This window comes from Wyeomyia smithii, chromosome 2 (assembly GCF_029784165.1).
Source record: "Wyeomyia smithii strain HCP4-BCI-WySm-NY-G18 chromosome 2, ASM2978416v1, whole genome shotgun sequence".
In the NCBI taxonomy this organism is placed as follows: domain Eukaryota; kingdom Metazoa; phylum Arthropoda; class Insecta; order Diptera; family Culicidae; genus Wyeomyia; species Wyeomyia smithii.
The window spans coordinates 63042364-63114452 of record NC_073695.1 but is presented as its reverse complement, the minus strand read 5'-3'; the positions used below and the strand labels follow the sequence as shown (position 1 = coordinate 63114452).

At 38.2% G+C, this 72089-nt stretch overlaps 1 protein-coding gene and 3 non-coding genes across 4 annotated transcripts; 2 read left to right on the top strand and 2 right to left on the bottom strand.

Moving 5' to 3' along the window:
* Positions 1-6228: 6228 nt before the first annotated feature.
* On the top strand, positions 6229-6301 carry Trnav-uac (transfer RNA valine (anticodon UAC)). Its single transcript has one exon. It is a non-coding gene; the product is annotated as a tRNA-Val (tRNA).
* Positions 6302-19766: 13465 nt separating this feature from the next.
* On the bottom strand, positions 19767-19839 carry Trnav-uac (transfer RNA valine (anticodon UAC)). Its single transcript has one exon. It is a non-coding gene; the product is annotated as a tRNA-Val (tRNA).
* A 16625-nt stretch (positions 19840-36464) lies between these two features.
* Positions 36465-36583, top strand: LOC129726210 (5S ribosomal RNA). The gene has a single exon (XR_008728265.1). It is a non-coding gene; the product is annotated as a 5S ribosomal RNA (ribosomal RNA).
* A 1788-nt stretch (positions 36584-38371) lies between these two features.
* On the bottom strand, positions 38372-64194 carry LOC129721963 (zinc finger protein 79). Its single transcript, XM_055675101.1, has 4 exons — positions 63298-64194; positions 40772-41772; positions 40536-40708; positions 38372-40265 (listed from the first exon to the last, which is right to left on the bottom strand). Exons 2-4 carry the CDS (start codon positions 41749-41751, stop codon positions 39649-39651), a joined length of 1770 nt encoding a protein of 589 aa, XP_055531076.1. The 5' UTR covers positions 41752-41772; positions 63298-64194; the 3' UTR covers positions 38372-39648.
* Between the last annotated feature and the right edge of the window lie 7895 nt (positions 64195-72089).

The following is a 72089-nucleotide window of genomic DNA, read 5'->3' as shown; positions in this document are numbered from 1 at the left end:
TATTATAGGTAACCCAGTAGTTATTGGTTGCGTACTTTACAAACAGTTATTATTAGTAAACAAGTAGGTAGTGATGCACGACAAATATATTTTTTTATAAAACATTCGGCAAGGGGGAACGTGTAGATAGGCAAAGGTTTAGCGCTTGAGTTATTTATCCAATCGTTTTGTTGTTAAAGAATGAATTGTATATTTTTGATCAAGCATTCCAATGAACGTATGGTTTTTGCTGAAGAACCATGGACAAATTAAGAAAAATCTGTATTTTCCGAAATATTAATAATTTTTCGAGCTTAAATTCAAAGTAACTCGTAAACCGATACCTTTAGAATGTTTACTACCAAGAGCTTTTTGATTCAAAATGACTCTCTGCATCTTTTAAAATCATCAGAATACAAATATTTTGAAAAATTTTCAAATTAGAATTTTCATAGAAAAATTAATCTACCATAAAAAAAATTATTTTTCATTTCTCCATCCTGGACTTTTTTTTAAAAGTTGCGTATAACGTCAAGTTTCTTAAAAAAAAATAAAAAAAATCAACTCTTTATTTTTAAATTGAAATTTAATGTTTATTTTTAATTTTTTTTGGTCAAAAAAATTTTTTTTTGTACAGTGTATATTTTTTTTATAGTGCATTTCTAATTCCCTACAACTCATTCTCAGACAGTTTTTCTATGCAACCAACGGTTTCTGGGCTACAATGCTTCGAATTAAACCTATGCCAAAAGGCATACGCCCTTTTAGAATGTAATCCATGGGTGTAAAAAATCTCTTCATCTGTGAAAAATGCTCAGTTTGCTAAGCCAAATACGTGTGCAAAGTTTCATTCAAATCAAAAATGGTCGATGTTCGACCATCGGTCATTTGGCGCGATTTGTCTCCAATGAAAAATCTGCGGATTTTCCTATTTTGGAACAAGAGGGCTAAATCTGTAATCCTACGGAGAAACATTTCAGGTACATTCACTTTTTTTTTTTTTAAATCGCTATTAATCATAGGCAGCCCTGGACACGACACAATATAGGCCATCCACATTCCACGTGGACAGATTTTTAACGATTATGGGAAAGGAGGGGAGGGGCTTCCCCTTCGTGAACAACTGCCCATAAAGTTTCTAAAAATTTTGTATGGACCGTGGATATTACACAGAACCTCCCCCCCCTCTCCTCCTGTCTACGTAGAATGTGGATGACTCCATATATATTATATCTGTCATAGTAAAATCAAATGACCAGGATTTGTGTGTGGTTCTATACTTTCGGCTGAAAATAGGACGTGATTTTTCCGAATTAAACGCAAGAATCCTAAATATTCTAAAGCGAACTAGTTTTGAAGACATGTCAGAGTTTCAAGATATTTAAATATTCTAAAACGACCTAGTTTTGAAGACATGTCATAGTTCCAAGATATTCAAATATCAAAAAACGACCTAGTTTTTAAGACATCTTATAAATTCAAGAAACAATGGGCTCTAAAACGACCGTAGCCGTAACTTTCAAAGGATCTCCATTGTGACGTATAGAAATATAAACAGATGTTTGCGAACTCTATCACATATCCAAGTTCAAGCTCAAAGCTTACTCATTTGCTGTGTAAAGTTGTCAGCCAAAACTTGATATCGATAACATTATTCATAACATTCTTCGCAGTTCTCCTTATCAACTAGCGATGTGATGTCCCGCTAGAAAAAGCATCGAATAATTCCTACGTGAGTTGGTTGAAGTAACATTTGTTAAGTTGGCTGTATTTTACACGAAATGCGTGATTCAGAGTAAATATTTTTCCTTTTTTTTACTCATGTGTAATAAATTTTTGTTATTTGTGTTTTTGTTGTCACACACATTCTCGGCGAAGGAACAGCTAAAAACCAAATTTTCCGTTTACATTGTGTGCTTTGGACATTTTTCTTATTTTAAGGAAACTTCTTCCATTTGATCAAAGTAACGTTCCGTTTTCTTTCATACAACCACTAATCACCATTCATTTATGCATACACTTGTTGGCTCCGATAAATAACCTCTTATTTCATCGTGACTTCGAGAGTGAGCCGAGAGTAGTTATCTTACGTTTTGAGTAGTTTTTGAACACAAGATTTGGGAGGGCGTAATCTACGAACATCTGCGTGAATATTTGCTCGAAAATCTGTATAACTACACCTAAATAATATAATCGAGTCTAAAATTTGGTTTTTGAGGGTTCAAAAAAGTGATTTTTTTTTATTGTCATTCTTGACGAAAGTTCTATACTCTATGGTCCCGGCATTGATGATTCTATGTGAGTAAAATAAAAAATAAATAGTTTACTAAGTTTTATCGGGGTCTTTTCGTTACGAAAAACTTTAAACGCGTTTTTCTCAAATCGATGTTTTTTGAGTCGGTGCACTCTGTATCTCAAAATCTATTCAACCGATCGTTCTCAAATTTTTTACAGTATTTCCTTACATAATTTATGAGGTAACCCTGTTGAGATTTTTTCGTTTTTGATTTTTTTTTTTTATTAACAACAATAGTCATGAATTTAGGCCAAAAATCGGTATTTTCACTTTCAAGTCTTGTAAAAAGTTCAAAAATTAAAAAAAAATGGAAAACTCGACAGAGATACCTAGAGGGACATAAAAATTAAAGGAAAAACTTTGGTTATTTCATTTCACATGATCCAGTGCTGAGGTATGACGTGCACCGCAAAAAGTATTTTTTTCTGAGGCGCCTGCGAAGAATTGCTACCATTCGGTCAATTCTCAATATTTTTCAACCAATATTTTACCGAATATAGTTCAATTACTACTCTTTAATGTACAATGATCAGAAATGAATTTACTTTCACCGTACGCCCAAAAAAAAAAAATCTGTAAAAACCTGTTTTTTTCTGCCTTCAAAACCCTACCCCCCATAAGGTAGACGAAGTAAATAGAATTTTTTCAAGAATCTTAAAGATTCTTAGACGACCTAGTTTTGAAGACATGTTACAGTTTCAAGATATTTAAATATTCTAAAACGACCTAGTTTTGAAGACACGTCAAGGCTTCAAGATATTTAAACTTTTCAAAACGACCTAGTTTTGAAGACATGTAATAATTTCAAGATATTTAAATATTCTAAAACGACCTAGTTTTGAAGACATGTTAGAGTTTCAAAATATTCAAATATTCTAAAACGACCTAGTATTGAAGACATGGCGTAGTTTCAAGATATGACTATGAATTTTACCAAATATTCAATTCAAGGTCAAGCTTGCTGAGTGGAATAAAATCAGTTAAAACTTGATACCGAAATTATTCACAACATTCTTCTCAGTTCTCTTTGTTATCTAGTGGTCTGATGTCTCGCTAGAAAATGCATCGAATAATTCCAACGCGAGTTGATTGAATTCACAATGGTTGGATTGGTTATACCGTGTACATTGGGTAGAGGGGATTCGGGGGTTATAGCGAATGAATTAAAATGACAGTAAAAAAGAGATCAAAAAAGAGTTATAAGAAAGATCGATACAGATGAATAGCAAGACGAAACGACCGAATCTCGACTGAAGTAGTAACTGGGATACAAACACTAACAGTTGGTTATGAAACAGGTGTCACATTTTTTTTCGCGGTTTTCGATTTCACACGTTAAGGACCAAGAGAACGGGATTTCCTAATTTTGAATTGGTTATTTTTTTACCTTACTTTAAAATGTCAAGAAAGAAAGTGTGCTGCACATAATGACGTCGTGAAGAGAGTATAAAAATTGAACTATCAAACAATTGAGATAATAGGACACTTAGTAAATGCGCTATGAGCAATATACATCTTCTTTTTACAACTAATAAAAATTGCTTCACAGAATAACATAATGACAAATAATTTATTATTTCTTTATTTATTCGTTTGTTTGTTAACAAATCTACATACTGGATCGTGCTCACTCGACGGATCAAACGCAAAATTGATTATCCCCAGAGCTGAGAGAATATTTCAAAACGATTCTCCTTCAATGTTGTGAGTCTAATCGGTTGTCATTAAATCCCCGAACCTGAACCCGACGGATCCATTCGAAACCGTATCAAGTATAAATAAAATACCTAAGCCCTCCGTTTTCGTCATCAATGATTCGTTGAGAAGTACAGTTTGGAAGACCAATGAGCTTGTTTAATGCAAAGTTGTAGTAGGTACATGTGTATCTCTTTCAAAAATTTGACATGACAGTGAAGCACACATGCGGATCGTGTTATCAATTCGCGTCCCGCCAGCCATTCATAGCAATGTTCTTTTTTTCGAGAATGACAGATGACATTGACCTTCCAGGGGACTCAGCTCGTGGACAGATCACAAAAAAAATCGAATATGATTAGTTTGATTGGATTATGCTTCATTGTTTCGAACGCATGTTCGAGCTAACTGTCCGCTGCACGTGTGATATCGACTACTTATATTTTAACGTAAAATAAGTAACGAAACTCGAGTTTCGCCAGATTTCCTCAAACACACGCATTTTGCGTCCAATTAACATGCCGAAAAGGTTCTTTGAATTTTAACATATGGCTTAGAAGATTTCGTAACGACGCTTAACCAACAGCAGCCGCAGTTTTCGAACGGAGTTCGCTAGGCTCCCATCACCCCAGGGCCAGCCATTAATTTAATAATTGATATGAACTAATTAAAACCCATCAATAAAACAAACAGTATTAATTTTCTCACTCTCCACTGACGGGTTTGCCACGGAGCAGCCAACGGCAACGAAGTTCCCTTGCAGCATAAGCGGCACTGGGCGCACAATGGAAACCTATGTTCAACTGGTGTGAATGACGCTGTGGGTGGAACGGGGCGATCCATAAAACGATCGTTTTTCACTTCCATATTTAGAGCACTTTTTCCACCAATAATAATAATTCGACCGGAGTGTTGGCTGTGCCTCTATTTGGCGCGTATCAGATGGCGCGGCCGTGGTGGATTTTGAAACCGAGCTGGCCGCTGCTCACGATGGATGGATGACTGATGGATCTAATCCAATTAAGAGAACTATTACAGAGATCGGGACGTGATTATGTTCTTATGGTTTTTCAGTGCTTAGCTACGCAAAGCAACTGCGTCCGTCCAGGCTGAGCGATTGGCGAGAACCGAAAGCGAGAAACTACAAGATGATGCGAGTGGAGAATCCATATGCCAGAGGTTCTGTGAAAAGTTACACAGTTCAGGGAAACCGAAATTAGTAGATCATCAACACTCGCTGCGGCTTATCGGGTGTTTATTTTTTTCACACATGCAGAGAGCTCTTGAAATGATGCGAATATGAACCTTTTGAGTCTTGTGTGGAATGCTCGATAACCGTTTAAATCATAAATTCGCCTAAGTGACATTCGCATTTGATATTAACCTAAATATGCATATAGTGAAAAAAATTGTTTGAAAGGTTATACCGTGCTGGATCGAAATCCGTACACCTAAGCACATGATAATCTTCGACGGTCAATATAAAATCAAGAAATCACATATTGCTTTAAACTGACATGTTTAGTTATAGGTCTGTTTATATTTTATCACTATTTTCCAGCAAAATGATTGAAATCACTCCGAAACTCGAAAAAATCATGTTTAAATAGAACTTGTTTTGAATTGAAATCCGTACACAGTTTTTTGTCTGAATCAAAACCCGTACACTTTTGAATCGAAATCCGCACACACGCGATATAGACTGGATCAAAGTCCATACAACAATAAATTAAACTCCCTATAGATGAAGAAGTACAAAAATGAACATCTTTTATTATCGAATAAGTATATTTTGGGGATCAACTGGCTCCTAAAGTTTCACACGGTTTTCTAATTTTTGATATCAGCTGAAATAGTGCAATTTTCGTAGCGTTTCATAATAACCGGAACGCCGGAACCTCTCGAAGCTTCCCAGTACGACTTTCCCTTGCGCACCTCAGTTAATTTTAATATTTTTATTTCATGGCCTACTGGCGCATAGTTTAATTTAACAGAAGGCCAACAACTCAACGGATATGTACATGTAACTATCATATGAATTTTCACTTTTATAATGCTTAAAACTGAAGAAAAACATCAAGGTGTACGGATTTCGATACTGTACGGGTTTCGATCCAGCACGGTACACTCAGTTGAAGTTCTCCATCATAAATTTGGTTTGGATCTAATTAATACTGGTCCTTTCCATCCCTGGTGCTGGAACATGAGTGCCAACAGTAAATTCCCCCGTTGTTATTTAGGCTGACCTAAGCGCAACGGGTTCCATAGTGTAGCGGTTATCACGTCTGCTTTACACGCAGAAGGTCTCCAGTTCGATCCTGGATGGAACCACTTTTTTGAACATCCCCTATTGCATGTGTCCTTTAGTTCAGACTGTAACAAAGGCAGTATACCAGCAAACCAGAAGTCGTATAAGGATGTTAATTCTAAACCGTTCAAATGTGCATGTCAAGTTTGGAATTCCATAAGATGCAACATTAAATTTGTTTATTTCGTATAAAATTTAAATCCTATAAAACGCAATATTAGCTAATATATAAAGCAATTTGATCTGTAATATAATATTGTGAATTGTGTCATTCCTCTAAGTCGTATAGATCGCATTTAAAGTTTCAAATGAGGCCATTAAAGTTAACCTGCGAAGTTATACAAAATCGTTGCAATTTTTTTAATAATGTACGTATATGGCCTCCAGATTTTTATGTATCTTATATGGTCATGTTTTACCAAATAAGAGTTCACTTAACAGAGTTGAGCGCGAGTTATGTGAACCAATTTGTTTGCTGGGATATGTTGCGGACAATATCGTTCTTATCTAATTTCTGCCAATGTGTTTTAACATTCCACCTTTTCCAACAATCGAACTACACTCGTAGAGCTATGCTTAGATAGGCTAAGTTATAGGTAAAACGAGCAAAACATTCGGCACTTTCCGTATTCCCTTACGAATTCTGGCGTCGGGTGTGGCATTAAATGAATCTGTATTAATTTGGGGAACGAATGAATGTGGAGAAACATTGGGGAAAGAAGCAAAGAAACTAGTACAAGTAGTATGATATAAAAAGAATGGTTTTGTACTTTCCCAGTGTCAATCAAATCAAAAATTCAATCAAACTTATTAATTGGAATGCTCGCTCATTGAAAGCCAATGAGTATGAGCTTTTTCATTTTTTAACAGTAAATAATGTGCATATTGCAATTATTACTGAAACATTTTTGAAGCCTAATATTAAATCAAAATATGATCCCAATACGTGGTTCATAGATATGACAGAATTCAGGGTTCCGGCGGTGGAATTGCAATTGTCCATCGCCGAATCAAACATCGTGCTCTTTGGCTCTTTCCCATCTTGAGACAAAGGTTATTGAAACTTTGAAGTTGAAGTTCAAACTGAACTTGGGATTTTATTTATTATATTATTACTATATTTATAGGTGATTTACGAAAACTCACCGGAAATCGATCAAAATTTTTTATTATCGGTGATTTTAACGCTAAACATCGATCATGGAATAATTCTCAAAGTAATTCCAATGGGAAAATTTTATTCAATGATTGTTCTGCGGGATACTATTCAATTTTGTCTCCGAATAGTCCTACATGTTTTTTTCTGTAAGAAATCCATCATCGATTGATTTGGTACAGACAGATCAAATTTATATATGTAGTGAATGATGATGCTGATTTTGATTCCGACCATTTTCCAATAACTTTTTCTATATCACATGAATCAGTTTTAAACCCTATGAACTCTGTTTTCAATTATCACAAGGCTAATTGGGAAAGATATAAAACTCATATTGAGTGTACCATGGAACGGGGTGAAATTGATCAATTTTTATAATACTTTCCAATTAACTAGCTTCATGTACATTTTCCCCGGAATAGTATAATTTTAAAACAAGTACTAGTATGTGCTCCAGTAAACCTCTATGGCTATTGGTGAAATTTCTATCGTCTACTTCATGAAACAAATTCGATATTTCTATAAGGTACTATGAGGTAAATTGGGGTGAAATTGATCACCATTGAAGTCCATACATTCTTTTGCAATGTGCTTTTTTTTCGATATGCTGAAGATAAATGATGATTTCTGTGCTGAAAAATATCAATCACAGCTAGTATGGAAACGAAAAGAATGATATTTCAGGTTAAAATTGGTTTATTTTGGTTCACGAGCTGCTTGCTGCTAAATTTGCTCTTATTTGATCGTCGTTAGACCGATTTAATTCGGTTTGTTGCAAAAGCTCAAAAACTAGCTCTGAAATTAAAATCTTTGTAGTTTCTTGTGAATTCATCAGTATTTCTTTAATGGTGTGGAATGATCATTGTTGAAAATTACATTTTTTGAGCTTTTATCAAACTTTACTTACTTCTCCAAATTTAACGTAATTAACCCTCAACTAAGATTACTTTAAGTAAATTTAATACTTTTTTTTGTTATTTGGAAACTTGTTTAATCAAATTTGATTGAGTTTTGACTGAGTTAGAAGAATTTTTTGAAAATATGAAAAATTGCACCGGGCATGCAAGGGTTAACTTTGACAGATATGTGAATCATGCAAAAGTTGCGTTTAAGGACACGTTAATATTGCCTTGTGTTGTAAGAACAATAACTTTTGATTAGTATTTTTTATCACGAATTTTCTGGTGATCAATTTCACCCTACTGATCAATTTCACCCCATTCCACGGTAATTTCAATAATGAGCTGGATTTGCAAAACGAAGTGAATATTGATTCCGCTTTAGAAGCATTGAAATGTGCAATTATTGATGCCAGGAATTATTCTGTGCTGAAACCTCGAGTGAAATTTGATTCACTAATAATTGACGAAAATCCTCAACTTCTAATTCGTTTGAATGTTCGCAGACGTCAATATCAACGTTCTCGTGACCCTGTTTTTAAAACTATTTAAAAAGAATTTACAAAAAAAAAGATTAGTCATAGATTTACGCTTCTGAGAAAGCAAAATTTTGAAACAAAAGTTGGAATGTTGAAACCATATTCAAAATCCTTTCGGAAGCTGTCGAAGATTCTTAGGAAACCTTCAAAGCCTATTCCAGTTTTAAAAGATGGTGAACGTTTTCTTGTATTCAATGAACAAAAGGCTCAAGGACTTGCTCAGCAGTTTGAGAGTGTTCATAATTCGAATTTGAATTTTGTGGGTCCAATTGAAAAAGAAGTCACACGTCAATTTGATTCAGTTTCTTCCCAGAATTTTTTTCCTATAGACATAATTGAAACTAACTTGAATGAGATTAAATCAATTATTAAAAGTTTCAAAAATATGAAAGCGCTTGATGACGATGTGATCTTCAACATATTAATCAAACATCTTCCAGAGAACACAATGGAATTCTTAGTAAAAATTTTCAATTGCTGTTTGAGATTGCATATTTTTCCAAATTATGGAATAATGCAAAAATCACTCCAATATCAAAGCCGGATAAGAACCCAGTTGAAGTTTCAAGTTATCGACCAATCAGTTTGCTTTCTTCGATAAGTAAAATGTTTGAGAGAATCATTTTTGACAGAATGATGTCACGCATCAACGAAAATTCAATTTTTGCAAATGGACAGTTTGGATTTCACCATGGGCATTCCACTACTCATCAATTGCTTAGAGTTACTAATATGATACGAGCTAACAAATCTGAAGGTTATTTCACTGGAGCTGCTCTTTTAGACATAAATAGTATGAGGGTGGTATCCAAGACACGACCGCATGTTTGACGTAGGACTACGATAGTTTTATATTTCATTTAGAGAATTCAGACTTTGTTCAATTTGACCACGTTTCACTTTCGACACGGTTTGACTTTGGCACACATAAGCCAAAAACGAGCGGTTATGTTTAATCATAATTTATAGTTTTCTTGTTTTGCTTTTAAACAATTCAAACTCAACAACCACCAAGAGAAAGGCATTTTGTCCATTATGTTGCCGAAACCGAAACCAAAATAGAATTGATCAAAACAGTACTTAATACCGTGCTATACCTCTAATTACTCGGAAGGGTCATATCAAGTGTCTAGGTCGTTGAAGGCTTCATGCGGACGTTGCGTTCCGGATACTTTCAGATTATTGAGCCTAAATCCATCAAACGACACCTCTAACAACTTACAATCCTAAAACTAGTTCATTGGTGACCACATATTGTTAAGGTCATATGCCACCAGAAAGTCATAAAAAGAAAAGCGTTTATTTTTAAAAATAATTTAGATTATTTATTTGCAGACATATATTTAAGATGTAAAAAATACTGTTTTTAACATTGATGAATACCTTTCATCCTAATGCAGTCAAATTTCTTCAACACGCGAAAAGGCAATTTTTCATATAGGTCTTAATTAGGAACGATTTAGTAGAAAGCAAACTTCCTTTCATCTTCAATTGCGCGTGTGAAAGCTAGCTCAATCACCGATTTCAAAGCAGTATCATTGTCAGTTTCTTACAACTGCTTAGCAAAGAAGTCACATAAAAAAATCAATTTACAAGTTCGTTGGAAAAGTGACGATAAAAAGTTGCAGTTTTTAGTGGAAAACCTATATTCACAAAATTTTTGAAATTGACATTGGAATTTATGAGGATGAGGATATTTTTGTAATTGAAAAATAGAATTCGAATATGAATGTTTAAAACCTAACGTCAAGATGCATATAATTTGGGTTTTCTCTATGCCACAACCGCGTCATGCAGAGGGATTATCATATTGAATTAAATTTATTTAACTGGCAAATATAACCATCAGTACAGCTTAAACGAGCTATCTGAACTATCTGTTTAAAAATCTTTACGAAGCATATTGGTTTTCTATTGTCTTTTAAATAGCCTATAGTTGGTCATTTAAATAAATCTGAGAAAAATAGAGTGTAGAACTCAAAAAGACAGCAACCCAATGCAACTTCTTATTTTAGGAATTTGAAAGAAGTTTTTATCATTAAACATGGGTATGAAAATCACACGGTTGCAGTTCTAATGCCATCTACTCGTCACGACAACCAGCTTCTGATTAGTAGAATATTAACACAACTTTTGTTGAAGAGATATTTTAATTATTATATAACAATCTTTCGCAATATTCTACCTGTCGATTAAGACATCAGTGTTTGAAATCTGTTCAGGGGTAGTAATACAATAAGCACTTTAAAACGATGAGAAAACATCTGTTGCAGCTATATAAAGCGAGCTCGTGATTGGTTGAAAGCTGCGAAACTGAACTAGAAGAAGTGGATTTCAACTGAACTTTTTACTAATTTACTGTTCATCGTACAATGTACAATGTACAATGATATGCCAATTATTGTATCACATGCTTTGGCAACCGTCGTCGTTTGATCAAAGCATTGGTGGTCAAAATCCGTTCATCATGGATGCAACACCCAACATCGTGATATACTGTTGCGTACAGAATTATTTTATCCTCGGTCGCACAGCGTGCGAACACTCACCACTGTACGCCGACAACAGCTACATTGTTTCCACTTGGCTTGACTACACACAAATGGCAATCGAGTGCTACTGCACTGACGACGAGCGACCGTCTTCTCATGCATGGCTCGGTGCAGTACTGTTGCCTGTGTCAGCATGTTTTCCTTCAAGACATCAGTTTTAATAACATTCTCACAAGACAACAGATCGTTTAATTGTCTGAGAAAGGAGGTTGTTACGAACTTTCCGAAAAAGCTTTACTTTCAAGACATCAAAATAGTCTAGGTTCATAGAAACAAATATTAGTTGACCTGTTGGGACGGGGAGATTCTGTCAAATTTTTTTTTGCCACTGAATAGAGGTTGTTATAGCAGGCAGTTGGTGTCCACTCATGAAGTCTGTGCCAGGAGTGCTCGCATGTGATCGGTACATTGTTCGTAAAAATACGACCTTGAAACTTTTCATCAATTTTCACTGTTTAACAATTAAGTAACAATGATATATGAAGAATCACAAAATTGTCCATCATTTTATCAAACCAACGACATATTGATTATTGTGGTTACATCAGTATTACCGTTTGAAATCTTTCATTCCGACGTTACATCTTGGTTTTTAGTTTCCTCAGAATGTATCTCGATATAGTACGGTTAGACGTAGTCCTACGTCAAAAAAGCATTCAACAGTGTTTAGCATAAAGGTTTGATTGCGAAATTGCAAACTTTTAATTTTCCAATTTTCCCAATCAAAATTTTAAAAGATTATCTTACTGATCGAACTCTGCAGGTTGTCTATCAGAATTCAAAATCTGATAGATTTCCTGTCAGAGCAGGTGTGCCTCAAGGTTCTGTCTTGGGTCCAGTCCTGTACAACATATTCACTTCAGATCTTCCTGACTTGCCTCCAGGATGCACAAAGTCATTGTTCCGCGATGACACAAGCATTTCCGTAAAAGGAAAAAGTCTTCGTGTCATATGCAGTCGATTGCAGAAAAGTTTAGACATTTTTTCTTCCTACTTGCAAAAGTGGGAAATCTCTCCCAATGCGTCTAAAACAAATGATAATCAAATGATAATTTTTCCTTATAAGACTAGGGCTTCTTTCCTCAAGCCAAACAATAATCACGTTGTCAAGATGAATGAGGTTATTTTAAGTTGGTCTGACAAGGTTAGGTACTTGGGACCAGGGCCGGCGTCATATTATTTTCCCGAGTGGGTAGTAAGGAATAGGGAAGGCTCATGGGTGACAAAGGCGTAGCCGGGGGGTGACCTACTGATACCTGAACACATTTTTACGAAAAATCGATAGTGCATCAATAATGGGGTGTCAATTGAATGTTTTAGAGAAATTAGATTTTCGAATATTGTTCAGTGGTAATGTTTGCATTAAAAAAATGGACTTTTTTCGGATGGTGTTGGCAAAAATCAAGACAGATAATTGATGATAATTGAAGCTTACTTGCAGAAGCAATTCCATGACCTTGCGAGTAGCCTTCCGGGAGTTTACCGGAACATTCGCCATGGTGGACGAAAACATGCATGTAGGCATGTTTTTGAGTTCTTTCTTTGTTTTATTTATCAATTCCTCCTCAATTTTCACGAGAAAACTGTTGGTGTAGGTCTTACGCTTCTGGTTTGCCCAGAAACTCTCGATGGGACGCACCCTGGATAACGTATCGATTTTCAGCCGCTTTGTCTCCTCCAATGATTGCTTTGAGTAGTGGTCCAACACCAGAGCTGGCCAGAGCATAGCGTCTTCGTCCCTATGGTATTTCTTGTTGAACGACTCAACTGCCGGTAGGCACTTCGTACTATAAATTTCCCCGTTCACGGCCAGTTCGGAGCATCTCACTGATTGTCAGCTACAGCAGCACCTTCTTTGGGAACTTCAAATTTCACCACAGAGCTCACTTCCTTCGTACTTACCTTACCAAACAGTCCCAAGCCGTGGTGTGGCCTTTGCTGTACGTAAGAGTCGTCTCCATTCCACTCGGTCCATGGCTGCAGTTCGCCAGCTCTGCAGTCTGCGTAGGGTCCGCAGGTCGTCTTCCACCTGATCGATCCACCTTGCCCGCTGTGCACCTCTCCGTCTCGTCCCTGACGGATTGGTTTCAAGAACCATCTTTACCGGGCTGTCGTCTGACATCCTTACAACATGCCCAGCCCACCGCAGCCTGCCTATCTTAGCGGCGTGGACGATAGATGGCTCCCCAAGCAGCTCCTGCAGTTCGTGGTTCATTCGCCTTCTCCACACTCCGTTTTCCATCTGCAGTCCACCGAAAATGGTACGCAGTACCTTCCGCTCGAACACCGCAAGGGCGCGTTGGTTCTTCACAAGCATAGTCCATGTCTCATGCCCGTAGAGGACTACCGGTCTGATCAGCGTCTTGTAGATGGTTAACTTGGTGCGGCGGCGAATTCTACTCGATCGAAGCGTCCTCCGGAGACCAAAGTATGCACGATTTCCTGCCATAATGCGCAGTTGAATTTCTCTGCTGGTATCGTTGTCGGCAGTTACCAGTGAGCCCAGGTACACGAACTCATCGACCACCTCGATTTCATCACCACCAATTTGAACTCGAGGTGGGAGGTTACTGATACTCTTCACGTGAACCCCTTCCGTTCATGTACTTCGTCTTCGATGCATTGATGACCAGTCCAATCCGTTTGGCTTCAGCCTTGAGTCCGAGGTACGTATCCGCCATCTTCACAAAGGTCCGAGCAACAATGTCAATATCGTCGGCGAAACCAAACAGTTGAACCGACTTTTGGAAAATCGTGCCACTCGTGTTAATCCCCGCTCTTCTAATGACTTCTAATAGCTCGCTGGGAAGTTGGTCCACTCCAGCAGCTTTGTTGTTTTTCAGCCGACCAATCTCCTCCTCCACCTCCAGAAGATCGGGGGCTGGAATTCTGATGTCTTCTGCTCGTGCACCAAGATCAGTTGCCATACCGTCCTCGCGCTCTACTGCATCGCCGGTTAGATGCTCGTCGAAGTGCTGCTTCCACCTTTCGATCACCTCACACTCGTCAGTAAGGAGGTTGCCGTCCAAGCTCCTGCACATATCGGCTTGCGGCACGAAGCCTTTACGGGAGCTGTTCAGCTTCTCGTAGAACTTCCGAGCGTCGTTAGCTTGGTACAGCTCTTCCATCGCTACGCGATCTCGGTCCTCTTGCTGGCGCTTCTTCCTTCGGAGGACTGAGTTTTGGCTGTTCCGTGCCTGTCGGTATCGTTCCACGTTCGCTCTCGTGCGGTGTTGCAGCATTCTCGCCCGTGCTGCATTCTTCTCCTCGACTAACCGTTTGCATTCGCCGTCAAACCAGTCATTTCTTTGATTCGGGGCCCTTGTACCTAGTAGCGCTACAGCAGTGCTACCTATGGCGGATCGGATGCTCCTCCAGCCATCTTCAAGGGTAGCTGCGCCAAGCTGCTCTTCCGTGGGTAGCACTGCCTCCAGCTGCTGCGCGTATTCCTGTGCAGCCTCGGCGTCCCGCAGTTGCTCAATATTTGGTCGCGGCGTTCGACTTCGGCGGGTGTTATACACCGACGATAGTTTTGAGCGCATGCACACAGCTACTAGGTAGTGGTCCGAATCTATATTCGCACTGCGGTAGGTGCGAACGTTGATGATGTCGGAGAAGAACCTGCCGTCGATTAGAACGTGGTCGATTTGGTTCTCTGTCTGTTGGTCGGGTGATCTCCAGGTGGATTTGTGGATATCTTTGCGGGGGAAGAAGGTACTTCGGACTACCATACCACGGGAGGCCGCAAAGTTTACGCACCGATGGCCGTTATCATTAGACACGGCATGCAGGCTATCTGGTCCGATTACCGGTCTGTACATTGCCTCCCGGCCTACCTTAGCATTCATGTCCCCAATAACGATTTTCACGTCCCGTCGCGGGCAGCTATCGTAGACCAGCTCCAGCTGCGCGTAGAACGCTTCCTTCTCGTCGTCGGGTCTTCCTTAATGTGGGCAGTGCACGTTGATGATGCTGTAATTGAAGAACCGGCCCTTTATCCTCAACTTGCACATCCTTGCGTTGATCGGCTGCCACCCCATCACGCGTTGGCGCATCTTACCCAGTACCATGAAGCCGGTTCCCAGCTCGCTGGTTGTGCCACAGCTCTGGTAGAAAGTAGCCGCCCGGTGCCCGCTTCTCCATACCGTCTGTCCTGTCCAACAAAGTTCCTGCAGCGCTACGACTTCGAAGTTGCGTGGATGTAGCTCGTCATAGATTATCCTGTCGCATCCTGGAAAGCAGAGCGATTTGCAGTTCCATGTCCCAAGTTTCCAATCGTAGTCCTTATTTCGTTGCCTAGGTCTATGCCGATTGTTCCGATCCGTATTATCTCTTACGTTGTTTGTAACATGTTGTTTTCCGGGGCGGCTTGTTGGGCCTTCCCCAACCCCCTGTCTCGCCGGGGGACCATCGTGTCAGCTCTGTTTAGAGTCCCACGCTGCCACCAGGACGTTGATCAGCCGCACCTAACATGGAGATTAGACGCTGTTTTGAGCTGTACCATCTTGGTGAACACTTAAGTTGGCGAAGCATTTCCTCTACCGCCGGAATATGGTTTACGCGCCAATGATCGCGTCGCACCTTCTCACTTAGCTAGTGTCGGATGACAACATTGCCCAGGCAACACCAACCAGTTGTATCCATGTTCCAACCGGCAGTCTAGTGTAATCATATGACTCGCGGAGGTGTGAGATAGGAACTTGTGAGGGCCGAAGCTATGTTTGACGGTTGACGGTTGACGGTTGACGGTCCAGGTTGTCAACTCACCATTTGTTGCCTTCCTTCGTGGGGGAAGTAAAATACGGAGTGCCCTGCCAGTCATTGCCAGATAGTTCTCGACGTCGACCACCACCATCATGTCGCGATTCACCGGAAGAATCGGCTCGACCGCCCGTTCAGCCGCTGCCACTGCGTTATTGCCTGCAGCTCCGAGACCAATAGACGGGACTGCTGCTTTTTGATGTCCATGTTTGCCAGATACTTTTCCACTGTTTGGCCGTTTACACCGACCTTCCGATCAAACGTACGCAGCGATGTAGCCACCTTTCCCTCGGTCTTCCTTCTTTGAAGCTTCTTGTCGCTCAGGGTCGTCGGCCGTCCGAAACCGGTCTTTCTTTCGATGCTCTGATTGTAGTCCAACAGTGCCATGATGTTGTAGATACCGAAACAAGCGTAACCGGTGTCCCTTTTCCGTACGATGTCCGCATTTGGGATAACGTTCTTTGATCGCGCACACTTCTGAGCGGAGTTGCTTCACTAATTCCGCCATTACGGTTAGACTTCGAGTCATTTTTTTCTGCTGACTCATGGGTTACTATGATTGATGCTGCATAGGTAGTTTCGTCAGTGCGTGTAAAGGTAAACCCATGAAAAATCGGCATATTTTGAGCATTTATTTAACCCTTTCCCGCTCATGGTGACTCTAGAGCACCATGAACTGTATTGACCATATATTGGCAGAAAATAGTTAGTTTTGACTTCTTTTTTCTACAAAATGTTGCATTTTCAATACACTTTTAACTTGGCATATCGAATGACAGCTTAATTCAATGTTTGGATTGTTATCAAGAAAACTGTAGAAGAAAGTCTGGATTTTTCGATAAAAAAATAATGTGTGTTTTTGACAACCGTTTTTATATAACAATAATCAATCGATTTCATAATAAAAATAAATTTTACGTAGATCTATTATCTATTGAGTGTAACAATACACCAAATTAGCATTTTTCATTCTAATTCGCTTGTCCCATAAATTTGAATATGGTGCCTCAGAGCACCACTGGGCATACAGAAGACAAAAATTTACAACGTATGCTGGCTAAAAATATCCGTTACGATGGAATATCATATTGGCCAGCATTTAGAGATGCGCAGAGATGTTTCTAACGCAATCATCGTGAGCACTTTACACTCTTTTGGTGTTCGAAGTGTAATGTTCGTCTTTGCATAATGAAAGCGAGATTTTTTTTCCTTATTTTCCATCATAAAAAATCAATCAAATGGTCGTAAACGTAGTCTTTTTTTTCGAAAACTACATTACTTCTCTTTTATTTTTATTAATTTTTAAATAACTGCTTTCAATAGTTAAATTTTACCAAAAAAAAATTTCTCGTGTATTAAATATAAGTCCCTTCCATGCTCATAGGTGCTCTTGAGCACCATTTCAAATTTAACTTTTTACTTCAAAATATAACATTTCCCAGTAATTTAAATAGGTCTACGAAGTATTTTGTCCAAATTAACCCGTTAAGTATTTTTAAATCATGAAAAACCTCGTGAGCGGGAGAGGGTTAATGCAAACGTTAGAGCTAAACAATTTTGTCTTCTCGGAAAAAAGTCTCTATTCAAAGTTTGAGTTTAATCGGACTTCTGATAAGGTTTCACTTACAGTCGTGAAAGTCTTACATTTTTGACCAACCTAAAAATGCACAAAAGTAGTTCTTGAAGTTTCCGAAATCGATTTTAGCTATAGAAAATCTCTTAGAAATGCATGAAATGTCGAGATCTGATGTGATTTCTTACAAAAAATAACTTTCAGGGACATGAAAACTTTGCACTGGGAGACACGAGCTACACCAGAACACACAAGAGATACTCCTAGCTCGAACATTTCTTTCATCGATCAAAAAACTGTAACTTTGACCGCTTTGAGGCTCTACTTCCTAAAGTCCGATTGAGCTCACAAATGGCATGAGAAATTCTTCACGCGAAAACAAAACTCTATCGTAAATGAAAGTTAAAACTCTATCGTAAATGAAAGTTAAAACTCTATCGCAAATGAAATTCTCTGTCGTAAATGAAACAAATAAAAAAATGATACTTTTCCCTGAGAAACTCTACAACTGTACATTAGATTTATAACCTCTCGCTCAACGATATCCATAAAAAATCTGTCGCTCGCAACATCAATTTTTTTTTGGTTTTGTCCGATAGTTCCGTGTGGGTAAGTACCCACATGAATATTTTCCGAGTGGGTACTACTGCCCATGCTACTCACATGAACCGCCGTTCCTGCTTGGGACTAATTTACGATAAACAACTTATTTTCAAAGAGCACATTGAGAGTATACAAGCCAAGTGCATCGAATACACGAGATGTTTATATCCTCTCATTAACCGGAATTCTCAACATTGTTTAAAGAACAAACTTTTGATTTACAAACAAATTTTTTGACCAGCAATGCTTTATACTGTACTGATCTGGTCAAGTTGCTGTTCAACAAGGAAGAAAACGCTTCAAAGGATTCAGAATAAAATTCTAAAAATGTTTTTGAAGCGTCCTCCTTGGTTTGGTACACTCGAATTACATAGACTTACTGGTGTTGAACCATTAGAAGCTATGTCAAATAAAATTTTTAACAACTTTCGACAAAAATGGTTGCAATCCTCAATTGTTACGATAAGCTCTCTTTATAGCCAATAAGTTAGCAATTAAGTTAGCTGTAAGTTTACTTCACCTTTTTTGACAAGTAGGTTTAAATCCCCCTCTTTCTTAGAAATAGGGCTTCAACATTTTATTGCGCCCTAATTTTTAAAGCGTATTTGTAGTTTCGTTCCAAACCATATTAACGAAATTTTTAGAGAATATTCATTGCAATAGGGTAAACTTTTTGCACTTATTTAATATTTCATCATTTTTTGCAGACATATTTCTAAACTAGCTAAACATTGACTAAACGTAAGTTAATCAGATCGCATGAATAGAATTTATTATTTCGCTGATTCTTCTCAGTTTCTTCATTCTGCGATTGAAAAGCAATTATATAATTGTATAATTCTTTGGGACATACATCATGTTCTAGCTAAACAACGAAAATATATCGCATCAACTTACGCAATGTCAATCAACCAGCAATAAATCATTCGTCAATCAAGCGAGCTACCTTCGATGTGTCAAAAACGGCAAATGATCGTTTCACGTTAACTACAACACAATGTAACAGTCTAGTGGCGGACAATTGTTTCATGTCGTAGGAAAAACGATCAAATTAATTTCCATATAATAATGTTTTATGACAAATGAAGGCTGTTGCCGCATATCAGCAGACGAGAGCGCCAGAAAGGTCAGGAAAATCTTCTCACACGACAGCGGCGGTATGTAAATATCAACTCTCTCGATGTCATGACTGATATGGCTACTGTCACAAAAACAACTCAATTGTTCGTTTATGTCGCAGGCTGACAACAAACATTGGTTTAGTCTCAGTTTTGTCGCGGTAGTGCGCAAAACTGTTAATTAGTTATGTATGTACCTACATTATAAATTTGCACTAAATATTATAAGAAGGTAATCATGAATTTAAAACCCTTTAAAAAGGAATCAAGCATAAAAAAGATTTTGGTTCCATCCAGGATCGAACTGGAGACCTTCTGCGTGTAAAGCAGACGTGATAACCGCTACACTATGGAACCCGTTGAAGCAAGGGGATTCCAAGTTCGTACTGCTTGTGTATCATTCCGTCAGTACTGATCAGTAGAGTCTATAAATAGCAGAACAGAGCGCATGCGCACAGAATAAACTTGCCTTCAACCGATGTTCGTAAGTTAGCATTATGTCGGTGGTGTGCGTACCTGCTGAGTTCGCTTTACATACGCTTCCCCCTTCGCCCTGTTGAACTTGCGCTACTGGATACGCAGATATGTTGATTTTTACTGAGAAAATCAACCGCACGTTGTGTTACCAATTGAAACTTGAATCGTTTGATTTTTGAGCGTTTATAAGTGACATCAAACTGTGTTTCATTTCACATTAATGTAAGATTTTCGAAGTTACAATAAATTTGTCATGTTTGTTATAAATTCTTTAATACATAACATAGAAAATTATTAAATTTATTTCATCAATTTTTTCCAAAGATAGCATGTTTGTATGCAACCTAAATTTCACTGGACTTATTCAATTAATTCAATATTCATATGCCACTTTTATCCGTAACCTACTTATAAAAATTTCTCTGACAACACTGACAAACTATTGAAAGCTCTACTTTTAAAACGAATGCTGAATTAAAACGAGCTTTTCATTGCCAATAACCGTTTCTGTGAAACCAAAGCAAAAAAAAAGTTTTTTGTTTGATTGATTGATTGATTGATTAGTAGGTACCTTTTATTCATTCATTCATTCATTATTCATCTCATTATTAATTAAATCAAATAAATCTAAAACATGAGACAAATGAGAATTCAAAAATACGAAAATGAATGAGGTACTTAAATTCATGATTCTTCAGGATCATTAGTATTCGACTTCATCGAGGAATTCGGAACATGACTTTTGTAATCGATATTTCTGAAAACGGATAACTGATAAGGTAAAGTGATTTGATTTTCCATTCAAATTGATTTTGTTCATGAAACTTCTATGAAAATTGATATTGATTAATGATGATCAGTTTGACAATAGTGTTCGACATCGGACCGGAAAGTCTGATCCGAAGTCCGATCGAACCGGAACCTTCAATGTCCGATTATTTTTCGGAGCGGACAGGAAGGGTGCTATCCGGATCGGGTAACAGGCCGGATAATGCTTCCAGGGTCCGGTAAAAGAAAATCATAAAATTGACGTAATTTGAATCACTAGCAGATTAGACTGCAAGCTCTTGTTTTGCATCTATCTGAAAGTGCGTAATATACTTCTTATGACATATTTTTTAAGTAAAGGTCAAATATTTTCAAAAACTATTTGTTATACCGATAACAGGAACCTAAATTACTGTTACTGGCAAACGCGGTGAATGTTTTCTGAAATAATGTTGATAAAATTTACACATTTTTAGTGCAAGAAATTTTTTAAAACCCTCCTATGTCTACATTATTATTACTATTCATTTTTCAGCGATTTTTATTGCTTGCAAACAATCCGTTCAAACATATACAAAACAACATGTTCCGACACGCGAAGTTTTAAAGACTTGTTTTGCCTTTCTCCTAGAAAGGTATAGCAATCACTGAAAAAACTAAAGGTATAAAAGTGCTCCAAAGGGCCGAATATCGTATATCACTCGACTCAGTTCGACGAGCTGAGCATTTTCTGTATGTGTGTGTGTGTGTGTGTATGCGTGTGTGTAACGCTCTCCCAATCTCACTCGATTTTCTCAGAGATGGCTGAACCGATTTCAATGAAATTAATTGCAAATGAAAGGTCTATTTGCCCTAGAAGATCCTATTGAATTTTATTGTAATCAGATTTATAGTTTAGAGGTTATGTAGAACATCAATATCTCAGAAACTACGCAACCGATTTGAACAAAATTAATTTCGAATGAACCTTCAAAACCGTTGAATTTTGAATTTCACTAAGGTTGGACAGGTGGTTCAAAAGTTATGGAAAGAAACGTGTTCTGGAGACTATTTAATCTCACTCATGTTTCTCACAATTAATTGCAAATGAAAGGTCTCGTTGTCCCATAAGACCCTATTAAATTTCATTGTAATCAGATTTTTAGTTTAGAGGTTATGTATCAAAATGTAAAAATCATGAAACATCATTATCTCAAAAACTACTCAACCGATTTGAACAAAATTGGTTTCAAATGAACGGGCTACCTGAAGAACGCTTAACTTTTGAATCTTATGAAGATTGAATTTGTGGTTCAAACGTTATTCAAAAAAACGTGTTCTGAAGACTGTTTATTCTCACTCATGTTTCTCAGAGATGGCTAGACCGATTTTCATTAAATCGGTGTCAAATTGAAGGTCTAGTTGTCCCATAAGGCCCTATTGATTTGTTTTGCAATCGGACTATTACTTTTCCTGTTATGTTCAAAAATGTGAAATCCAGCTATGAAAAGAAACATATTCCAAAGACTACTTGGACTCACACACTTTCCTCAGAAACGGCTGACCCGATTTGCACAAAATTAGTGTCAAATGAAAGGTCAAGCTGCCTCATAACACTCTTTTGAATTTTACTTAAATCGAACTGTAACTCCGTCTGTAATGTACCGAAATATGAAAATCACGAAACTTTATTATATCAGAAACTACAAAACCGATTTGATCAATATTATTATCAGATGAGCGGACTAGTTAAGCGTTAACTGATGAATTATGATTGAACACGTGGTTTCAAATGTTGGCTGCCCTATACTTTCCCATTTTATTAGATTATAATCGAACTTAAGCAACCGTTATGTATTAAATTGTTAATAAAACAACGAAAGTCTATTAGCTCAAAGATTACATGACTTATTTAAACATAACTAGTGTCATATGAACGAGTTATCTCCCAAACCTTCAAATAACAAACTTCATAACAATTTGATATGTGGCTCAAAAGTTATGGAAAGAAAAGAAATTCAAAGACTATTTAAAACTATACCAGCTTTGATCGACACATGTGGCCTCAACATAATTTAAATGTGGTATCGTACTATTTGAACGTTCCAAATTCATTGATTGATTGATTGTTTAAAGTCTGCAAATGCACGACAAATCGGCCAAAGGATATAATCAAAGTCAAATAACAAATCCTCGACTTTTGCCTTCTGTACATCGCCTTAACTCTGAATATATTCATATTGGGTGGTATTCGGTCTTTTTCAGCTGTTTTTCTGGCATCCATCTGACACCGGAAATACCCATATTGGGAGGTATTTTGGTTGGTTATTTTGGTTGTTTTCCACAAACTAAAAGTAGTCGTCTTCAAATTCAAAATGGTGTCCAAGGTCAATGTTTGGTTTCTGTGCATCATCTCGATTTCGGAAATATCCATATTGAGCATTATTCGGTCATTTTCGACTGTTTCCTAGAAGTTGCAATTTAGCAATTTAAAATGGTGCCTAATGTCAATGTTAGCAACATGCATCATTCTGGCTCCAGAGATACTCATATTGGATAGTATTCGTTTATTTTAGGCTGTTTTTCCGGTAGTCGCCATCTTGGATTTCAAAATGGTATTTAAGATAATTTCTGGCATCTGAGCGTCATTCTGGTTGAAGAAAACCCCATTTTGGGTGTTATTCGATCATTTTCGGTTGTTTCCCAGAAACCGGAAGTCGCCAACCTAGAATCCAAAATGGGGTTTGTGGTCGATTTCAGCTGCTGTGTATCATTATATCCGGAGATACTCATGTTAGATGGAAATCGGCCATTTTTGGCTGTTTTCCAGAAACCAGAAGTTGCCATCCTACAATTCATAATGGTGTCTGAGGTCAATTTTTAGCTTCTTGCAATATTCTGGCTTCGGAGATACTCATACTGGTCATACTGGTTTGGTCACTTTGGGCTGTTTTTCAGAAACCGAAAGTCGTCATTTTGGACTTTAAAATTGCCTGTGAAATCGATTTCTGTTATCTGTGCGTAATTCTGGTTCCGAAATCATTCATATTGAACGGTATTTGGTCATTTCCGGCGGTTTGCCAGACACCGGAAGTCATCATCTTAAAATTCAAGATTGTGTCTGTGATCAAATTTTAGCTTCTGTTCATCTTTCTGATTTCGAAGATACTCATATTTAATGGGAATCGTCCATTTCAGACCGTTTTCTAGAAACCGGAAGTTGCCATCTTACAAGTCGAAATGTTGTCTATAGTCGATTTGTGGCTCCAGTGCATCATTACAATTCCGGCAATACCCATATTGGGTGGTATTTGCTCGTTTGCCGCTGTTTTTCCGAAACCGGAAGTCGCCATTTTGGATTTCATAATGACAATTGAAGACAATTCCGATCGATTTTAGCTCCTAAGTATCATTCTAGATCCGGGTATTATTATATTGGGTGGAAATCGGCCATTTTGGTTGTTTTCCAGTAACCGGAAGTTGCCATCTTACAATCCAAAATGTTGCCTGAGGTCGATTATGGAACAAATTGGTTACCACTAAAAACATTAACCTGCCAAATATGGTTCCATTTAGTTGGTTAGCTCTCGATATGTGCAGAAATTTGTGTTTCATTTGTATGGAACCCCTCCCTTCCAGAAAAGGGAGGGGTGTCGAACCGTTATGGACATATTTGTTACCCCTTAAAACATCCACATGCCAAATTCGGTTTCATTTGCTTGGTTTGTTCTTTAGTTGTGCAGAAATTTATGTTTCAATTGTATGGGACCCCTCCCTTCCAGAAGAGGGAGGGGTTTCAATCTTTCATAGGAACCTTTATCGTCACCAAAAACCCCTACATACAGATTTTCACGGTGATCGGTTCGGTAGTATTCGAGCCTATATGGATCAGACAGTTGGACAGACAGCCAGTCCGGACTGCATTTTTATATGTATAGATTACAACATCAATATTTTAGAACCTTATGTTCATGTGAAACAAATAAAAGTTTGAATGAGAAAGGCTGGGTCTGACCGCTAGGTGGATTAATTTAGGTTTTCATTTGTTTTTGCTAACATGAACTGTTCACGTAGAATTAATCACGTAAATCAAATTACTTCTTATAGTCAATAACTTACTCAAGGCTCGAATTCCAAAAGGCAAGGACTCAACATTCCTCAAAGAATAATATTAAGGATTGTTATTTAACCATATAGATAGAACTTTATTGGTTGTAAGTCAAATTGATATGTTTTTTCTAAATTGAATTTTTAAAGAGAAAAGATGTGAGGGTTTTCATACCTGTTTGAGGAGGAGCAGTCGGGATACAGGCTTTACTCAAGCTGGTTTTCCCTACTCCAAAAAGATATTCGGCCTCTCTATGTCTTGCGGTTGGGCCTAAATAAATACACTAAAGTCGCTTTTTACGCGGGGGATACGTGCCGCGAAAAAAAACCGCCTAAAACAAACCGCGTAAATTCCGGAATCTGCGTAAAAAAACCGCGTAAATTCCGGAATCCGCGTAAAAAAAACCGAGTGAAGGGGAACCGAAATCCGGGCAAAAAAAATACCGCGTAAATTCCGGAATCCGCGTAAATTCCGGAATCCGCGTAAAAAAAACCGCGTAAATTCCGGAATCCGCGTAAAAAAAAAACCGCTTAAATTCCGGAATCCGCGTAAAAAAAGCTGCGTAAAAAAACCCGCGTAAAAAAACCGCGTAAAAAGCGACCTTAGTGTATTAGAGTATGAAGAAAAACATACCTATGATGTCTTGGATTCCTTAATATGGTCAAAATAATAAAGTTCTATTCCTTATTCATCACAACGAAGTTACCTCTAAATAAAAAATTTAGTATGGGTAGGCCGGATTATTTTAAAATTTTGAGCCAGTAAATTACTTAATGAACACCAGCATACATTTTAAAAATATCAGAATTTTTTTATTCAGTAGATTCTTAAAATGTTCAAGAAATATTCGAAGAAGGGATCAAGGTTACTTCGGTTCACGCGAAAATATTTACTTTATCCTGGGTTCGTCATAAATTTTCAGACAAAATATAGTTTCGATATAATGTTTCAACCCACTTCCTGCATCACACGATAACAAGATTCCCTTTCAATAATTGTAGATACATAAAATATTATATCATCTAATTGATAAGAACGTTCAGAGAATAGATCAATCTTTTGTTTGAAATACAGTATGTAGAAATCGTGCACGTGTTTAGTTGATATGGTGGAGTTTGAGTTTTGTTTTTCAGGTAAAAAATGTTTCTTATTACGTGGACGTTATGATTTCGTTTTTATCTGCATACTGTTGTTTTTTCACACGGTTTTTACACGGAATACCCAGAGAATGCGCGGAAGATAAGGCAATACTTTACTTTGTCCCGCATGAAGGTTTCGGAAGATTTCCGGGAGAGAAAGACGGACCAATTCGCGAAAAAGTACCTGTTGTGGCAGACGATCTGCTAGTGCGGACAATACAGCAATCCGTTCGTTACCATCGAGAGGAATGCTGCCCTTCCACCGCTCTCACCGTGGTCACACACTGTTCTGGCCAGATCTCGCTTCGTGCCATTACGCCAAGCCTGTATGGATTGGCACGAAGCGAAGGGCGTTAATGTGGTTCCGAAGGAGGCGCACCCGTCGAACTCACCAAACTTGTTCGATCGAAAAGTATTGGGCCAAAACATGGATAATACCTACATAGTTATAGTTAAGTTTCGTCTTCTCGGAAAAAGGCCCCATGTGAAATTTCAGGTCAAACGGACTCCAAAAAGTGGTTTCTCAAAGCGATTAAAGTTTAACTTTTTTTGCACGGGTAGTGTCAATGAAGAATTTTTTTAGATGCCAAATGCCTCAGAAATGCATGAAACGGCGTAATCTGATGTAATATGAAAAAATTGAAATGAATTCACTTTCTGGAAAAATGTTTGAGTAGAGGATCTCCCAAGTCAAAAGGTAATTTATAAAATATCTAGATTTTTCTACAATTTTTTATTGAATAAAAGTGCTCTATTTTTGATAATTGTTCTATTTTTACTGTCTACTTCCCGGGAATGGATTTCCAGAAAAACGGGTATTAAAAATCTCATTTCCCGAGAAGTTCTGGAAACCGGGACTGGAAAAAAAATTCTTAGCAAAAATGAGATTTTCATTCTGTGCCGAACACGCATCAGTACTGGACGTGTTTGGTGATCGGTCCGATAGAGTATAAAACAAAAGACGTGTGAACAAGTGTTGGCATTGTTTGCCTGGTCGAGTGAAATAAATCCGGGTTCAAGGTCGTTCCTTTGTGCAACTGTTTCGCATCGTAACTGCCAGCTGGTGCGTAAGCCGATTTGGCTGCTGGCTGGATTGTGCTACAGCAGTGGACGAGACACAAACGAGGAAAAAGAAGAAGCCATCAGTGTCAGCTAGTCGTATCGCTGTGTGGAGTGATCTCACACCTGGCTCGCTGCTGGTGGCTGTTTAGTGCTGCTGTATTGGTGCTGCTGGCTGTAACGGCTGCTACTTCGAACGATCGGACAACCAACCTTACTGGAAGGGAGAAATAAAAAGGTACGTGTTCTTGTCAGCGCTAGTGCGCTAGACTTAAGATGGATGTAGATCCCTCGCCTCCCGCGCCACCATCCCCGAACCCCTCTGACCCTGACCCTTCTGTTACCCCCTCCCCTGTTCATTCTTCAGTCCCCCCTCGCCCCAGGCTTTACCCAGACGGAGCCCAGGGCAGCTATACTGTTTATTTTCGGCCAAAGGCAGGACCGAAATCGAAAAAGTTGAACCTCTTGCAGATTTCTAAAGACCTGACGAAGGAGTACAAGGGCGTGACCGAAATTTCCAAGGTCCGGCCTAACAAGCTCCGTGTCGTGGTCGGTAACCTGAAAGAGGCCAACGATATAGCTTGCTCTGAGCTCTTCACACGCGAGTATCGCGTTTACATACCCGCACGAGACGTGGAGATCGACGGTGTCATAACCGATTCGAGTCTGTCCGTCGAGTGTATACTACAAAGTGCCAAAGGGTGCTTTAAGAACAAAACGTGTCCCGAAGTAAAGGTGCTCGACTGCAAGCAATTGCGGTCAGCATCGATCATCGGTGGCAAAACAGTATACACTCCGTCAGACTCGTTTCGAGTTACGTTCGCCGGGTCTGCACTACCAAGCCACGTCTCGATCCACCGGGTTCGTCTCCCTGTGAGGCTCTACGTGCCCCGCGTCATGAACTGCCTGAATTGCAAGCAGTTAGGCCATACAGCCGCCTACTGCTGCAATAAGGCACGTTGTGGCAAGTGTGGGGAGTCTCATGCGGAAGATTCTTGCAGTGTTAACGCTGAAAAGTGTATTCACTGCGGAGAAAATCTGCATGAGCTCTCGACATGTGCGGTGTACATGCAGCGCAGGGATAAAATAAAACGGTCTCTCAAAGAGCGTTCAAAGCGTTCCTACGCTGACATGCTGAAGAAGACCGTTACCACTTCTCCCGTTACTTCGAACCCCTTCGATCTGTTGCCCTCTGAGGAAACCGATTCTGACGATTCACCAGCGGGAGCATCTTACGCCAATCCTGGGGAGTCTAGAAAGAGGAAAAGTGTTTCCTCTCCTAAACTTCCCAGAAAAGGTCCTAAGATTTCTCAAAGTGAAATGAAGGTTACAAACAAACCAAACAGTGCTGCGGAAAAACCGAAGCAAACTCCTCCTGGGCTGGCAAATTTAAAGTCCCAGAAGGAGTTCCCAGCACTGCCAGGAACATCTAAAACCCCAGTTGCTCCTTTTACACTCCCAGTTGATGAAACAAACTCTGGATTAGTGAAATTTTCTGACATTGTGGACTGGATTTTTGAAACTTTCAATGTACCCGATCCAATTAAAATTTTTCTTACAGCATTCCTCCCAACAGTTAGATCATTTTTGAAGCAGTTGACTGCCCAATGGCCCCTCCTTGCAGCGATTGTATCCTTCGATGCCTAATTCAACTGCGTATATGAAGGATTCTATCTCTGTCTTACAGTGGAATTGTAGAAGTATTTTACCAAAAATTGATTCGTTTAAAGTTTTGATAAATAAAAACAAATGCGATGCATTTTCCCTTTGTGAAACTTGGCTTACTTCAAATATTGATCTCAACTTCCATGATTTTAATATTATTCGCCTTGATCGAGACACCCCATATGGAGGAGTACTTTTAGGGATTAAAAAGTGCTATTCTTTCTATCGTATTAACCTCCCCTCGATTCCAGGCATCGAAGTTGTCGCATGTCAAATGACAATACAAGGTAAAGAGCTTTGTATTGCCTCAATATATATTCCCCCCAGAGCACAGGTTGGGCAACGGCTGCTCTTTGATTTAATAGAACTTCTTCCCTCGCCACGTTTGATTTTGGGAGACTTCAACTCTCATGGCGTGGCTTGGGGTTCCCCATACAATGATAACCGCTCCTCTTTAATCTATAACCTTTGCGATGACTTCGACATGACTATTTTAAACAACGGTGAAATGACACGTATCCCGAAACCTCCAGCGCGCCCAAGCGCTTTGGATCTATCCTTATGTTCGACGTCGCTACGGTTGGATTGCACATGGAAGGTAATCCTCGATCCTCACGGTAGCGACCATCTGCCTATTCTTATTTCAATTACTAACGGGTCAACTCGCATGCGACCAATTGACATTCCGTATGACCTCACACGAAATGTCGATTGGAAGTTATACGAGGAAATGATTTCAAAAGCGGTCGAGTCGATTCAACATCATTCACCACTTGAAGAATACAACCTCCTCGCGGGCTTGATTCTCGACGCCGCGTTGCAAGCCCAAACGAAGAAATATCCCGGCGTAACGATCAAAGAACGGCCTCCCACTCCGTGGTGGGACCAAGAGTGCTCCGATGTCTACACGCAAAGATCCGACGCGTTTAAGGCCTACCAGACGGGAGGTATACCTGGCGACTATTTACGGTATTCGGAGCTTGATACCAAGCTTAAAAGCTTGGCTAAAGCAAAGAAACGTGGATATTGGCGTCGGTTCGTGAACGAGACGTCGAGGGAGACATCGATGAGCACTCTTTGGAACACAGCCCGAAGAATGCGGAATCGCGTAACGGTCAACGAAAGCGAGGAGTCTTCAAGTAGGTGGATATTTGATTTTGCCAGGAAAGTATGTCCGGACTCTGTTCCTGAGCAAAATATTGTTCGCGATGCGTCTCCGGGCCACGACGCGATAGAATCACCTTTTACGATGGCAGAACTTTCAGTTGCCCTCCTGTCCTGTAACAATAACGCGCCTGGATTAGATAGAATCAAATTCAACTTGTTGAAGAATCTACCCGGCAATGCCAAGAGGCGCTTGTTGAACTTGTTCAATAAGTTCCTGGAGCACAACATTGTACCGCAGGATTGGAGGCAAGTGAAGGTGATCGCCATCCAAAAACCAGGGAAACCAGCTTCTAATCACAACTCTTATAGGCCGATTGCAATGCTATCCTGTATCCGGAAATTGATGGAAAAAATGATACTCCGTCGTTTAGACCACTGGGTCGAATCAAATGGTCTACTATCAGAAACTCAATTTGGCTTCCGCCGTGCCAAAGGGACGAATGATTGTCTTGCGTTGCTTTCAACAGATATTCAGCTGGCGTATGCTCGTAAAGAACAAATGGCGTCTGCGTTCTTGGACATTAAGGGGGCTTTTGATTCCGTTTCTATTGACATTCTTTCGGGTAAACTTCACCGACAAGGATTTTCTCCAATTTTGAACAATTTTTTGCACAACTTGTTGTCCGAAAAGCACATGCATTTTACGCATGGCGATTTGGCAACTTTTCGCATTAGCTACATGGGTCTTCCCCAGGGCTCATGTTTAAGCCCCCTTCTTTACAACTTTTATGTAAATGACATCGACGAATGTCTGGCAAATTCATGCACGATAAGACAACTTGCAGACGACAGTGTAATCTCTGTTACAGGAGCCAAAGCTGCCGATTTGCAAGGACCATTGCAAGATACCTTGGACAATTTGTCTGCTTGGGCTTTACAGCTAGGTATCGAATTCTCTCCGGAGAAGACTGAGATAGTAGTTTTTTCTAGGAAGCATGAACCTGCTCAGCTTCAAACACAATTAATGGGTAAAACGATTTCTCAGGTTTTGGTACACAAATATCTTGGTGTCTGGTTCGACTCTAAAGGCACCTGGGGTTGTCACGTGAGGTATCTGATGAAAAAATGTCAACAAAGAGTGAATTTTCTTCGTACAATAACCGGACAATGGTGGGGAGCCCATCCAGGAGACCTTATAAGGCTTTACCAAACAACGATATTGTCTGTTATTGAATACGGGTGTTTCTGCTTCCGCTCCGCAGCAAACACACATTTGATCAAACTGGAGCGAATACAATATCGTTGTTTGCGTATCGCCTTAGGTTGCATGCAGTCGACCCATACGATGAGTTTGGAGGTTTTAGCTGGAGTACTACCATTGAAAAACCGCTTCTGGAGCCTGTCTTCTCGTATTCTAATCAAATGTGAGGTCTTGAACCGTCCCGTGATTGAAAATTTTGAAAGGTTAATCGAACTTAATTCTCAAACCCGTTTTATGACATTGTATTTCAATCACATGTCCCAAAATATTAACCCTTCTTCGAATATTCCAAATCGTGTCGACTTATCAAATACTTCTGATTCTACTGTGTTTTTCGATACATCCATGATAGAAGAAACTCGTGGAATCCCGGATCATTTACGCGTGCAGCAGATCCCTAAAATTTTTTCCAATAAATATCGAAACATCAACTGCGACAATATGTACTACACTGACGGATCACTTCTTGATGGGTCCACTGGCTTCGGTATCTTCAATAACAATTTAACCGTCTCCCATAAGCTCGATAATCCTGCTTCTGTTTACGTCGCAGAATTAGCTGCAATTCAGTACACCCTAGGGATTATCGAAAAAATGCCCACGGACCATTATTTCATCTTTACGGACAGTCTCAGTTCCATTGAGGCTCTCCGATCGATGAAAGATGTTAAGCACTCTCCGTATTTCCTGGGGAAAATACGGGAACATCTGAGTGCTTTATCCGAAAAATCTACTCAGATTACCTTAGCGTGGGTCCCTTCTCACTGCTCGATACCGGGTAATGAGAAAGCGGACTCTTTGGCTAAGGTGGGCGCAACAAACGGTGATATTTATGAAAGACCAATTGCCTTTAATGAATTTTTCGCACTTGTACGTCAGAATACGATCATCAGTTGGCAAAATGCTTGGACCAGAGGGGAATTGGGAAGGTGGTTACATTCCATAATCCCCAAAGTATCGACGAACCCGTGGTTCAAGGGGTTGGATGTAGGTCGGGATTTCATTTGCGTGATGTCCCGGCTTATGTCCAATCACTATAGATTTGACGCGCTCCTCCGTCGTGTTGGGCTCGGGGAAAGTGGTATCTGTGCCTGTGGTGAAGGTTATCACGACATAGAGCATGTGGTTTGGTCATGCCCTGTACACCGTGACGCCAGGTCTAAATTAATAGCTTCCCTGCAGGCCGAGGGTAGACAGCCGGCTGTTCCTGTTCGTGATGTCTTGGCGAGCCGTGACCTATCCTACATGTCCCTTATATACGTTTTCCTGAAATCCATCCACGCCCCAGTCTAGTCCCGTTCCCCTCCGTCTACACCCAACAAAACGACAAGAACACGTTTGAACCTTAAGCACAAAACCAGCAACCAGACCCCGCACAACAGAACCAGGACCCAAGGACTACGAGCCTCTGTCCCAACTCACGACATCGTGGCTCAGCAGAACGAATCCATACATGCCATTCGACGATTATCAGACGACCATTGAACAACAAAACACTGATTGGAAATCCCATGCTAGTTTTAAGTTAGACTTAATTTCAGCTCGTAGTCGGCAGCGAGGATAAAAAATTTGCTTTAGTTTTTAAGTCATCAGATATAATTGGCGCCGTTAAACATTAAATTGTATTTGTGCCGTGTCAAATAAATGTTATGTGAAGAAAAAAAAAAAAAAAAATGAGATTTTAAATAAAGTTTATTAATAAAAGATATCAAACAATCGTTTACAATTTCATTATCAATTCGCATGAAAAATGGATTGAAAAACAAAACTTATTCAAGTTCACTCCAGAAATTCATGTTCGATTTTTGTAGCACATGTTAGCAGAAGAGTAGATTTCAGAATTTTTTAGCCGTCGAACAATCGCGTCAGATCCGCTGACAATTTTTCGTCAAGCCCAAATAATGTGATTCCCTTCTGTAAAACTTTGCTTAAGATCGCTGAATCACCGCTGGTGTCTGATTTTTAGAATACTTCTAAATCACCGATTCCAGCTTTTGCTACATTTCATTAGTAACAGAAGAGTCCAATATTTTTAGTTTGTTGAAGATAAAGCTGAGTGTTTGGAAGGCAGGTTTTAGAGCATTTGAATGCCTACGTAAATATTGTGAAATCGCGGCCACGACCCAAGTTACACTGACTGAGTTTTATTAATTTATTTATTTTTGGTCGCATTGATTTACAGGTTTCAATTTTTTGAAGTAGAATACTTCTCTCAGGAAGTTTAGCTACATAGGGATGTGAAACGAAAATCTAAAACCGAAAAAAGTGAAAAATATGTCCAATTTCAAATGCTAATAAATCGGTTATTATTCGATGGATTTCCTTCGTTCTTTTAAGTTCTTTTAATCTTTTAAGATTCTTCCCAAAAGAAGATAATTGTAATTTTATTATTCACACTGTTGTACCATTGAAAATAGTCAAGCCTTGTCAAAATGAAAAATTTGACGTCTGATTGGTCGTTATATGATTGCTTCCCAAGCACGGTCGACAGAATCATATACCTTGCAATTTAAAACATGCTATTTGGCCTATATAAGAGCCTTTCTTTTAGCCGAAGCCGCTCATAATAGTTCTAGACAGCGACAACAGCAGTCGTCCTCCCTTAGCAGCAGCACTCGCAGTGCAGTGGATACCAGCGATGGCGGAAAGTTGCAGCGGATCTCAGCATCGATAGCGGCTGATGCAGTGAGGCACTTTAGTGAAATGCAGTCTTTGTTGGATAGTGGGCACTAGTAAATGCATTCAATGAAAAGTTGACTCATTTTGACAACACGTGAGCCGTCTAGTTTTGAGTGTTAAATCAGCTTTTTACTGTTTATTTTATCACAAGGAATATTTTATTCACACTGTAAGTGATAACGCAAAGATGTGATCGGCATCTTATCCGATACTAAAATGAACAACAAATTGTCCTTTTCAGGATGAAATAAAAACTTGATTGAAGAGTTAATATTTTCTATTGTTAATTCACATTTTTGAATTTGTAAAAGTTATAAATTTTACTTTATCTCCGTGTCTCAGAACGTACTGAATTATCTTTTTCTTCAGTTATGTGCACGACATCCAATAAAATTTCTCCTCAAAATATAAAAATTGTCAAGCCCAACCATGACAAGCAACTTACTATATTATTGAAAATGGTCAATCCTTGTTGAAGCGCGAAATTCGATTGATCTGATTGGTCAACTAGAAAAAATGACTGACACGCAAGCAGCCGGGTTATCTTTCTTGGAAAAGTATTCTACTTCAACCTTGCGGTCCTGGCTTTGCACACAACTCTCCTGTTATTTTATCAATTTACAGGTTTCAAAATTTTTTGTCAATAAACAGAGAAAAAATCCGCTTAGTAGTAAACTCACTAGAGCAAAATCATTTCAAATCGTCTGGAAATACGAGAAAATTTAATCGACCATTTTTGATTTGAATGAAACTTTGCACACGTATTTGGCTTAGCAAACTGAGCATTTTTCACAGATGGAGAGATTTTTTACACCCATTAGTTACATTCTAAAAGGGCGTATGCCTTTTGGCATAGGTTTTATTCGACGCAAGTAGCCCAGAAACCGTTGGTTGTATAGAAAAACTGTCTGAAAATGAGTTGTAGGGAATTGAAAATGCACCATAAAAAAATATACACTGTACAAAAAAAATTTTTTTTGACCAACAAAAATTAAAAATAAACATAAAATTTCAATTTAAAAATAAAAGAGTTGAATTTTTTTTTCATTTTTTTTTAAAGAAACTTGACGTTAATACGCAACTTTTGAAAAAAAGTCCAGGATGGAGAAATGAAAAATATTTTTTTATGGTAGAATAATTTTTTTATAAAAATTCTAATTTAAACATTTTTCAAAATATTTGTATTCTGATGATTTTAAACGATGCAAAGAGTCATTTTGAATCAAAAAGCTCTTGGTAGTAAACATTCTAAAGGCATCGGTTTTCGAGTTTTTTTGAATTTAAGCTCGAAAAATTATTAATATTTCGGAAAATACACGTTTTTCTTAATTTGTCCATGGTTCTCCAGCAAAAACCATACGTTCATTGGAATGCTTGATCAAAAATATACAATTCATTCTTTGATAACAAAAAGATTGGACAAATAACTCAAGCGCTAAACCTTAGCCTACCTACACGTTCCCCTTTGCCGAATGTTTTCTTAAAAAATATGTTTGTCATGCAACACTATCTACTTGTTTACTTATAATAACTGTTTGTAAAGTACGCAACCAATAACTACTGGGTTACCTATAATATCTGTTTTCGTATATAAATACGATTGATGTGTTAGTAAACGTTTGCATTTTGTGAAGATGAATAAAGTTAAAATGGAATACACCAAGCCCAAATGCTGTAAACCCTTTCCTGATCATCGGTGCTCATCAAGCTTACGCAAATTAAACGAAAACGTTATTGCAAAATTAAAAATATTGAACAGTCAAGCTCAAGTCTTATCAATTTGTGATTCGTGTAATTATTGGAATGATAGTCAAGCCACCATTCATCCCTTCGTTGTTTACTATTCAGAATCTGGAACACTCAAGAATATCAGCTTCATCATAATATTGGAAGTACTCCATCATGATACTCTTTTTTTTAATTGAAATTTAATGTTTATTTTTAATTTGTTTTGGTCAAAAATATATTTTCTTTTGTACAGTGTATATTTTTTTATGGTGCATTTTTAATTCCCTACAACTCATTCTCAAACAGTTTTTCTATACAACCAACGGTTTCTGGGCTACAATGCTTCAAATAAAACCTATGCCAAAAGACATACGCCCTTTTAGAATGTAACGCATGGGTGTAGAAAATCTCTCCACCTGTGAAAAATGCTCAGTTTGCTAAGCCAAATACGTGTGCAAAGTTTCATTCAAATCAAAAATGGTCGATATTCGACCATAGGTCATTTGGCGCGATCTTGCTCACTAGCAAAAGAAGATATTTCTTAATTTTTTGTTTACTGAATAGGACAGCATAGCACGGCAAGCAAATATTTATCGTCATTTCAAGCAAATATTTGCAATGGAAAATTTTTCGAGAAGCCCGGGAACCCCGGAAATCTATATTTCTATTCCCGGGAAATCGTTCCCGGGATTGCAAACCCTAAGCAAAACTTATTTTGCATTGTTTTGATATAATAAATTAGTTTCCTACATACGTAGAAAATTTCTTAATTGATTTTTTTCATTTAAATACCGTACTCGAAAAACTGGCAACTTTCGTTCCCAGATTCTGGAGGCGGACTTCGGACTTCGTAAAAGAGAATTTACCGTGATGTTTCATGTAAAAATAATGTGGGTTTTTTTTTTTCATTTGAAGACTCAAACTAAATATAGAACCCGAACTATACGGCTCATAACTGAATCAAAAAATCAATAAACATACTTTATTAAGCTCAACGAATGCAGACTCTCTTGTCAACGACCATACCGCGTTGAAAGCACCGGTTCTCGTCCGATCACCGAAGTTAAGCAACGTCGGGCATGGTTAGTACTTAGATGGGTGACCGCTTGGGAACGCCATGTGTCGTTGGCATTTCTTTTTGGTGTATTGGTTGAGGGGGGAAGGAGGTCCATGGTCTTTTTACTTTTGATATCTGCACATGTAGACAATGTTACGAAATACCTGTATTACTTGTTTTGTACTATTTAAGGAAATTTCTAATTTTGACAATTTAAAAAGTTTCCACGTGATACTTTTTCAATTATTGTGCAATTTTACAAACAATAAATTCATATTTTGGCTTTCGTTTTAATAATAGGCTACACAAAAATGTCCAATACCGAAAATAATGAAGAAATGAACAATAATTAAAATGGATAATTGTCTGATTATAATCAGTGCACTTCTAATCTGTTCTTGATTACATACAAAAATGCAATTTCAAATTAGCATCCTCATGAAAATTATACCTATCTCAAGCTATTTATTATTAATATCAGAGCTTTGATTTTTTTTAAATTTTTAAAGATCTGTTTTAATCCAATTTACCCTGACACAACCCTTCTAATCACAACAGTTATATTGTAAAAACTGTTGCATACTTCGAACGTAATAATCGGATTCTATTTCAACCCAAACGGGTAACTAAGCGATCGTGAAAAAAATTCACCAGTTTGTTACATTTGACAACAATTACATTCACTATATTACGATGACAGCTAACATAAGTATAGTATTTTATTTGTAAAGTTGAAAATAAAAAAAAATCGAACAATGTTGAAATGTAAAGCAAAGAGTCTGAATAGATCTTAGTAAATGGACAAAAAAATCATAAGCACTCGCCGGCTCTTACTCTTCTATAAATTAGTATTTTTATGAACTTACTTGTTCGATATAAGGGCTATCACGATTATTTGGTGAATATCGAAGATTAAATATAACTTGTAACCGTTGCAAAAATTTTCAATTCTTGTTGAGTAATTTATGGTTTTTATGGTAATCATATTCATGAGATAAACTTTCAATCACCAGCAGTAGCAGCATTGCAATTTTGATTGCACGCGAATAGAAGTCGTGCCCGCTGCAATGATAGACGACGAGAAACTGTTGCATTTACCAGCATGTTTTCATTCAAGACATCAGTTTCTATTACGCTATTAGAAGTTGTTCAAGATAAGGGGTTGTTTCAAACTTTTCGAAAAACCTTTACCTTCGAGACATCAAATTAGTCTAGGTTCATGGAAGCAACCATAAATTGACCTATTGGGACGGGGAGACTCTATCATTTTTTTTGGATATTGATACACAGAATATCACAGTGAATGCTTGGTGTCTATTCATTTCGCCTGTGCTAGGAACGCTCGCATGTGATTGGTTCATTGTTCGCTTAAATTTGTCCTTGACATTTTTTATCGATTTTTACCGCTTTGCAATGAAAAAAATAATGATAACTACCGTATTACAAAATTGTTCAACATTTCATCTATCCACCAACATATTGGTTATTGTTATCCATCATGTGGTTATGCTGTTATTATCGTTTGAAATTTGTCAGTTTCATTTCCAATTTTACAGAATGCTTACCAGTATAGAAAACAAAGGGATAACGTCTTCAACGTCATAACTAGGACAGGAAAACTAAACATTTTCCTGAAGAAATGATTCCAAATTTATAACCTAAAATAAATCAAAACTCATAAACCGTACACCGCAGAATCAAAGTTGACATTAGAACTTTTATCAATGCAATCAAAAAAGCGAAATCAGGTAAAACATTTTGCAAACATTTATGTGGAGGAAGCAAATTGCAAAAAAATCGTACACAAATATTGTCAGAGTAATAAATGAAGGTTCTAATTTATTCCGACATGTTCTAACACTCGTTTAAGAGTTCGTCATAGCACCTTCTAATAACCAGCAACTTTTGTGCGCAGACTATGTAGGGGACTTCGGAGCGAAAAATCTATTATTAAAATCAATATCTGCAAATAGGTATATAACCTTCTTGCTCGACTCTCTAACTGAAGTTTGAAAACCCACAATGACTTGTTCACTACGTTAAATCTCTTTCCTATTGCTACATGATCCACAGATTTACTGAAATTAACAAATCCATCATAATACTTGCTCATCATTATTATAGAATCTTTATTTTAATAAGTCTTGTCAAGTTATACTCTAGTCTACATACAAAGTTACACAGTACATTCGGTAGTGATAGTACATTGAACAATATCCTGCCAGCTACTCTACTGCACCTCTGCTGATTGCACTTTCCCCGACCATCGATGGGAACGGGTAGTTCGAAGAAATACTTCTTCTTCACCACTGTCACACTATCGCTACACGTTCTGCTAACTAACTATAAGCTATTATTAAATGGCACCATCGTTATCAGCTTGAGAATCTCTTGTCAAGAAGTACACTTAAAAATGAAAACTAAAAGTGAATCGAACTTAAATAGCTACAAAAATGCACGAAAAAATGATTAGAATAACTCATTTGGGTGGTCTGCGTGGCACGAAAAAGACAGTTAAGTAAAATAAACTAGCCTAAAATGATAGCTACAAACTAAAGTAAAAATTAAAAGACTAGAACGTTCTCGTCCTTCCTAAAACTTAAAACAAAACACGAAAGTTAGCAATAAATCTAACCGCGGAAAATGCCATTCTGCCTCTTTAGAGTTAACACAAAAAGCACCGAAAACGCCCAAAAATGTACAGGAAAAATCAGCGTTTCGAGATGCTTCCCGCTTCTCGCGAAGAAAAAAAAGTTTTTTGGTTCAGCTAGCTGTGCTGCTGTTTGCGTTGGGATTTCGCTTGGAACTGCCAAAGACTTACAGAAATTTACACCTAATGCTACACTTTACGATAGATAGTTATTTACAGTTTATCTGCTTACGCAGTTACATTTCGTCAAAAAATTAAGGCACATAAGAATTCTCAGTTCGTCTCGGGTCTTGCCCTTACAAATCAGACAAAAAACAAGTCCAAATACTTGCGGGTTCAAATACGAATGCGTGGGACAAATGCTTACTAAACCTACAAAAGAAATACGGCACAAATGCGACGTTTTGCTCCTGGTTGGCCACCGAGTGAGCTCCAATAGATATGAAAAACAAACAAAATAGCGGGACTGAGTATCGTCGTGCTTGGAGGCTACGCAATGATGGCGTAATTTCTCGAGAACTCAAACGCGCTACTACTGCATCCACTGACTTCGCCCCCTGCGCCCACCTGGATGTGGTCCTGATGGGGGCGCCGTTCGTCTGACCGATTGTAGTAACTTTCGTGCGTACTGGCCGTCGTTCGGATCACGCTGATTCGGTTGTCGGTGGCTGCCTTTTGCTGGGCTGACTTTTTGCAGTTGTCTTCCAAAACTTCTCGAATCTTTGCTCGGACAGCGTCTTTCTTTAGTTGCAGCTCGGTTTGCAGTGCCAGATCCAACGGGCTAGAGAGTGACTGTTGCTGGTGCTGCTGGATAGAATGCGAGCCATAGCCCAGCGCGTAGGGGCGATTCTCCAAATTGCTCAACGAGCGATCCTTCTCGATCTTCCGCCGGAGTTTGGTGTGGCTCTGCTTGGGATGTTTGTTGGTTTTGTTCTTCATGCAGGACGAATCTTCGTGCTTGTAGAGGTATGACTTCAGGGCAAATGCTTTCCCACAGCGAGCGCAGCAGTGCGGCTTCGTGTTCGAGTGTGTTTGGACGTGCGCCCGAAGATTCGACTTGTCGGCGAATGCCTTCTGGCACACGCTGCATTTGAACGGTTTTTCACCTGTCGGCGATTGCAATGCGATCCAGATGGTAAAATGTCAGTGGTTGATGCGAGAAAAGAGAAAGAGAAAAAAAAAAACATTTACGTGAGCAGGTTGTTTCTTTTTTTTTTCGGCATTCAAATAACGCAGATGAAATATTGTACGTGGACGGAAAAAGTTGGGTGATATTTTTAGATCCCAACAAATATCGGCCAAAAATATTCGCGTCATCATCTGCCGGTCGTCAACACTTTGGTGGTTCAGTGTACGGGAAGCAAGCTTTGGCCTACCTGTGTGAGTCCGAATGTGACCTTGTAGCAGCCAAGGACGGGAAAAACACTTGCCGCACGTTGGACACTGGCAGCCCTGGTTGTGCGTGCGGACATGCATAGAGTAGGCCGGCATTGAAACGTACACCTTTGAGCAGTGAGGACAGCGACGGGCTTTCTTGTCCTGCAGCGATCTAAAATGCGGAAGATATTGGTAGCAATAGAAAAAAAAGACAGACTGATATGAGACAACTTACCGATGAGTTTGTCGATGTCTGGCCAAATTGGAGGACGTTGAATACTTTTTGCCACACTCCGGACAACTGTGTACATCATCTCCGGCCGAGCCGATTTCATCGCAGCTACTGGCACTGCGTCCACTGCAATCCACCAGCTCGAGATATTCTTGCCCATGAATGCTGTGCTCCGAAGGGCAGCCTTCTCGGCTCAAACGTTGACCACCTTCTGCATGACCGTAGCTGCTTCCGCTGTTCCACGAGAGAGTTCGCGATTTTTTCCTATCGAACACTTTGTGCGAATAGGAGTAACTGGAATCTTCTGACTCCTCGGAAGCACATGAGTTCCTTCGCGCCGGTTGTTGTTCCTCTGTGGAAGTTTTATCACAACTGCTGCTGCCGCTACTGTTGCTGCTGTCAGGCCTTGGAGGACTCGTTTCCACACCCCCACCATCGGCCGTTCTTATCGTTGAAGAGGTGTAATACGTGCGATTGTCCGTTTCGTACGAATCATCGTAATCTTGTTTCTCATTTGCATCTCTTATCTTGCTGAGTCGTTGTTGCTGCTGCTGCTGCAATTTCAAATTTCTGTTAATCTCCCAATTTGTCTTCCATTTTTTCTTGGTAGCCGAGTATGACTGAGCCGGAATCGGGGACGGTGGTGACAGCACTGGCTGCTGGTTATCTAGATTAAAATTCCGCGTTTCGTCGCTATCAGCTCGTAGTTGGGTACATTGATAAGAAACTGCGTGCTGATAGTATTCCGCTGCTGGGTGATAAGCAGCTGACTCATGCTGTTGTTGTTGCTGTAAGCTGTAGTACTTTATGGCACCAAAATGAACCGGATAATGACTAGCGTGGAAACGGTTCTGTTGTGGTGACTGATGCTCTCCTGATAGTTGGGTAGCAGTGTTCAGCTTACCAGCTGCGATGGATACCTCCGCCAACTGGGTGAGGTTGTAAAGTTCCTCCGGAACGCTGCTAGGCATTTCCTGAACCATGGCGATCACCGAAACGATCCTCTGAAACGGAAAGGATAGAGAGAAAAAAAGAAAGCAATTGAAACCCCGTAAAACAGATCAACAGACGCGAAGCGCGCCAACGTAAACGATCACGCGGGCTGAGTCGCATCCCGGAACTAAAAGACGACCGTTAACTAATCACCCTCGTGCTTCCCCCATAACCGTTGCCGACCGACGACGGTAGCTGTGGGATGGAACTGCTTTTAGAGGTGAAAATCATCAAAGGAAATCTATGGGTTTCATCTGGCGGCAGCGTCTCTGTCGCCGGCCGACCGCTTTTTCCCCCTTCTCGTTTCTATTCTCGGCTGCACAAAGTTATTATTTATAGACTTTTCTAAACAACCACTCGCTATTTGGGTGAGGTGATTGCTCGACGGTAGATATGGATGATATTTCAAATATCAGGAAATGCAATTTTGTCTAAAACGATGAATTTTAATATACACGGAGGGCAGACGTTCTGTAAATTGTCTGCTATTTATTAACGCGTCTAATACGCTGGGTAAATTATGAGCAGGAGGCTTAAGTGTTTTGACAGAGTGCAAATAACCCTTGTAATAACCGTTTGCTATTTTCGAATGTTGGCGTAGTTTCACAGGTTTGTCTTTTTGTCTTTTAGTTGCACGACTTTCTCACAGATTTGTTTTCACCCATTCTTAAACCAGGCTATGAATCCACTATAAAAGGTATTTTTCCACACCGAACAAAACGCAGCTCAAGCAATAATGTTCGTCTGAGCCTGGCAATATTTCCACGGCGGAATGTTTTTTTTACTATTATTTGATGTGTCATAAAAATCGTCATTGAACATTTGCTTGGAAAAAAAAAACATTTCTATCATATAAACAGTTATAAGATGCAGATTTGCTTAGGCGGTACTCCTTTCGGTTTTCCAAGAAGCATTTGAGCAAGATCGCGCCAAATGACCTATGGTCGAATATCGACCATTTTTGATTTGAATGAAACTTTGCACACGTATTTGGCTTAGCAAACTGAGCATTTTTCACAGATGGAGAGATTTTTTACACCCATGAGTTACATTCTATAAGGGCGTATGCCTTTTGGCATAGGTTTTATTCGAAGCATTGTAGCCTAGAAACCGTTGGTTGTATAGAAAAACTGTCTGAGAATGAGTTGTAGGGAATTGAAAATGCACCATAAAAAAAAATACACTGTACAAAAAAAAATGTTTTTTGATAAAAAAAATTAAAAATAAACATTAAATTTCAATAAAAAAATAAGAGTTATTTTTTTTTATTTTTTTTTAAAGAAACTTGACGTTAATACGCAACTTTTAAAAAAAAGTTCAGGATGGAGAAATGACAAATAATTTTTTTATGGTAGATTAATTTTTTTATGAAAATTCTAATTCAAACATTTTTCAAAATATTTGTATTTTGATGATTTTAAAAGATGCAGAGAGTCATTTTGAATCAAAAAGCTCTCGATAGTAAACATTCTAAAGGTATCGGTTTTCGAGTTATTTTTAATTTAAGCTCAATAAATTATTAATATTTCGGAAAATACACGTTTTTTTAAATTTGTCCATAGTTCTCCAGCAAAAACCATACGTTCATTGGAATCCTTGATCAAAAATATACAATTGATTCTTTGACAACAAAACGATTGGATAAATGACTCAAGCACTGAACCTTAGCCTACCGACACGTTCTCCCTTGCCGAATGTTTTATAAAAAACCTAAATTAATCCACCTAGCGGTCAGACTCAGCCTTTCTCATTCAAACTTATTATTTGTAAAAATAGATTTACATTAATGCTTAAATCTAAAAAGGTATATTCACTCTTTGGGTTCTAAAATATTGATGTTGTAATAAAAGTATATAATATGAAATTTGACGTAATGTTAGACTTTTTTTAAAAAGTTGCATATTAACGTCGAGTTTCTTAAAAAAAAATAAAAGAAAAATTCAACTCTTTTTTTTTAAATTGAAATTTAATGTTTATTTTTAATTTTTTTTGGTCAGAAAAAAATTTTTTTGTACAGTGTATATTGTTTTTATAGTGCATTTTTAATTCCCTACAACTCATTCTCAGACAGTTTTTCTATACAACCAACGGTTTCTGGGCCACAATGCTTCGAATAAAACCTATGCCAAAAGGCATACGCCCTTTTAGAATGTAAAAAATCTCTTTTAGAATGTAAAAAATCTCTCCACCTGTGAAAAAATTGCATATAAGGTTTTTTTTCTGAGGTGCAACCGTTTTGGAGTTGCACTAAACACGTTTTTACGCCAGGTTTATGTAATGCGTAGATAAATCATGTTTGCTTTCGGTTAAAAAACGAAAGAGCAGTATTATTTCCAGCTGCAAATCAAGTTGAAACTCAGGAAAAAATGGAGGCCCCACCCAACCCACTCAAGTAAGCCCGAAAAGGTTTAAATAAATAAATAAATACAAATACCGTAAAACGGGGTGAATAGAAACAGCGGGGCGAATAGAAACATAACTTCTAATCTTGAAAAATGTTATTACAAGTCTTTGATAACATCCAAAAATCATGTAAAAAATTTTTCTCGGATAATTCGATTGTAAAGAAGTCCTCCAAACTCATTTATGGGTTAGAAGCACAACTTTCAGTTTGTTAGAAAAAATTACAAAATGGAGGCTCGAGTTCAGAGCGTTTCCAGGTGCCTAAAAACTTTGCGTATGGAAGCTATTTTGTTGATTTTGCGCTTGTTCTTGTGCTGTACTGGGTCGGTAGTAAAGCATTTGAAGTTTTTATAGCCTTTTACCTATGTTTCAAGGAGAACTGCCGGTTCGCAAATTTACGGGGCGAATAAAAACAACGTCATAGCCAATATTTTTAACAAAAATAAGGATATTTTAAAAATGCAATCTTATTTTCTATGTAAAATAATATCTGAAACATGTTTTGTACATTCTCTGCCCATTTTGGTCACGTCCAAAAAAGGAACAAAAAACCGGATTCACTTAGTCTGATGCAAGCCGCAAGAATGTCATATAGAAAAAACTCTCCCTTCGTCAAGCTGCCACGAAATATGGAATATTGTCTTGATGCCAAAATAAGGCAAAGCTTCATCGCAGAGAAGAAGTCCGAAACCCTCAACCCGACGCTGCTGCTGCGATATGTAACCAACTGACAAGTGATTTGTTCAAGCCGAAAGCAAATTCGGAAAGCCAGCTGATATTGGCGCAATCCGCTGCTACTACTACCGCTATGCTCAGCTGCTACTGCCACAACCCGCTACACTACCGCTAATATAGGACCGTCCGTCCTCGATCAAACTATCAGAAGCATGCTCTTTTATACCTCAAAGAGCGCATACCCGGCTAACTAGGTATATTATTCTGTCGAAAGAGGATCAGAGGACGTAATTTTTGTTTCGGCTTGACAGTTTTCAATAGTACAATAGTTCGCATAATCGAACAACAATTTTCAGCATTTGGGAGGATGCGTGAATAATTTTCCAATCGATACCCGATCAGAAGAGCATAACTAAGAAATTACAAAACACTATCAACACAAGATACAAATAACATATTTTGATGCGATTTTGTAGTTTCCCATTTGCTTGTCATAACTAAATCGAATCTGAATGAGTTATAATAACAAATCCTGAACTGAAGATGTTCTGAAACAAGTCTAACGAAATTTTCATCAGTATGAAATGATGGTTGTTATTATACTGTTCTATATGCTATCTCGTTCAGTTAAAAAGCTGATACATTAGTAACAAAGGTTGATATGGGTTTGAAGCAACTAGAGACATTTTTGTTATATTTTTTGTTATTTTAACACCTAACGGGTTCAAACTGAAAACACAACCTGAAAGGTTTTTCTCAAAACAAACTAACTGCTTCTGTTACATTTTTGTTTTGTTCTGTCTTTTGATCGAGTAGCTGCAAGAATAAAGGAAATCAATTGAAAACAAACAAATTTCGTCCCCTTTCCGTTAATACCTTTTTATTTTACGGGGTGTTCAATAAGTTCGAATACACTTTGAATATGTGTTGAAAACATGAAAATACAAGATATTTTTTCCTGAATCAATTTTATTAAAGCACTATTTATTGAGAACCTTTACAAGACGTTTTTCAAAAACAATCACACGCGGCACGCACCTGGTCCATCGGCATCTTGTCCCAGATTTTGGAAATAAGCTTTTTAAATTGGTCTATAGTGCTCACTTTATGTTCGCTTTGCTTGGGTTCGCTCAGCATGTACGACTTTATATAAAAGTCCAAGGGATTAATGGCGGGGAGCTGGGAGGCCACAAAATCTTGTCGAGAAAATCAGTCCCCCAATGCCACGCTTGGACGATATTCGCCCTGTTGAAAGACGTAATGATCCTTCCCGTAGAGGTTTCGAAGTGCAGGGGCCACGACGTTCTTCAGAACATAGGCCTTATAGTACGTGGCGTTGATTTTCACGTTTTTTCTCGATAAACACTAGTGGGAACTTCCCACGCCTAGATACGGCCTCAAATTATTACCAATGTGGCGTTCTGGGACCGCGAGATGTTTATGTGGAACTTGTGGGGATGCTGGTCAACGTGGTCTTTCGTCGTGATTCGGTTAGCTTATATATGAGGCTAAAGCTGACACCAATACCAATAAACAGAATACACATGGTACGCACTTTCACAACGATGAAAGATTGTATTCGAACCTATTTAACACCCTGTACACGCCAATGTTGTAGGTTAAAGAAAGACGTAGTTCTACGTCAAAAATACTGCGCCATTTAGGTATGTTCCCTAACTCGAGTTTTGCTTATACTACCCCTACAACTTTTTTCTTGTAAAATTGTCGCAGAAACGAGAAAATAATCAATTTTGAGATCAGAGCATGCTCATTTGCCGAAAAGTGCAATTCAATTTTCGAAATGCAGAAATAACATATCTCGCAACTCTGCCACACAAAATTGATAGATTTTTGAATGCTTTAATTCATTTCCCTCAGAACGCAACTTCAAGAATGTGCATTGATATAAAATACCCTGAAATATGAAAAAACTTGGTAAAGAAGATTGCTTTAAGCTAGAGAAAATTGGACGTTGTTTCTAAAAAATGCTGTAACTCGAGTTCCGCTCATAATACCTCGGGGTGATAAGTGTTTTTCGTGTAAATGTTTTTCAGGAACACGCTAAAATTATTAAATTTAAAATCAAAATATAGTCATTTGCTAAAATATGCAATTTAATTTTTCAAACACGAAAGGCAACACTGACGCTGAAAATTGATATTTATCCTGGATTTCTTGACTTATTCGCTTCAAAAATAATTCATTAGTTAATTTCTAGACATTATGTATTTGTAGCTGTAATTAAATAAAAATAAGGGCCGAAAAATTATGAAGAAGGTGGATCCCATGGAGGTAGAAGTGATTATATCGGCAAAATTAGGACGTCGGCCCATTTTTAACGTCGGACTAACGTCTATATCGAAGTTGAGCGCCTGAATTGGAAAATCTAGTAACTCAACCAGGGAAAGGTGGTCAGGTTTTGAGTCATTTATTTTCAGAATATAAAGGGTTGGCATCAACCGATCAGAAATTCTTTTACGGTTAAATTTATGTAACAAAAACATCCAATTGTTTGAGATACACTATAAAAAAATTGGTAAATAACTTTGATTGTCTAAATTATACCGAGCAACCAATCACTACCTCTCTTCCCAAGCACAGCCGACACTAACGGATACAATCTATCTTACTTTGTAAACGATTTCTTGTTGTTGTTGTGCTTTACTCGAGGTCACTGTTTCCAACGTTTTTTCACTTTCTTTATTATTCCCTTTTCTTCTATACGCCTCCCTTTTTCTAAATAACTGACTAAATCTTGATATAAAAGGTACCATTCGAACATTTCACCCCATCATTTACATTCCAAATCTGTATCGGTATCATACGTACGCCATCGAGTTGAATTTCTCATTCGTGCGTTGACCGGCGAAGCGGACGGTTCTTTCTGGAGCAGCAGGAAGCGGGTGGTGGCAAAAATTGGTCGCTTATAAAAGCGCATGCCATCGAATTGAATTTCTCATTTGTTTATTGACCCGCAAAACGGACGGTTCTTTTTGGAGCAGCAGAAAGCAGGTGGTGGCAAAGATTTGTCGCTCATGAAAGCGTATGCCATCGAATTGAGTTTCTCATTTGTTTATTGGCCGACAAAGCGGACGGTTTTTTTTGGAGCAGCAGAAAGCGGGTGGTGGCAAATATTAGTCGGTTATGAAAGCGCACGCTATCGAAATAAGTTTCTCATTCATTCGTATGTATGGTTTACTATTGCACGTGTGGGTAGCTATAGCGAGTGTTTATAGAAGGTTTAGTATTTTCTCGTTAATTCATTAACATTCATTAGAAATAATAAAACGCCTGAACGAACACGCGAGTAAATCGACTTTACAGCAGCGATTTAAACTTCTTCAGCCAGTCTTTATTCATCGAGGAAAAAATACTACCGATGAATGATTCACACTTAATTTTAAATTACCAAAATTAAATTTTACCAAAAATTACCAAATTAGATTTTAATTAAACGCTTTGTTACATTATTTGATTTTTTAATGGTAGGGAATCTGCCAAAGAGCGACCGCTACCGAAGCGGGCCGTTAAATAGGTTATCTGTCCTTGTAAATAAACGTATGAGCTTCTTACTAAGAAATTAAGTTACAATCATGTAGTAAGCAAATCAATTGTCATAGAACTATGATTTTTTACCAGCGATTGGGAGACTAGTGAGTAAAAACATAAATTAGTTCATCGTCTAACTTTTTCTTCAAAGCAATATTGCGAACTAAGCATTAAACCGCTTGTCTTTCGTTTCATCCGACTTCCGTTTCTGTTTTTTCTCGGAAGTGAGCAGTCGTGCGTGCTTATGAACACAGAAGCGGTACAATTAGTTTTTTTTCTAAAAAAAATCTATCCTATTTAGATTAACGCCATGTCTCCCTCCCGCATTTTCTTCTAGGTGTACACACTGCCAACGTTTTAATGTTTTATTATTCTTTGTACCCTTCGGGTCAGAATCAAAATAAACAAGATCAAGCATGCTGCCACAGTCGATCACACTGCTCTGTTAGTATGCTCCCGCCGCTTGGAGGTATCCTGATGTGCCGTGCTAACATCCATACCATATAGAATCCAATAAATTTCCACTTTACGACTATCCCATGTAGTGCGTTGCGCACCCCGCGGCTGTCAAAATTCGACGAAATTTTTCCCCCTCCCGAAGCAGTGTGTTTGTATACAACACACGCGCACCGCGAAGCATTTCGGAAAATACCGGCACTTTTCTCATATGTTCACACTAAACAGATGGCTACAGGTTGTCGTGTCCGTCAGCAGCAGCCAAACGGCGAATTAGTTCGCCGGCCACTCCGGCGTCATCCTCATCATAATCAACATTCGCAGCGTTCTCTGGCTGTAGTCCTGTTTGCTGTGAGTGTTGTTTGAATTAAAAACACCATACGGTTTATTAAGGCAATGATTGAATAATTTTATGCTGTTGAAATCCAAAAGCAACGTCATCGAGATTCGAGATCGAGATGTTGACGAGCTATTTTCGAAAACATCTTGTGAATGGCACTTCAAACATGATTGATTTATTTGATTTTCTAACAAAATAACTAATAATCTAGTCTTATGATTGTCTTGGCTATTTTTATAATTCTAACGAAAATTTGGAAAACATTCCTTAAAATATGTTAAATTTGCTATAAATAAGATATAATGAAATAAAATTAAAAACCAATATTAGAGAGAGCTAATCAATCAATTCCAAAAAATCGTCTAATTTGTTCCGGGATTTAATTATTCAAAAGAATAACACGCCTGGAGAAAAGATGTATCCTTAGTATTCAGCAGTTGTAATGAGAAATCAACATCCAGAATCCCACTCTGTGTCCACTAGCAACAAATTTTGAGCTTTGAACCATTTCCAAATCAATTTTTCTTCCCCGCTGCTTTCATTTTACTACTGTTTTTGGCCCCAATTAAATTTCTTAGAAAATTAAAGGCACATCATCACGCACCGCATTGCGACCGACAATTGTTTTCACTCTCCTCGCTAAATCGCAGTTTTCCCTCTTCAACACGAGCGACTTCCGATTGGCAACGTATTTTGATTTCGTTTTGTTTTTCCTACAACTTTCGTAAAGTGGCACGCAAGAAATGAATATTCTCACGATTACCACGACATTATCAAAACATCAAGTGTCTATAAATATTTTCGTTGGTGACAACGAACGCGTGATTTAAAATTATGAGCCATCATCAATCTTCTCGCCCCGTGAGAAGGACGACTACAATTTTTTGGCGTGAATTTTATGTAACCTTAGGGGAGACTGGGGAGACTTGATCCCGTTTTCTTAATTTCATTATATTTGTAGGAAAACAAATTCAAAATATGTTTCTGTTGCGGATTCGGATGAACCATACTAGTGTCTGATTACCATAAAAAAAACTCTTAGTTATATTGCTTTAAAAAGCAGTACTAGGGATTTTTGTAAAACATGCATAAATGAAAAAAATCTCAGACTAGGGGAGACTTGATCCCTCATTTGGGTACACTTGATCCCCCTTTCGAAAAACATGTTGTTTTTCGCCTTATGTAGATATAAAATTTAAGGAATCGTTCGTTTATTACGTGAACACTCAAGGGTCATTTTATTCCATAGGCAATTTATTGCTACTGAAATGCTGTTGGTTAAAAAATGTTTCTAAAATATGTTGTCAAATGGTTGAAAAATTTATTTTAAAAAATTATTCGGAGTTGGCAAAAAAATTAAAGTTTGCGACGTGCCGTTTTCTTATTCGGCTGTTTCTCCTTAGGTTTCTTCATCTGCTTTGCCTTGAATTCTTGTTCGATGTTTACTCGAACCGGAGTGTCCGTCAGGATCTGAGTCTCCCCACGCTTCCTGCCTTTCCTGGTATTTTTGCGGGGTGAAGCTTTAGGAAATGGTCTAATTTTTTCTGGTATTTCGATTCCACTCGGAAAAGTTTTGAGGTAATCTGAAGCTTCTTGTTCGATGATCGGAATTGATATTTGAGCAATAGCAAAACCTACTGGAACTTGTTGAAGCCGGCATTTTTTTCGGAAGCTTGGATGTTTCGATTTTTGGTACACGTCGCGTTCTGGACTGCTCAGCGCCAGTGGAATCAGCAGATGATTGTTCTGCGGAAGCATTCCCTGCTTGTTGATCAAGTGAAACGTTTATGAATGCTGCTTATGAATGGATGCTCGACACTTGCATTATAAACTGCGGCTTCGACACTCGATAAAGGGTCACTGTTGACTTCGGCACAAAGGGATCATGTCTCCACGAATTTGAAGGATCAAGTCTACCCAAAAGAACTAGTTTAGCAAACTTATTTTTTGAATAGTTTTCTATGGGAAATCGGTTTAAACAATACCAATTCTTTTAGTTTACATATCTATCGATGTTATGTTTATGAATTTCATATTTAAGGGGTGATCATAGATGGTTCATTTGGAATCTTAAATTTGAAAAAAAAAATCTCTGGAGGTGCTTGGACTCGATTTTTTTTAATCTAGTATATTTTAGATCCTGAGTTTTCTATACCAATTTTTTATAACAGGAATACTGTTTCATGTAAAATAACACATTTCTCTAGTATATTTGAACAACATATGTTATTTCACCAGTGAGATACCATGAAGGGATCAAGTCTCCCCAGTCTCCCCTACGGCGCGTTTTGCGCTGCTCTGATGGGAATAGTTTGACCAGCTGAGTGATGATATGTGCTTCGCAGTCGCAAATGTTCGAAACAGATGCGATGAGTGACAGTTGAAAATGTTAACCTTTCGTGACGAGGAAAACGAACAATTGAGGCAAATTGAGGAAATGTTCCGCAAGATGCTGCTTCCATATTGGGCCACCACGTGCTCGGATTCGAATACGGGTGGCCTACGCTTCCCGGTAGATCTGGCAGACTTTGAAGGAGATATCCTGATGTCTACCGGGCGGATATTGATCGTGATGGATGGATTATTTCGTATTAATTTGCCTACCCCCAATGATCTCAAAGTTATTTCCAACATCATTTAGGCTAGTTGATGGTTTCTGCAACGATGCTTATTTTGGATGCAAACTCATCGCCGAATTTGGGCGATCTCCAACAGTGAATTTCCTAATGTTTTCGAACGGATAAATTACTTCCGGAAACCCCCGGTCGATCGGTCGCGGCAGACAAAGATTGCTCTGTTCCATAACTCCTACGCGGTGACCCCCAATATCGCGCCATTTGATAGCTACGTCAGTTTACGTTTTGCTAGGTTTGGACTAGATCCAAGCTATTGTAAACAATTTTTCCGGAATTTACCCCCGCTGACCGTAGCGTTTTTTCGGCTTGATACAAGCTCAATTTTTGTAAAAACCCAAAATAACAGCACCGATGACGCACTTCAACCGGTGCGCTGGGTTCGTTTGAAAACACACTGCGGCAGTGTTGCCATATAATTATTATGTTGCCATAAACATCAACATTATTGTTTGAATATCCTGCTCTCATATCATCAACTTGTTGCACAATTGTTTGGATTAAGCAAAAAAAGAAAAGCTTGCAGCTGATTGCACTGCACACGCCAGATCAGCAAGTGTGCGAAAATATCTTCAAAAAAATTCTCCTAATATTCCCGAAAATCAACAACCATCTCAACATCAGCAGGTTGTTCATTCACCTTTCCGCGGTCGTTGCGCGCCTGGCCTGATTTTCCACCCGCGTTGACGTGCGCTACCGTGGACCGGGATGGGTCGGACTGGCTGGCGCGGAAAACGGCGCAAAATTTCCCGCGACCCCGATCTACGCCGTGCTGTTGCGATGTGTGCGCGCGGATCCGATTCGACGAGGCTCGGTCGTCAGCATTAATACTTATTGGGAGAAGAAAGAATGTTGAATTTTATTCCTCGTCGTCTTCCGCGTAGCGGAAATGACGAGCTTCATGATGGGGATGGTATTTTTGTTTTCGATCGAGGAGCGGCTATTAGCGATGTTCACTTATCGATACGCTATTAATTTCCCTCGCAGCTGGTGGGTTCACTCGCTTCCCAGAAGGAAGCATTGATCAGATTGTGTTATTCTGCTGGGAGTTTACAGGTTTAGTAATACAACTGTTTTGAGAAAAAAAAATCTCAATACGACGGAAGTACTAAACTTGGAAAATTTATTAATCCACCTGTCAGCATCAAAAGGTTATGATTTACTTTATCGTAAAGGTAACAAAGTCGTGAGCAATATATAAATTTATCATTAAATTACTACTTCATGGAAATACACAGTAAAAAATAAAATAATGTTAAAATAATTATTCTAAAAGATAACAAATAAAACTAGGATTTTAGAAACTAGTGATCTACGTTTTTCTACCTGTCTGAACTGAACGTTACAATCAGTCTGAAATACGCTCGCAGGAGATTCAAAAATATTTATGTCAGTATCAGTGACAGTAGCAGTTGGCTTTGAGCGCTATTTTAAACTTTTTATGGCTGAAAGTATGGTTTATTTTTACTTTTATAATTGACTGTTATTACGTGAGGAACAACAAATTTCAAGGAGAAGATTAAATTCCTTTCGCGCGCTGACAGTGAGGCGATGGCAGTTTGTGTTGCACTCAAATTGCAAAACATGAATCGTTAATTATCATTATTCAAAAATAGATGCATAAGATTTCTATTTAAGTTTTACACTTTGAAATAAAAAGTTACACAAAAAGACGATAGAAAACAGTCAACCCAGATGAGAAATTGAAAAATTAGAAATATCAATTTAAACGGGTGCCAACTAAAATTTTAATTTTTTTAGGCTCTCTCATTCAACGTGCTTGTTACACGTGTGTTTTTTTATTCATGCTTAGTTTTGTTCAAAATGGCCTCGAAACTAGGAGTTTTATGCAAGCGCACTGAACAGACCTGAGTGAACTGCACAGAAGTTTTGGCAAAAAGTTCGCAGTAAACCATTTTAAAAGCGAAAACCTTCTGGTTTCGATTGTATATAATTTCTTACAAACTTCAAAAAAAATTCGCTAGGAACACAAAGAAACAGGACAACAAGGAATGCGTTTTTTTTCTCATGGTTCAATTCCAGTTGTTTGGCTATCAATCAAGATGTGTACCAGAACGAATGCTTGTAGAAAATTTGGATACTATTTTGTCACAAACACCATGCCGATTAAACTTTTAGTCAAATGAAGCATCATCACATTACGGAAAAAAACATCCCGTTGAGACTCGAAACAAGAAACGAGACAATAGTGGCTCCAATCTAAAGACTAGAGACCGGGTTTTTAAACTGTAATTTAGCACGGTTCTCTGGCGGAAGAACTTATTTTTAAAAAAATCGCTCAAATACTCGTCATTCGAAAGCTTATGGTGACCCTTTTTATATGCTTCCAAAATTAGAATGTTCTGTCGGCGGGTCTAGAACAATATTTTTAAAACATTTTCCTGTAATTGATATTTCAGGACCATAAAAAGTTATCAGGGCTCTTTGATCCTGCTGAAACATTCAGGGCTCATTTATTTACAATAATCCACGTACTTTTTACATGCTAAGCGAGTGCTTCACCATCTGAACTACAGCCATAAGATTAGGACAGGTTCTATTACTGTTGCGTTGAACGTTGCTAGCTAAATATGAATGAGGATAACAGCTAATGAAAATAATAAACATGCAAAGATACTATATATTCGATTGTTTGTGCAAATAAGCTGTTGAAATGCTATAGACTTCTAATTCGCACATTAAAGAAAGATATCAATAAATGAACAGAAAGAGAAAGCAACTACTGTTAAAATATGGTGCTCGAGACCTTCCGAAAATGCGCCTAATCTTCAATTACTTGTTTATTCACCTTGAGAAAGGCACAGTTTGCTGTTCAAAAACTGATATGTTGATCGTAGACTTTGTGCTACTCCAACAGTGAGGAAATAAAGGCACTCTGACTAGGGTTTGCAATCCCTAGTAAATTCCTTTCCCCGGAATTCCCGAATCCCGGGAACAGAAATATTGATTCCCGGGATCTAGGGATTCTCGAGTCCCTTGAAAAATTCCGAAAGATTTACTATATTTTTCTATCCAACAGTGCTATAAAACTACATACCCTTATACACACTGATTATTCAGTATTCTATTGTTTCCTTCCGGTTTGTCTCAGTGACCGGTGAAGGGCGGAATAATGTTCCAGTCAATCAATCCAAATTCTTACACGGAATCCTGAGCAAATATTTACTATGGTGTAATAGGATAGCATATCGTCGGTTTCGTGCAACACTACCACAACTGAAAAATTATAGTTTCGAGAAAAACGCGATTGTTAGTTAGCGTCGAAAATTTAGTTTTTAATTTTCAAGAAAACTTTAAATTTTCATATTTCCAATCCTCATTCAACGTTCTTGGGTCAATTATGCACATTTTATGAGCACGTTGTACAAGATTTATATTACGAGAAGTGCTTGCTCATAACTGTTGATTTTTTGTGAGTTTTGCGCTGCTGCTACTGAGACATGTGACCAAACACCGGTTGTTTAATTCAGAAAGCTGCCACGCTACAGGTGCAGCCCGCTGCTACTGCTGCTATTCGCTGCTACTGCTGCAATTCGCTGCTGTTACTGTCAACGCTGTCGACGGTCCATCCAGTTTGCCTTCCGCCCAAAGAATGTAACTGATTTTACCAGAAACACTCTTTTATAGCCGAAAGGGTGCTACGAAACAGGCCACGCCTTATTGCTAAGTTCAACCATTCTCACATCTTCTACATAAATTGCTCGATGAGGATCTACGTAAAACGAAGGAACAGCTTGTTCGGTATTGGAAGTTACCCACCAAGCCATTAACTAGCGATTGCTTGCTTTGAGAATGACTCAAAACCAAAAAAATTGGGTTCCTTATGAATTGAAACCGGGGGACGTTGCGCGTTGTTTTATCGCATGTGAACAGCTGCTTAAACGGCAAAAATCGCATCTTGACGGGTAGTGAAAAATAGATTCATAACAGCGACCAAAAAAAAAGAGAGCCATAGAGATTTTCCGGCCTACGTTGTCGGATCGGCAAATAAAAATTTGATTACCCGTGAAATCCAGGGAAATAAAAAAAAAATAAAAAACGACGATTTATTCAATTTGGATTTTATTGTCATATAGAATAAAATATTGAAAACGTAGTTCAATGTTTCGTATGCATGAAAAAGCATAACTTTTTATGCAAAATTCAAAAAAATGCGCAAATAGTTGCTTGTGATATTTTTGAAATTGATTTTTTATGTAAAATGTCTTAAAAATGCAAAAACGTCAAGATCTGGTATTACCAAAAATTTTTTTTTCTTTGAACTGGGGCTTGGGACTGGCAGTTTGTTTTTTTTTTCTTTCGGAAGAATACCAGCTCCCGACGTTTCATGTATATCTAAGACATTTGGCATCAAAAAACAAGGTTTCGATCTCGACAATTTCATTAACTACTTTCTATGCAATTTTTATTGGTCAAAAACGTGAAACTATGACCGCTTTGAGACTTCACTTTCCGAAATACGATGGAGTCAAAGGTCAAAATTTTCCCATACATTCCATTAGCACTCTAAGAAGCATATCCCTAGAAAAAGAGTAAAAGAAATGATTCATACTCTTTAAGGCCGGGTTTGTAAATGGTTACGCAATCTTGCCCAACATTGCCTAGAAGTGTACACAGTTTCGAAAGGGTCTAAAATTTCAACTCGATTTACCAATAATTTTCATTGCTGAAAATATTTTCCGGAATCTCGGGATTTGAATAAAAAAATTCCAGAAATCGGGATTTCCGGGAAATTGTAACTTTCCGGGTAGGGCGCTCTAATATTATACGCTACGAATGTTGTGATGTGTATTTTGTGGGACCAGATCGGTGTTATTAATAATGTTGATAATAATGGGAACGGTATCGACTTTTACTAATGCGATTAAACCGCGCATTGCGCGAAAAACGGTCGCGATACGAGCAGAAGCACGAATAAGTGATTCTACTGCATGACAACGCTCGGTCTCATTTTTTTCCTGTGTGACTCATCACTGCACTATTGAAGTAAGTGATACGCTTATCATTCATATCCGTGTGCTTGTGTGTAAGTTTTACCTTTCCGTTTCAAGCTTACTGCTCTACTATACCGAGCCTCTGTCCATCCTAACAATATCGCCTAATTAAAATTCCCTGGAGAGAACTTTCATACGTTACTCACACCAGTTTTATTATAATAGGGATTAATTTTTGTTAGAAGGAAAGTCAACAGGGGTACTGTAGAGTTCAGATTGAAGGAAGGGTACGTGATGGGAAGCCTGAGGATGAACCCATGCTAAAGTCATTTGATAACTAAATGGGCTGATTCTACTAAGATTCGAACCCACGACCACCCGCTTATCAAAGCGGACTCTGTAACCTTGCGGCTACGGAGCTCCCCCTCGGCCTCATAATGCCAAAATTGTTAAAACTGAATATGAAAACATCGATAAATGGCTTGACCTAGAAAGACGAACACTTTCATCTTTAATAACGGTTAGCTGGCAGGGAGCGTGGGAGTTCCAGTGGTGTTAGTGCTGAAGAGGAGATTGATGGGGAACGATTTGAAGTGGTTGATAGTGAAGTGGTTGAGTTGCAGCTGCGAACCCGTAGCTTGCAAACTCGCAAAAAACAAGCGATCTAGAAGACGCTGATCCTCCTGGTGGCCCTTTACGGACACCAATCGACAAATGCCTGAAGTTTGTTAGCGCAAAGCGCTACGATCGATACTTTGCGGTAAAATGGAAGATGGAGTGTGGCGCAGGCGAGTTGTACCAGGTATAGAAACAAGCTGATACAGTGAAGGTGATACAGTGTGGGAGACTCCAGTGGGCTGAACATGAAGCCAGAATTACTGACAAGAGAGCCGCCAATACTATCTTCAGCAGAGAATCAAGAAGAGACCGTCGACTCCATAGTAGGCGCGGTGAAAGAAGATACACGATCTGCTGATGTACGAGATAATTGGAGAACAGCTTCTCAAGCCAGAAGAGGCTGGCCATATCTAATTCGTTCACTCACTCTTCTCAGTGATGGCTGACCCGATTTCTACAAAATTAGTGTCAACTAATAAGTCTAGCTGCTTCGTAACACCCTATTGAATTTCACTGTAATCGGACTTTAACTTCGTCTGTAAAGTACTGAAATGTGAAAATCACGAAACTTCATTATCTCAGAAACTACACAACCGATTTGATCAATATTAATATCAGATGAGCGGGCTAGTTAAGGGTTAACTGATGAATTATGATTGAACACGTGGTTTCAAAGTTTGGCTGCCCTATACGTTCCCATTTCATTTGATTATAATTGAACTTAAGCCATCGTTATGTATTAAATTGTTAATAAAACAACGAAAGTCTATTATTTCAAAGATTACATGACTAATTTGAACATAACTAGTGTCATACGAACAAGTCATCTCTCAAACTTACAAATAACAAACTTCACAACAATTTGATATGTGGCTCAAAAGTTATGGAAAGAAAAGAAATTTAAAGGCTATTTAAAACTATACCTGCTTTGATTAATATATATGGTCTCAACAGAATTCAAATGTGGTTTTGTACTATTTGAACGTTCCAAATTCATTGATTCCTTGCGATGTGTTTAAAGTCTGCAAATGCACGACGAATCGGCCATAGGATATGATCAAAGTCAAAAGACAAATCGTTTGAAATGAATGGTTTTATCGAAATGACAAAATCTTCGACTTTGGCTTTTGGCGCCTTAATTCTGAATATATTCATATTGGGTGGTATGACACCGGAAATACCCATATTGGGAGGTATTTAGTTATTTTGGTTGTTTCCCAGAAACTAACAGTGGTCGTCTTTAAATTCAAAATGGTGTCAAGGGTCAATGTTTGGTTTCTATGCATCATCTCAATTACGGAAATATCCATGTTGAGTAATATTTGGTCATTTTCGACTGTTTCCTATAAGTTGCCATCTTGGATTTCAAAATGGTATTTAAAATAATTTCTGGCCTCTGAGCGTCATTCTGGTTGTAGAAACACCCATATTGGGTGTAATTCGATCATTTTCCGCTGTTTCCCAGGAACCGGAAGTCGCCAACCTAGAATCCAAAATGGGGTCTGTGGTCGATTTCAGCAGTTGTGTATCATTTGTTACCACTAAAAACATTCACCTGCCAAATATGGTTCCATTTAGTTGATTAGTTCGCGAGATCTGCAGAAATTTGTGCAGACACATGTGCTTCCATAAGAGGGAGGGGCGTCGAACCATTATGGACATATTTATTACCCTTTAAAACATCCACATGCCAAATTCGGCTTCATTTGCTTGGTTTGTTCTTGAGTTGTGCAGAAATGTATGTTTCATTTGTATTGGACCCCTCCTTTCCAGAAGAGGGAGGGGTCTCAAACTATCATAGGAACCTTTATCGGGACCAAAAACCCCTACATACAAATTTTCACGTCGATCGGTTCGATAGTTTTCGAGCCTATATGGATCAAACAGACTGACAGACCGGACTACATTTTTATATGTATAGATTACAGAACCTAAAGAGTGAATATACATTTATTGGATTGAAGCGTTCATGTAAATCTATTTTTACAAATAAACGTTTGAATGAGAAAGGCTGGGTCTGACCGCTAGGTGGATTAATTTAGGTTTTTTCTCAATCATTGAGATTTGAGCCGTTGCGGAACCGAGTGGTCTATGTGCCATCGAACAAATTTTTCAATTTCTTTGGTACATAAAGTATGTCACATGTAAAATGTCACTTGCGACATTACATATAACACAACATGTTACTTCACATGTTATTTCACATGTAACATTTTTCATGTTATATCACGTGTAACATGTTACAAAGTACATGTGATGTGCTGAGAAAGCCAAACACATACTGACACGAGTATGTGAGTGCGTGAAACTATTTAGACAATTTCGGCTTCATAAACAAACTGATATAAGCTTACAAAGCAATTATTCGCATAAATTGCGATTTCGAAAATAATAAATATTGCGATATTGAAAGATATATTCTAAATATTGTATTATAAAAAACAACCACTAAAGTTCATCAATTGTCAATAGTTTCACTCTTGAACATCAAATGATTCTTACAAGCCAAACGACTATTTTAATCATGTGTGATTTTATCTGTAATTTAGACCTTTCGATGGACATTTTGATTTGCAAAACAACGATTTTCTAGTAGAATTAACATAAATAGGCACAAAAACATTGGTCTAAAGACAAACGTCTGTTCTACCTCGTTATAATAAATGAGTTCTAAATTTGAGACAAAGATGCTCGGAGTTGTAAGCACGTCTGAACCCTAAGTTTTCCTTATTTGTATATTTTTATGTTCAAAACATGTTTAAATCAGTCGAATCTATCGAAATGTGATGTAGTACGATATAAGTTCTTTTTGAAAACCAGAAAGAACATTTCTGAAATCCGATTAGTCTGGTAGCTCTCCCACATTTGCATTACACGATTAGAAATTCGGAACGCTCTATTACATCAGTTTTAATTGGCGACTAAACTAAACATCTGACAACCTCAACACGTTTGTTCCAGTATCTTAACATCTGATTAATTTTCCAATTTTCACCCAGCGCAAACGAGCGAACAGCGGATTGACGCTGTAAACAACGACATTTTGCACCTAATGGTTTGGTTACTCGTTACATCGAACTTTTCACACGTCAACTCTGACGAAACTGGGCGGCGAGAAAAAATATCTCACTTGTTTTCCCATCTAAATTAACCACCCGCTTCGGATGTCTCCCGGCTAAGTAGCGTAACGTATCAATGTCGGTTCTAATGGCCCCACACCCGTTGGTGCCCGCGGATCGCGGAAATGGTCCTCGCCATGGCACGATGATGGCACGCCTTCTGCGAGCAAAAGCGGCCAAAATGGCACCGTGATTGATTTTGAGTGAACCCCACAACCCCTGCTTAAAAACAGACCACAGGTGGTGCGGTGCGAGTGGTAAATAACCGCTCTATAGGCCGCCGCTCGCGCTCCTCCGGCAGTCGTAAAAATATTACGCGTTGGTCCGAAATATATCGACATTTCGAGGTTTTCTCGTGAACCGCGGGATTTAACGATTGAGCGGTGGCCACGAGCGTGCTCTGTTGTGCTATTTTTATGCTACCGAGGGGGTGTATTATTATTAATCTGTTATTTATACCCTTTCCAGTGGTTTCTCAATCGGGTGAGATTTTCAGTATTCATATTGGTTATTTTCGATCATGGCCATACCCACTTAAAACCAACCGCGAGAAAAAGCAGATTCGCTTTTCTTCTGGAGTGTGTGCGCGGTGCGCGGTTACAGATTTACGACTATAGGTCAAGTGATTGTGAACTGTAACCAGCCGGGGAAATTCGGGGAAGGGAGGGGTTCTGTTCAATCATCATTTTGTGTTTGATTGGCAATTTTTATAGACAGCGGCGAGTAACTGAACTACTGAGCTGGTGGGAAAAATCTTCACTTGTTGTTTTGACTGCGTTTTATTAAGACTATTCCAGTGTGCAGTCGAATGCACGTTAGAAAGTGAATTCATTTAATTCCGGTGCGCAAGATCACTTCCATTTAGCGTTCAGCAAAACTAATCTTTCTCTCTGTATATATTGACGAAGTGCAGACGGCTGCCGGAAAACACTTTGGTTGCACTCCACGATTTTATTATCTCTGTGTGTCTAATTGTAGTTATCGGAGTACCAGTAAGATTCACTTGAAAGTAAGTGCCAAAATATTGTAGTAAGCAGAGGTTTAAAATTCGATCGATTCCAGATTGACAGAGGTTATCAGTTAATGTTTGGAAGAGAGGTAAAATATCAGTTAAAGCTTGAATGATTATTTTCCGTAACCTAGTTAATCAGTATGTGACATAAACGTTGTTCAATTTTCTCGAAACAAACTTGACCAATTAAGATGATCTAAAAATAAAATACCGTTAAAAGTTTGCTGAGTTTTATGATGGTTCGCAGTTCAAAATTTACTCTAACGATAGTTATCTGCACCTGGACAATTGAATACTTAGTCACACTCATCAAATGGAATTATTTATTTAATTCTTTATCAGAAGAATAGAATCAAAAATCTATCCAGCATTCTATAATTGCAAATAACGGGATTTACCGAAAATTAAGAGTAATTTAGCACTAACAATTAGAAGTTGAAAAGAAATCACCAAAAATAAGCTTCAACTCACAGGACGCCAAATTTTAACAAATTTTAAATTTCATAAAAATTGTCCGGATAACTGAACAGTAAGCAAAATATAAAAAAATATGTTAAGATAAGATTAACAATAGTTGTATAAAATAATGTTAGGGTGATAAATGTTAGACAATCAAATAAAATATATGATTTGGGGCTTACAAATCGCACTCATATTTTAACATTTCGGAAGTCATTGGGGTGGTGAAGTCAAACAAATATTAGGATGCAGAGATTATTAAAATCTGTTACTATTTACAATATTTCAAACATAAAAATAATTAAAATGCCTTGAATAAAGACAGTGTAGTGGCAATTACTACAATATTAATAATTATTGTAATAAAAATACGGGTCCTGAGATGAAAATTGAAGCAAAGCCTAAAATGGGATTGGAAAATTTGTTGTAAAAACTATTCAAAATCGTTTAAAAACTATTCAGCTAGAAATAAAATGAAATGCTTGCAAACATAATTAAAATATTATTAGTGAAAAGCTATGATAACTTATCGAAGATATATATATATATATATATATATATATATATATATATATATATATATATATATATATATATATATATATATATATATATATATATATATATATATATATATATATATATATATATATATATATATATATATATATATATTCTCAAGCTACATATATTTCAAGATTTCAAGGTAAGTCAAAACATTTCCTTCCAACACTTAACACCCGTGGTGTATCAAGGAATTTTTATACAGTAATAATCAGTCTAATGGTTGTAGAACCTGGTTGCTATTGAAAAGAACAAGAGTTATTACACTGCGCATGGTAATTCCGGTTGATATATTGCACCGATAGCAACTCATTGTGAATCCGATGAAATATAGCTTATGCGGCATCCCAAAGAAAACGCCATATAAAAATCGAACCTCCACCACACACTACAAGTGCGGAGCACTTCACAGACAGTATTAATCATTTTTTGAATGATCCAATTTCCCGCTTAAGTCATCCATTTATATATAAATGAAAATCTTGCAAGCCAAGTTCAAGTCCGCCGCAGAATTCGTGTATTCAAAAGTAATGCGTCACCTCGACCGTACGTTCAAACGCCGCGTACCAGCAGCAGCAGCTGATTCGTTTTCCGAAAAAGCGACGTATACATTTGCGTTCATCTCAAGTTGAACATCTGCCCCCCAACATCATTAGTAGAGCCAACTCCTTTCGGATGACGCATTCCAAATGGCCCCAAGGATCACACTACAAAACTATAAATTTTTTAATTGAACTGAACCACAATGCTCACCTGTGCTTCTAAAACGCCCCACCAGAGCGATTGCGATCTGTCCCGAGTAGCTACGCACCGGCGACAATTAGTACTCCTGAGAAGCACCGCGGGAGAGCAGAACACGCGAAAACAAATTGCCGGCTTTTCTTTCCTGTCGTAAAAATGTCACTCCTTTCACAGTTCAACACTACGCTCGGAATAGTACATAAATTTTTCACTTTTACTTTCGACCCCAGCCAAACCTAAAGCGGGGCGACCGGCGGGCAAGCGGCACAGGTTTGGCACCGAGCGCGTCCAACTGTCCAAACAAGCATGTAAAAAATTACGATGACAACATTTCACCACGAACTCTTCCGTGACTTCCGCTGAGTAGCAGCGGCTGCTGCCGAGTTCTACGAAACGTTAGGTAACTGTCGTAGCACCAGGAAAATTTGTCCGACGATTTGACGGCTTCCGTCAAACGATCATAATCCACCACTGGCTTTACTGCGCGGTCGTTATTGGTAGTAATTTAGACGGTCGCTTAGTGACGGTTTGTTAAGACTCGTGCCGTCAAATGATTGTTATTGCCCGAAATCAACAAAGAACTTTGTTGGCTGTTGGCGGCCACCTTTTCTTCGGCACGTACAAAGCGCTCCACGATCCCGCGTTTCCCGTGTTTATCGAAATCGATAAACTAGAGCACAAGCTGCAACTACTTCTGCACAATCGCATCCAGATTGTGATCGTACCTTTGTTCGCGATTGATCGACACGCAAAACAAAGTCTCAACCGAAACGGACGATTCTCCTTGTTGGATGTGATGTTTACTCCTGGCGGCTCCGACGCGAACTGACTGTTGGCCAGACGAATTTTCCACTATGAACCACGAGGAAAATCTGTTTCGTTTTCAATACCGACCACCACCAACAACAACTGCTGAACGCGGTGATCGTTTGAATGTGATGCTGAGGATCCCTTCTTTCCATCCCGGTGCGGTGCAGTGATCTCGGGAGGTAAAAACCGACGGATAGACAGACAAACAGTCGGACTCTGCCAGTGTTTGGATTTGTTTTCCCTCTTTTTCTCTTTCATATATGTCCTACTAGCATGTGCATGTATATAGTCTACAGTGCGTATGAAAGTACACAAAGAATGAATGAAAAAACACACTCGCTCTCCTCGGAGAGACTCCTGCTACGATATTATTACGCTTTTTTTAAGTGTATCGTAACCACAAGGAGCAGTGTGTGCTGCCGTGCAGCATCTTGAATAACTCGAATGAAGATCGCAGCCCAGCACAGCGATTGGGCGCACTTTTCGCAAGGAAAACCACCAACAACGCACAGTGGGTAACGACAGTTCATTCGGATACTACTAAATTTAGGGGAAAATTTAGATTCAGAACTAGATAGCAATTTCTAATTAAAAAAATCAATTTCCGTCGTGTGCGATCGCATACCTCGGGAACGGCTTGACGGATTTGCATGATTCTTTTTTTGTTGTGTTCGTCGTGAGCTTCATCGGGTTTACTCGCAAAAAAAGGTTCGGAAAATGCAGGTACTAGAAAAGTTGAAAATAATGGAAAATTCAATTTCTCATACGTTCCAATGGAGAGCTATTTCATTCAATTCCAAGGTTACCTTGGATCATTCGTATAAATTGAATTCACAGTTCTGTACAAACGTCACGATGCTTTGTAGCGAATGTACATGATACACATTATGATGTAAGTTATTCATGCTCTTCAAAGCTGGCCATACGTTTTAAACGGTGTTGATTGGAACTCCAAATGTGAACAGGAAATTTCAGAATTATTGAACCGATTACCGTACCTATAATATTCTAAACTCCGACCGCGCAACTAAATATCTCTCTCAGTTCATGTAGAGCATCGTGCATCATTATACCTTCATTGCTCTTTTTATTGCATCGATGATAAGGAAATCCAATAAGTGGGTATACTGATCTATCAAACACAATTCGTCTTCGTATTTAATAATAAGGATCTATGTAGATCACGAATGACAATCTTTTTTGGATCATCACCAGCAGTTTCAAAATCGTGAAAACATATCCAAATATTTCCGATTGAACCCGTAGAATGATTGAAAGTTTTCAATGAAACAAAACGTTTCCAACCCATTATTTTCACAATTTCTAACAATTAATTGGTTTCTTTATAGACCAACAAAATCTCAAAAATTTCCTTACGAACTAAAAAACCACACAACTAATTATCCAAACTAAATCGCACGAAATATTTATTTGCGTATTTTATGTAAGATGCTATTAGTTATACTCTCTGATATGATTGCTCACGTTTTAAGAACTATTGAACTGATCAACCAACTGAAATGTCTGACTTATATTTGAATTTTTTGTACGGTATTTTCGATTAAAATTCAGTTCGTCTTCGTATTTAATTGTAAGGATGTAGATTACGAATGGTTGATTTTTTTTTCTTCGAAACAGGCCCAGATTTAAGGGGGGGGCAAATGGAGCAAATGCCCCGGGCCTTCCGATACGAGGGGCCCCCTAATCCTGGCCCAGACGTGAAGATAAAGTGGAGACCTTTTTTTATTTTTTGCTCGTCACCTTTCAGCGAAGCGTAGAATCATTTCAAAATTTGAAATTTTTTTACCTCTATTTTTTTAAGAAAAGAGGGCCCCACAAAATATCTGCCCCGGCCCCCCCAGCACCTGAATCCGGTCCAGCTCCGAAGTGAGTTTGTGCCCAGAAAACAACCAAGAAGATGTGCGCATACGATTTTAGGATACAAAAGGATTTTGTTAAGAAGAACAATTTATTTTGTGGTAGTACGATGTTCAAGATAAAACCTTTCTTCTACAAAGTTGTTGTATATGATGAAGCGCTTTTCCAAAAAATAATATCGAAAAATTGATCAGTCTAAAGCCAAAATGCAATATTACAAGTTTTCAGTAAATAAAATTGTGATTTTTTTTGAAAACTGATATTTGATTACTTTACCCTAAACCGGAAAACGTGACTGGAATGAGGTCGATATTTCGAACCGTTTTTGAGTTATTGAAGAAAACATCCCGCGTAAAAAAAACCCGACTGTATATCAACACCGATTTTTATGGTAACTGGTCACTAGGCTGTCCCATAAAAATCAATGTTGAAAAAGTCAAGGCGCTCAGCCCTAAATTGAAAGATGAGGTTATTTATAGCATTTTTGTAGAACATTTCGACTTTCTAAAAAATTGTTTTCAGGTTGCCCAAACGTGATTTATGAAAAAATGACTTTTTTAAGCTACAATCCCACTCTTTTGCACTTTTTTCAAATCTGTTCGATTCCTACATTTTTCCATATATTTTTTTATTTTTGTGGGGTTGTTGTTGAATATTTTGCATGGTTTGGTCAGCATCGCATTCAATTATTTGACTCACAGAGCCCATGGAACATCACAAAAAAGTGATTTTTTCTCATAATTTTCAGATAAAACCTTTCAAAACACAAATAAAAAAAATTTTTGATCAAGAGCTGAAATTTTTATTGCAAAGCGGGAATCAAGACGAAAATTTACATGGAAAATATCCTTGATATCTTATCGGGGGGCTGAGATAATCGGTTGAGAAATGACTGAGTTAAAAAAATGTATGCCCTGGGGTCCAAAAAACCGCATTTTGACTATAACTTCAGATTTTGGAGGTGTTTGGAAAATTTCTCGTATGAGCGAATGTTACACTCAACAAGACCTACAACCTACGGTAGGTCACTTCAGAAGTTCTAAATCGCTGTAGCACAGAGTAATTGATGAATAACACTTTTTCTTGTAATCGTATTTCAACGAGTTTTGGATATGTTATAGAGCTCGACGCGATAAATATGATGCCATACTTGACTCAAAACCGACAAATTTCGAGTTATCTAGTTCTAGCATTAAGGGGTCGATATATCTTCAAAAAATCTTCTGAACCAGTTGATCGATTTTCTGTGTCTAATTCAAACTAATGATTTCTCGTTAAAAAAAAATAGAAATCAAATGTAAAAATATAAAATTATTGTACACTGGGGTCGCTTTTTACGCGGGTCGTTTTCATGCGTTTTTTCAAACAGGATATTTTTACAAAAAACGCGGATTATTTCTACTCGATTCGGAAGACGATTCGTACGCGGTATCAAATAAGTTTAGTATAAGTATATCTAATCTAATCTTTTAAATGTGGTAGAATCAACCGCGTAAAAAGCGACCCCAGTGTAATTTTTGTCACGTTTTCAAATTGAATTTACTCAATTATAAAACATAACATATTTCTAAAAATTTCTCCATGTATAAAGTTAAATGTGCCCCTCAAAATTGAAACCAAGGGATATTTTTCATGTTTACTACAGAACAAATGAAAAAGGTATATATTTTTATTAAAAACTTCAATAACTTCGAGTGGAATTGAGACATTTACGATTGAAGTACAGGTCGGTTTGTATTTATATTACATAAATTTTTTGTTTTCGAATAAATAAAAATATGTTCGAATCCCGGTTCGGGAGAGACTGTATAGTGTCAGTAGGATCGTAGCGCTAGCTCTGCAATTGTCCTGTACACTACTAACAGTTGGCTAGCAAAGTCTGTGTAAAATAAATAGAAGGTCGAATTCCGATACAGAATGGAGCAATTGTGGCTTCTCTCGGAATAGGACTGTAAATTTTCGTTATTAAAATTTAATGAAAATATACACCTTACGAAAATATAATATAAATATAAATAAGTATTTCTCATTTTATCATTATTTTTTCAAAAATCTGAAACTTATGGGTGATACTGAATCGGATTAGAGTAATACCTCGATTTTAACGCACATTTTCGTTTTTGAATTGGGTGTAGAATCAAACTCAAAATTAATACATTAAAGTCGCTTTTTACGCGGTTTTTCACGTGGATTCCGGAATTTACGCGGTTTTTTTTTAGCGCGGATTTCGGTTTCTCTTCACTCGGATTGCAGAGTTTACGCGGGTTTTCTTACGCGGATTCCGGAAATTATGCGGTTTTTTACGCGATTTCCGGAATTTACGCGTTTTTTACGCGGCACGTATCCCCTGCGTAAAAAGTGACTTTAGTGTATCTGTAATCCTTCTAAACTAAATTTGGATCATTTTCTATTTCGTTCTCTTTCTGGCCTTCAGAAGGGGGTTTCGGTCGCTCTGAGCCTAATTTGGGATCATTTTCTTTTTTTGGCCTCTTCAGACCTTTAGATTCTCGGCCATTCTGAGTTTAATTCATTTTTTTTTTGATGTTTTCTGGCCTTCAGAAGGGAATTTTGGGGCATTCTGAGCCTAATTTGGGATCATTTTCTTTTCTGACCTTTTGAATGGGCTTTCGGTGATTCTGGGCTTAATTTGAGATCATTTTCTATTTTGGCTTTTTCTGGCCATTTTGAGCTTAATTTGGGGTCATTTTCTTTTTGGCGTTTTCTGGCTGTTAGGGGTTTTTGGCCATTCTAACCATAATTTAGTATCATTTTCTTTTTTGACCTTTTCTTACCTTTAGAATGTGTTTTCGGCGATTTTAGGCCTAATTTGGGATCATTCTCTATTTTGGGCCTTTTCTGACCTTCATTTTTTTTTTGGGTCATTTCCTTTTTTGGCGTTTTCCGGCCTTCGGAAGGGAGTTTCGGCCATTCCGAGCTTAATTTGAGATCATTTTCTTTGGCCTTAAGAAGGGTTTTTCGGCGATTCTGAGCCTAATTTGGGATCATGATTTGTTTGCAATATGCACAATGCAAAAAAAAATATTTGAATCAAAAATGTGTTTAAAAGAGCGTCATCAATTAGAGTTGAAATGTGTGTAGAGCTGTGTTACGGAAGTTCTAAAAAATATATAAGATATTTCATTAGGATGGTTCATTAGAATGATTCATTTTGTTCAAGAGAAATCAGTTAATGTGCTATTGCACTGTACCATCCCAGTTCACCATGTTTTATGTTTGTATTAAAATTCCTAGAGCGTCATCCACAAATTACGTAAGAACTTTTTCGAAATTTTTGACTCCCCTCCACCCATAATAAAGCTTAGTAAGATTTTGCATTTTTCCGCTCTCCCTACAAATCTAATTTGTATTTTTTAATCTTACGTATCATTGTTTTGTATTCCTCTCTCCCCCTTCGTAAGCATTCGAAATTTAAGAATATTGATTTGGATATATTATTTAATAGTGAACAGCTCAGCGAAGTTTCGTTCAGATCTATGAAGATCAAAACTACAATTTCTAGTTTTCAGCATTGATGACCAAATTAAAATTACTCTCCTTGAAATCTTAAAGCTGTTTTTGAATAGATTAGAACATCCTTTTTGTGTGCTTTTAAAATTTTGTCGAAAATAACATTTTCAAAAAAAAAAAATGAAATAAAAATGTTGAAAAAAATTTTGAATTTTCTTTGAAGTTAGAAATAATCAATATATCCAGAGAAATGATTCTGCTGTACAAGCCGTTTATTTTGTTCGTATTGACCCCACTTCCTCGGACAGTTTTCAATCGAATTGCTATGATTCTGGTTACGAATTAATTGTCAGTTGTGAGTTATGATTTTGATTACGAACGTTTCAAACTTTGATAAAGTATTATAATCACTGTTTGTTTGTTTTTTTTTTTTCAAATCCCACCGTGCGAACGACCGCGATTCGTTCTGTTACACTATCCATATAACATAACAACCGTTTATCCCACCTAGAACGCTACGACGGACTGGCGTTTGGTCCGTGATTTGACACTACCGGCATCTCGGAATGTGACATGCGCGAAGCGGCTCCATTCGCAGAATATGCGGCGCAAAGAAACTACAACACGCGCACTCACATAAATACTACCAAAAATTTAACATTTGTATGTGCGCACGCGGATTAACGCGATCGTTGCTCGATCTAACACGATCTCCTTTCGAATTTTTCTTTGTTTCCCTTCGGCATGTTCGCACCGGCCATGGTGCTTCATAAACCAACACTGTAGGGTGAACAGCATGATTTGACTTTGGATATTGGATAAATCAGCGACCGATGAAGCAACTGAAAACATTAAGCAACTGAAAACATTTGGGAAACGTAAATACTCAACCCTAGTAAGCAAATGCGTGCTGAAGGATTTTAGAAATGCTCTCGTGTTGAGGATTTTTGCTCCGTTTTTTTCTGGTAGCGGAGGCATGATGTTGCGACTGGGGAAATCTCTCAGCAGATGTGTACTGCGAACCCGCGTGATTATGAGGGATGGTCGTAAAATTTTATTGAACCCAAAATCACGACAGTTATAAACAATTCTCTGATCATGATCATATCATCAATATGTTCAACATTTAATGTCTAAAAATTCTCCTATGTCATTGGGATCCCTAAGCAACTTGTAATGTTTTTGTTGCTCCTGCTGTATCGTTCTCTTCCACTTTAGTGGTGGTACCGAACAAGATCTCAACTCCCGCGTAGATTTGCTGATCAGACATGATCGGGTAGCGCTGCTGTGTACATGCTGCACACATTACGTTTGCAATGCAGCGGCTGGAAAAACTTACCACTTGCACTGCTGCTACTGCCACGGATGATAAGGTTCCTGCGGAGGCGTCCGTGCCCTAAGCGGTGTGCTGCACATGCGAACTTCGAGGTGGCATCCCACACACGCATGCACGCGCAAGTCAAACACCTACCCAGAGCGACAAGATGAATTTTGTTGACACTTTCCGTGAGGGTTAGTGAAAAATAGCATTGCAGCTCGATGATGAATGTCGCCTCCTCGATGTAAAGCGAGGAAGAAGGGATTGCTCCCGGCCTCTGTCCGGTGCGAGGTAGGTGTCTCTAATTCGAAGACATAAATTTCAGAACGGACGAAATGCCTCACCTGTCAGTGTGCGACGCTGAAGTGTCACCGGGACGCGGATGTTCAGTTTATCTGCGGTGACAGTTTTTGATTTTAAACAGATTTTTGACGAAATGTCGTGGCTCGTGTGTGAGTAGCTATTGTGGTGGAACAGAATTCGCAATCATCCACACCGGGCACTGATAATCACACCTGAAGTCTGTTGATTACTTTTTAGAAACCAGAAAAAAACTTAAACACATCAAAACATTTTCACTTCAACCTACGCAAACATTGATACCTCGTGGTAGCTTGAACTCTAGGATAACTAGATCGATTAGGCCAAAAGTTTCCCAAATCAAGCCCAGTGAAGCTTCTGCAAGTGCTCCGCGGTAATGACAATACTAATCCAACGTTAATGTAAACATGAGTTAATGTGAGAAATGAAGGTGTTGCTCATTCACTCAACAATGCAGATACTCTGACAAAAACTTTAGTTTGAAAAAGTGCTAAGCCGAGTAAAAGATCTGGGAACTCCTGGATTAGACAATAACTTACATTTGACATTTCTATAGTTTAGACATACACTTTACAGCAAACTAATGACACGGACAATTGCAGAGTTAGCGCTACGATCCTACTGAAAATAATAGTCTCTCCTGAGTCGGGATTTGTTCATTCGTAAATCATTCATTCAATCATTCAACTGCTGGACTCTCTAAACAATTGTCAAAAAAATCTACTGCCTTGATTTTATTTGCAATTTTTTGCAAAGTATTGAGAGAAACAGGACCCAGATTGGTACCTTGTAATAAGAGCCAATGTAATAAAGCGGAACAGAGTGGTCTAAAGACCATGTTTTTTTCGAAAATGATTTTTTTTTGTAGAAACCGCATGGCCATTCTGTTTCGGAACAGAGTGGTCTATGTACTTAATAGGTGTCCACGATGGAATTGCCACACCATGAAATTGCTCTAACTTTTCAACCGTTGGGTAGAATTTAATTAAAATTTGGGTGGATTTAGTTC

Excerpts from the sequence above, each read along its gene's own strand:
- LOC129721963 (XM_055675101.1), bottom strand. The coding sequence starts at position 41,751 with ATGGTTCAGGAAATGCCTAGCAGCGTTCCGGAGGAACTTTACAACCTC. Across the intron at positions 40,709-40,771 it reads AGACATCGACAAACTCATCG|ATCGCTGCAGGACAAGAAAG; the intron begins GTAAGTTGTCTC and ends TCCGCATTTTAG. Across the intron at positions 40,266-40,535 it reads TCACATTCGGACTCACACAG|GTGAAAAACCGTTCAAATGC; the intron begins GTAGGCCAAAGC and ends AATCGCCGACAG.